At 35.4% G+C, this 72,089-nt stretch overlaps 1 protein-coding gene across 1 annotated transcript; it reads right to left on the reverse strand.

Annotated features, from left to right (window-relative positions):
- Window positions 1-31,393: 31,393 nt before the first annotated feature.
- On the reverse strand, window positions 31,394-32,862 carry LOC137768439 (peptidyl-prolyl cis-trans isomerase D-like). The gene is given in 2 exon segments (XM_068549958.1): window positions 31,394-32,159; window positions 32,161-32,862. Coding segments are annotated over 2 exon segments (1,113 nt in total). The 5' UTR covers window positions 32,800-32,862; the 3' UTR covers window positions 31,394-31,685.
- Between the last annotated feature and the right edge of the window lie 39,227 nt (window positions 32,863-72,089).

The following is a 72,089-nucleotide window of genomic DNA, read 5'->3' on the forward strand; positions in this document are numbered from 1 at the left end:
GAAAAAGGTATCAGAAAAAAAGAAAATTATAGACCAATATCACTGATGAACATAGATGCAAAAATCCGGAACAAAATACTAGCAAACAGAATCCAACAACATATTAAAAGGATCATACACCATGATCAAGTGGGATTTATCCCAGAGATATAAGGATTCTTCAATATATGCAAATCATTCAATGTGATACACCACATTAACAAATTAACGAATAAAACCCATATGATCATCTCAACAGATGCAGAAAAAGCTTTTGACAAAATTCAACACCCATTTATGATAAAAACTCTCCAGAAAATGGGCATAGAGGGAACCTACCTCAACATAATAAAGGCCATATATGACAAACCCAGAGCAAGCATCATACTCAATGGTGAGAAACTGAAAGCATTTCCACTAAGATCAGGAAGAAGACAAGGATGTACACTCTTGCCACTCTTATTCAACATAGTTTTGGAAGTCCTCACCACAGCAATCAGAGAAGAAAAAGAAATAAAAGGAATACAAATTGGAAAAGAAGAAGTAAAACTGTCACTGTTTGCCGATGACATGATACTATACATAGAAAATCCTAAAGATGCCCCAGAAAACTATTAGAACTAATCAATAAATTTGGTAAGGTTGCAGGATACAAAATTAATGCCCAGAAATCGCTGGCATTCCTATATAACAACAACAAAAAATCAGAAAGAGAAATTAAGGAAACACTCCCATTTACCGTGGCAACAAAAAGAATAAAATACCTAGGAATAAACCTGCCTGAGGAGGCGAAAGGCTTGTACTCAGAAAACTATAAAACACTGATGAAAGAAATCAAAGATGCCATAAACAGATGGAGAAATATACCACGTTCTTGGATTGGAAGAATCAATATTGTCAAAATGACTATACTACCCAAAGCAATCTACAGATTCCATGCAATCCCTATCAAACTACCAATGGCATTCTTCACAGAATTAGAACAAAAAGTTTTACAATTATGGAAACACAAAAGACCCTGAATAGCCAAAGCAACCTTGAGAAAGAAAAACGGTGCTGGAGGAATCAGGCTCCCTGACTTCAAAGTATACCACAAAGCTACAGTAATCAAAAGAATATGGTACTAGCACAAAAACAGAAATATAGATCAATGGTACAAGACAGAATGCCCAGAGATAAACCCACGCACATATGGGCACCTAATTTACGACAAAGGAGGCAAGAACATACATAGAGAAAAAACAGCCTCTTCAATAAGTGGTGCTGGGAAAACTGGACAGCTACATGTAAAAGAATGAAATTTGAACACTACCTAACACCATACACAAAAATAAACTCCAAATGGATTAAAGACTTAACTGTAATACCAGACACTATAAATCTCTTAGAGGAAACATAGGGAAAACACTCTTTGACATAAACCACAGCAAAATCTTTTTTGACCCACCTCTTAGAGTAACGGAAATAAAAACAAAAATAAACAAATGGGACTTAATTAAACTTAAAAGCTTTTGCACAGCTAAGGAAACCATAAACAGGATGAAAAGACAACCCTCAGAATGGGAGAAAATATTTGCAAATGAAACAACAGACAAAGGATTAATCTCCAAAATATACAAACAGCTCATGGAGCTCAATATTAAAAAAAACCAAACAATCCAGTTAAAAAATGGGTGGAAGACCTAAATAGACATTTCACCAAGGAAGACATACAGATAGGCAAGAGGCACATGAAAGAATGCTCAACATCATTAATCACTAGAGAAATGCAAATCAAAACTACAATGAGGTATCACCACACGCTGGTTAGAATGGTCATTATCAAAAAATCTAGAAACAATAAATGCTTGAAAGGGTGTGGTGGAAAGGGTACCGTCCTGCATTGTTAGTGGGAATGTAAATTGATACAAGCCCTATGGAAAACAGTATGGAGGTTCCGTAAAAATCTAAAAATAGAACTACCATATGACCCAGCAATCGCACTACTGGGCATATACCCTGAGGAAACCGTAATGCAAAAAGCGACATGTACCACAATGTTTATTGCAGCACTATTTACAATAGCCAGGACATGGAACCAACCTAAACGTCCATCGACAGATGAATGGATAAAGAAGATGTGGCACATATATACAATGGAATATTACTCAGCCATAAAAAGAAATGAAATTGAGTTATTTGTAGTGAGGTGGATGGACCTAAAGTCTGTCATACAGAGTGAAGTTAAGTCAGAAAGAGGAAAACAAATACCGTTATGCTAACACATATATATGGAAACTAAAAAAAAAAAAAAAAAAAAAAAATTTGGTACTGATGAACCTAGTTGCAGGGCAGGAATAAGGAGATAGACATAGAAAATGGACTTGAGGACATGGGGTGGGAGGGTGAAGCTGGGGAGAAGTGAGAGTAGCATCGACATACATACACTACCGGATGTAAAATACTTGGCTGGTGGGAAGCAGCAGCATAGCACAGGGAGATCGGCTCGGTGCTTTCCGACGACCTAGACTGGTGGGATAGGGAGGATGGGAGGGAGGCTCAAGAGGGAGGGGATATGGAGACATGTGTGTGCATAGGGCTGATTTCCTTTGTTGTGCAACAGAAACTAACACCGTATTGTGAAGTAATTATACTCCAATAAAGATTTATTAAAAAAAAAAAAAAAGACTCCATGCTTCCAAAGTAGAGGGCCTGGTCAGGGAACTAAGATCCCATATGCCATGCCGTGCAGCCAAAAAAAAAAAAAAAAAGCCAAGTTATCACTTAAACAGATGGAGAGGAAGAATTAAACAATGCTATTATAGCTGAATGTTTAATCCCATAGAGAGATGATGGTTCTGATTAGAAAGATATATGGTTCAGAATGTATGGGTAGGGAATTTGAATTTTCAAGAAATATTGTTTCCTGAGAATAGGAAAACTGTAAACTTTGTGAGAAACAAAATGTTTTAAGTGTTTTCTAATAAGGTATTTCTTAAAATGAGACAGAAATGAAATACTCCCTCCTAGAGATATCACTTGAAACTTGAAAGGCAGGTATGTTAGATTTGAGCATGCTGGGCAGAAGAAAGACCAGCAAGCTGTAAGGAAGGTACCTCACAGATGTCCACAGGTTACCACTAGAGTCTGAGCTAGAATCTGAGGGTAGGAATTTTGTGTTTTGTTTTCTGTTCTGTCCCAAGCACTTAGAACAATATGATACATGGTAGGCACTCAATAAATCTTTGTTGTGTGAATGGTCAATTTAACAAAGTCCAGAATCTTGATTTTATCACCACCTGTATAGTATATCTGCCTCTTAGGAGTGTACTCAACTTCTTGAGTTGCTAAAGCAACTCAAGGTAGAGCTGTATCAAAGAAGAATGATCATTTATTAATTTAAGAGAAAAACTATCACATGAACAAGAATAATCAAGTTTACAACATCAGAATAGATTTCTTTGTTGTCAAGCTAAACGCTAATCTCCATCTTACCCAGAAAGAAATTTTTAAATTTGCAATGAGAAACATAACTTTCCTGGGAATCTGAATGTTAATGTATGTTTGATTAGCATATCATTTCTGTAAAAGTCTAATAGGAAAGTATAATATAGACGTTTCCTCAATATAAATGGAACCAAATTAAAAGAAACTTAGAGTAAAACTTTAGTGGAACCTGATAAGACAGGCTGGCGCTCCCATCTCATAACAGGATAGAATACCAAAGTTCATTGTCTACAGTCTCCACCGTTCTGCACACGTGTTGACTTTGCAAAGGAGTGTAGAATACATAAAGTCCATTTGCAAAGACTCCCTTCTCCCTGGACTTTCTGACTTGAAGAGCTGACATTTGTCTGTATGCCTCTCCTTTTTTAACTTGTAGCTGAAAAAACTATACCCCATTGCACCCTCCTCCAATGAACCTCTTCTTTCTTTAGATAAGTTTATATATTAAGTTATGTAACAGCAAAGTTTAGAAGGCAAAGATTTACTCTATTTCTAAATTGATTTTGCACATAATACTCTGATCAATTATGTGTCGGTCTTAAACATTAATTCTCAAAACCAATCCCAATTACTCCCAATACTAAGGTTTGGGTGAATACTTCACTAGCAAAAGGAATTTCTTATCTGTGTGTGTGTATGTGTGTGTGTGTGTGTGTGTGTGTGTGTATATATATATATTATATATATTCATATTTTAGTCAGTTCTTGGATACCCATACAATGTCGGTATTGCAGAGCCTAATATGTAAAATCCCAAACAGTTGAAGTAATAGAGGTATTTGATAGCCACATGGAGTCAAAAAACTCTGAACAATGGAGGGACCTTTTTAAAAGTCAGTATTCAACATGCAAGTTATCCTTTTTTTGCAACAACAAAATATCAAGATGGTCCATTTGTGAGTAGCAATGAAACTACTCACATTGCTTCTCAGTGCAGATTTCAGAGAGGAAAGGCTTTTGCACAGCATATGCAATTGAGAGCATCATCGTTCTTGCATGCATGCGCATTTGAGAGCAACACCAACAGTGAAAGCAATGGAATTACAAAGATTTTAGTTGACACATGCTTTACCTTGACTAACTGTATAAAAAAGTAATTGACTGCTCTGCAGTTAATAAAAAATTAAAACAATGATTTCAACAAAGACTGAGGTGCAAAACACAATCACTGAATTGTGTAAAATGAGGATGATGACAAGAAAAAGAGGATCTAAGGAAGCAGGGTAGAAAAATTTCTCTTCGCCAAACCAAACTAAGGGATTCATCAAGGGAGAAAGATGATTGAATATATTGTGTTTTTTGTAAAACTGTGTTTACACTTATTGTAATAAACTTTATAAGGTTTATTCCACAGTATAGACTTTCAACTCTAAAAACTGTAATGTCTCTCAAAATATTCAGAAATCCTATTCATAAAGAGATAAAGACAAAAAACTTTGGTTAGTACATTTCCTTTCAAGAATTCAAAATATCAGGGCTTCCCTGGTGGCACAGTGGTTAAGAATCCTCCTGCCAATGCAGGGAACATGGGTTTGAGCCCTGGTCTGGAAAGATCCCACATGCCACAGAGCAACTAAGCCCATGAGCCACAACTACTGAGCCTGCGCTCCAGAGCTCACGAGCCACAACTACTGAAGCCCACGTGCCTAGAGCCTGTGCTCCACAACAAGAGAAGCCACCGCAATGAGAAGCCCATGCACCCCAACGAAGAGTAGTCCCGGCTCGCCACAACTAGAGAAAGTCCACATGCAGCAACAAAGACCCAACACAGCCAAAAATAAATGATAATAAAAAAAAATCTTATAAAAAAGAATTCAAAATATCAGCTATGAGTGAGATAAAATAATGAGATAAGGATTGTATAAGTGACTGTGGGGCTGTTTCCTCTAATTTCTAGTCCTTGATCTGGACAGGGTAGACACAATGCAAAATAGTTAAGCAGAATATATCACCAAAAAGTCCATGCTATACTTTTAATCATGTTTCATTTGTAGATAAAGCTTTAGAAGCTTTTGTAGTGCTGTTGATTTAGAAAAATTGGTCATTAAATTAATTTTTTATAAAAATGTACAGAAGCTATTGTAATAGAGTTTTAAAAGTTGAAAATGCATAATAAAAGGCTATACAAGAGCTATGTTACTACCTTTGAAGATGAAGGAGGGAACCATGAACCAAGGAATGCAGGCAGCTTCTACGATCAGGAAAAGGCAAGAGGATGGCTTCTCTTCTAGTGCATCCTGAAGGAATGAAGCCATCCAGTGAAGCCCATTTTAGATTTCTGACCTCCAGAACTGTAAGATAATAAACTTACGTTGTTTTAACTCACTAATTTTGTGATGCTTTGTCAGACCAGTAATAGGAAAATAATACAGACTGTAATTTTATTTGCAAATATTTTTAACCATTTGACATTTGTCTTTTACTATACTTAATGTGTTTTTCTTCCATGACATATTTAAAATTTTTTATGTAATCCAATATATCATTTTTAACCTTTATATTCATGAATTTTTAGTGCTAGTTAGTAAAGTTTTCCCCCTACCCAGAATATAGGGGAATTCACCCATGATTTATTTTCAAGTACTTAGATGGTTCTATTTCTTAAATTTGAATTTCTGATCCATGTCAAATTTATCTTGACATATGCTATACAGAATAAATCCAGTTTTGCCTTTCTCTATAAGGCTGTTCATTTATTCCAGCAACACTTATTTTGAAAGTTTTGTTTTTCTTTTTCCTGGTGATTTGTGTTGCTACCTATATCATATTCTAAATTTACATATGTAAAACTAGTAAGACAGATAAAAGAAAAGACTGAAAAAGACACAAACAAATGGAAAACTATCTTATGTTCATGAATTAGAAGAACTAATATTGTTAAAATATGCATACTACTTAAAGTGATCTACAGATTCAATGTAATCCCTGTAAAAACTCCTATGGCACTTTTCATGGAAAGAAAAAACTTCCTAAAATTTGTAGGGGCCCACAAAAGATCTCAAACAGCCAAAGCAATCTTGAGAAAGAAGAACAAAGCTGGAAAGGATCACACTTCCTGATTTCAAACTATCTTACAAAGCTATAGTAATCAAAATGGTATGGTACTGTGATAAAAGAAGACCCACAGATCAGTGAAACAGAATAGAGAGCCCAGAATTAAACCTGTGCATATACTATCAACTAATATTTGACAAGAACACTAAGAATATACAATGGGAAAAAGATAACCTTTTCAATAAATGGTGTTGGGAAAACTGGATATCCACATGCAAAAAAATTTAATTGTACACCTTTAACTTACACTATATACTCAAATTGACTCAGCATGGAATAAAGAGTCCTAGAAGAAAATACATGGGGGAAAAAAAAAAACCCAACTCCTTGACATTGACCTTGGTAATGATTTTTTTGGATATGACACCAAAAATAAAGGCAACAAAAGCAAAAATAAACAAATGGGACTACATCAAACTAAAAACAGCTTCTGTATAGCTAAGGAATTAATCAACAAAATGAAAAGACAACCTATGGAGTGGGAGAAAATATTTGCAAACCATATATCTGATCAAGGGTTAATGTCCAAAATATATAAGGAACTCATACAACTCAACAGCAAAAAATAGAAGGAAGGAAGGAAGGAAGGAAGGGAGGGAGGGAGGGAGGGAAGAGAAAGAAAGCGGAAGAGAGAGAGAAAGAAAGAGAAGAGAAGAGAAAAATAAACCCCCAATAACCTGATTTAAAAAATGGGCAAAGGACCTGAAAAGATATTTTTCCAAGGAAGACATACAAATGGCCAACAGGTATATTAAAGGTGTTCAACACCACTAATCATCAGGAAAATGCAAACCAAAATCACACGAGATATCTTTACATGAAGTATCTCCTCACACCTCTTAGGATGGCTATTTTCAAAAGGCAAGAAATCACAAGTGTTGGTGAGGGTGTGGAAAAAAGGGAACCCTTGTATACTATTGGTCAAAATGTAAATTGGTACAACCACTGTGGGAAACAGTACAAAAGTTCTCAACCAAATTAAAAATAGAACTACCAAATGATGCAGGAATTCTACTTCTGGGTATATATTCAAAGGAAATGATATCACTATCATAAAGAGATATCTGCACTCCCATGTTCACTGTATCATCACTCACAATAGCCAAGCATTGGAAACTACCTGCTACTTTGTAAAAAATTTCAAAATCTAGATAAATAAATATTTTTCAGAAATAGAAAAAATAGAGAATGTATTTAAAGAGTCTGCCCACAGGACCTCCTCGTGGTCCAGTGGCTAAGGCTCCAAGCTCCCAATGCACGGTGCCTGGGTTCGATCCCTGGTTGGGGAACTAGATCCCACATGCATGCCGCAACTAAGAGTCTGCATGCTGCAACTAAAAGATCCCACATCCCACAACTGAAGATCCCACATGCCACAATGAAGATCCCGTGTGCTGCAGCTAAGACCCAGCGCAGCCTGAATAAATAAATATTTTAAAAAAAAAGAGTCTGCCCACGTAAAAACACCAGAGTCATGTGGTTTCACCAGAGAATTCTACAAAACATTAAAAGATCAGATAATCTTAATGCTCCTAAACAATTTCAGATCACAGGAAAAGAAGAAATACTTTCAAATTAATTTCATCAAGCATTATATCAATCAAAACCTGATGATGAAAAAAGAAAACTATATGCCAATGTCACTAATGCATATCAGTGCAAGAAGTCTTAAATGTTAACCTATAGAGTCTAACAGCACATCCAAAAGTAGTACATCATGGCCAAATAGGATTTATTTTAAAGTTCAAAGGTGACTCAGTATTAGGAAATCCATTAATACAATTAAAAATATGATCATCTCCATACATGAAGCAATATATATATACACACATATATACACACACATATATATACACATATATATACACACACATACACATATATATACACACACATATATATAAAATTTTCTTTCTCCATTCATCTGTTGACGGACACGGGTATATCTGAAAAATGTTAATTTATCTAGATTTTCAAACTGAGTTGTTCAAAGCAGTCTCTTAAGATTTGTTTGAATTAACTCTCTTTTGATGATTATGTCTCCCGTGTGATTGCTAATTTTGTGTATTTGGTTGTTTTTCTTTTTATTTTTCTTTGGTTTTGTTAATGGTTTTTATATTGTGTTTTTCTGCTTCTATTGGTTTTTCATTTTCTAACTTGCTCATTTCTTTTTTCACCTTTATTAAATACTTCTACTTTCCTTTGGTTTAGTCATTGTTTTTCTAGATTTTGAGGTGAGAGTTTAATTTATTCATTTTCTTTCATTTTTACTGATATAGTTATCTCAAGTAATAAAATTTTCACTGATAATTATTTTAGCTGTATCCCCAAAATTCTAATGTCATATTTTTTATCACCTTTACTTTTCATTTTGACTTTGAAATTGCTCTTTAAGAATTTAGAATTTCACAATGTGTTTTTCTTTCTATATCTAGGTGGAGAAAATTTTTGTATCTTCTATTATTAATGTCTAGATTTATTGTGTTGACTGAAATAAAAGCATACAACATGAGAGCTGTGAGTTTCAGTTTTATTCGAGGGACTCGCTGAGGACTACAGCCCAGAAGACAGCCTCTCAGATAGTTCTGAGAAACTGCTCTGAAGAGGTAGGGGGAAGAGGCCAGTGTGTATGTTATTTTGGCTGGGATATATTCAGTCAAGCGTACATCTTGGTAAAAGATTACTGCTAGTCATTAGGATCACATATCTCAGCTAATGTTAATGATTTTAGTGCTTTTCTATGCATGGGAAGATGCAAGAATCTAGGTTCATTAAAATTTTTCCTGTAGTATAACTATCTAAAGGGCCTGTTTTGTCTGTTTTCCCAAAGCACAGAGTGCCTCATTCTGTCCTTCATCCTGAATTCCTTTCAGGGTGTACTGTGTGTCAGAGACTGCAGTGGTCAATGAGTTAATCTTCGTAGAACTGGATGGCAAGTGACATTCCTTACTTTACATTGTGCTATGGTCAGAAAAACTCTTTGTGTGATTTCTATTTTTCCAAATTTGTAAGATTCTTGTGAGAATAAGATGCATTCTCATTAATGGGTTTAGTATGTGTATTTATCTAACAGAATCATCTTACTGATTTTGTGATTTAGGTCTTCAATAACTTTTTTTTATTTCCATTTCGTCTTCCTTTGAAGGAGTGACTTACGTTAAAATGTTCCTTTATTATTGTATATGTCTGTTTCTCCAGATATCTTCTGTTGTTTCTGCTTTATGAAATTTGCTAGGTTATATTTATTTATTTATGTATGTATGTATGTACGTATGTATGTATTTGGTTTTTTCTTCATTTTGAATTGTGGCCAAGCATTAAAAAAAATGTCCTTTGTGTCTTTTAACTCTATTTGTCTTCTACATAGTTATCAATTTTGTGAGCCCTACTGTATTTCACTTAAATTTGCCTAGTGTATTATTGTCCTCTCAGTTTCTTTCTAATCTCTTTGTTTTATATGTGTCTCTCATGTAAGCATAGTGTTAAATGCTGATTTTCAGACAATCTAAGACTCCTTGCCTTTTAATAGATGTGTTAATCTGTATACGTTTATTGATGTGATTGCTATTCTAGACTAAATTCTGTCATATTTTACATTATATTTGAATGTACACGTCTTGATACATATAGTCTTTTATCGTGTGGTCTATTTTATTTACTTTTGTTTCTTCTCTTTTTCTGACTCCCTCTTCTCCTCCTCCTCCTTTTCTTCTCCCTTATCCTTCTTTTCTTTTCCTTTCTCCTTCCCTTCTTCTTCTTCTTCTTCTTCTTTTTAATATCCTTCTCTACAAAGCAGAAGAGAGAACTCTTCATGAATTCAGGTGTCAAAATAGGATTTCTAATTAGGAAAAGTCAACAATTCTGTATTGTAATAGAGCATATCTATAGATGGCTGCATAGACCACCAGATATGGCTGCTCCTACCTTGGTCATTGAAATCTTGCTACTGAGTAATAAGACTGTGTTCCTTGGTGTTACACTGGTCTTAGATGTGGTCAATTAAAGGACGCTTATTTAATTCCCTGAACATACTCCTGCAGTATCATGAAGGCACCACACTCAGAATTTAGGAAGTGTGGTTGATGCGTGGCTCACCTCTCCAGGCTCGTTAAAACATTTCAAATTACCAGTCCTTTGTACTCGCAACTGTCTCTTTCAGCCTGAGGAAGAGCAATGTACAGGGAAGTAGAATGATTTTACAAAGGACTCCAGTGCTGTTGTGGAGAGGGGAGGGAAGTGAACATTAAAGAAACAAAACCAAAACAGTCATTTGTTACCATTTCAAAATGCTGCTGGATTTGCCATCAGTGTGGCAGTGCAGCTTCATATGCAAACACAAGCTTCTTTAAGAACAATCTTTGTACCTGAACAGAAAACAGTTTGTCTTTTCAGGCAGGAAACCTAATGCAGGGCTTACCCAGAGATATATTTTCCACCATGTGGCCGGGACAATAAACATGGGGCTTTTGATCTGGGTGGTAATAGTGGCAGAGCCAGAGTTCTAAAAGGAGAAAAATGGGAAACAAATCTGCCAGAGGTGAGTGTGTGCCCTCAGGGTATTTTTGCATGTCTAGAGTTCACCAAGCAAAGCCAGAGAGATTTCAAATAAACATGTCTAAGGGAGTCATAAAAATCCTAACCAGTGTGATAGCTTAAATCCCAATGTCAAAACACAGAAATGCATGGCCTACATCACATGAAACTTCTTTGGCCCCGGGTTTATAAATTAAACTTCTTTCAAACTCCTATTTTTACAAGCATAAATTTATAAATATCCCTCCTCCCTACTACCATCTTCATATTCTAAAAAACAGCAACATTATCCTCTGGTGCTGCAGGTGGAATAATTTTGTAACTAAAATGGAGGCAAAAAGTATGCAAACAGTGAACCTTTTCTAATTTTCATTAGGACACAATTGCATACTATTGTCATAGCATAAGTGTCCTTTATACTTGTTGCTTTAAAACTTTATCCTAGAAATCACGGCAATTCATTATTTTACATGTTCCCTTCATTTACAAATCAAAACGCCAAAGAGAAGCTCAGTTTATTTCAGCACTGTTGGAAGAGAGTACTGTTATTAGGAAATGTGAGTGGGTTGAAGCGGGACTCCCTGTGGAGTTAACTTGGCAGAGTTTGAGTTCCTGGCTCAACCTGATATTAAAAGTGAGTCATCAGTTTACCCACACAGCAGGGTCTTCACTTTGTACTTCTCAATCTGAGCAACTCAGCAGCGGGTCCAAAGATGGAAGGTTAGTTTCTATAATTAATAACCAAGTGAAAGAAATTAATCTCATTTATTTTGAGAATAATTTTATTATTCATAAATTCCTAATGTCTGAAAAATAATAAGAACACAAATAAAATCTATATCAAGAAATTCAGTTCGCATATTCAGTGTGACTTATTTCCACTAGAGGCCAAAGGCATCTCCATTCACATGAAAGTGATTTTTTTCCCCCCTTTACATACATTGAGACATTTGAAGGGCAAAAGTTTCAGGCACCTCTATCCTGTGTTAGCTCATAGGTTTAGAAGAAAAATCCAGTAATTGCTGTGCACTCATATAGAGATACGTATTAGAGCTATTATGATTATAATAAATACTTCCAGCTTCAATAAAGGACACAAACAAAATGATTTAAGGATAATTCCTCACTTTAAGAATTAATAGATGAATGCAATTTAATTTTTCTCTCATTTCATGTACTACATCTAAAAAATATAAGTATTGTTCTTAAAACTCAGTAAACCCCTAGTATATTTTTCAATGCAGCCTCAAAGCCTTTTGGTGAAATGACATAACATATTCTGCTCATCATTTGAGAGTGTCTGTTCAAGATGAAATGAAGTATATTATTTAAAAAATAATAACAGTCACAATTCTCTTAAAGGTTGGTGCAAGATAAACTGCTGGTAGAATAAGCAAAACTGAGCACTTTAAGTTCTGTTCATATATCATGTACACATACAACCCCCCCATCCACACATGTATACGTTTAAGACATGCTTTCTTAGAATTAGCAAAATCTTTCATAAATGAGATCTCATTTGCATTTCCAGCCTTGGCTCTCACTGTCTGTATGATGAACTCCAGCTACAGAAAGCTAATCTTGAGCAAGCATTCTCATGCTCTGCTTCTTTGCATACACCGATTTACCTTCCAGAAAGACTTTTTCCCTCTTTTCTAATTGCGGCACTGAAAAGTGTCTACTTTTCAAACGTTAAGTACCCACTCAATTGTTATTTCAGTCCTTTCTGTGCCATAAACACACATCTATTATAATAGTCATTACAATTACAATCGTATTTTAATTAGTTGTTAAACATTTGTCTCCAGCATAATACAGAGACCTCCTAAAGGCAGAAATGGCTTCATATGTATCTTTGTCTTGCTTCATTCTACTTCCTGGCCTTCACCATTAAGAAGCACTGCACATCCTGTAAGAGATGTTCTATTCATGTCAAGAGCCTACAGGTATATGGTGACAGTGACCTTACATGTCACTCAATTTCCTTTGGGACATCTCTTAATGCTTGGTTTGTACTCAGCCTATTCCTAGCAATCTATTTAATTTAACCTCTTATATGATTTCCTTCTAGCTTTACAAATTCTCACCCTCAAAAAAAAAATCTTACTGGCACTTCTACTGGGATTGAATTAAACATGAAAAATAGTTTCGAGAGGAGACTGACATCTTGGTAAAATTTGTCAATGAGTAAATCTTGTTTACATTCATTCTAGACTTCCTAGAATTCCCTCCAATAAATCCTACATATTTCTTGTTAAAATTATTCCCAGTTATTTCATACTTTTATTGTAATTCTGAATTGTATCTTGTTAGCTTTGTATTTTCAATCAGGACAACTAATGTCCAGAATTTTGTTTAAATTACAACTCTGTTTCGAAAACAAAAGGAATTAGGAAACAGACTCTGAATATTTTGATTTTTAGTTTTTACATCTTACATAGATATTTCACGAGCATCACAAAGTAAGAATTTTTATTAAAAATTTTTTCTAGTTTAATTAAGTCACACCAGAACCTATGGGTAAAAGTCAAATTTCTGACTGAATTTCTAGTCCCATGTGACAGTGTCTTTCAGGAAACAACACAGTATTCTGTAGAGTGCCTGGCACACCTTCAGTAAAGGTCATAGAAGTTAAGTGTTCCAGCAGTGAGCCCAACTTTTAGTAGCCTTCAAAGGACTTCACTAGGGTTTATCCTGTACATTACAACAGAGAATATCAAAGGCATCCCTTGAAAACGTTTGTGCAGTGAATTCTGACTACCTTTCCATGATAGTAAAGGCATTCAAATACTAAACTTTAGGCTACTATATACCCTGTATGGAGTAAAAACAGATAAAAGCATAAATGCTAACAAACTGTAACTCTCTCTTCCCTCTGCAACTACACACTCTCTTAACTTTAGTCCAAAAAAGAACAAGAAGCTTATTTAATTCATTCTAATTTTCTTATATTTTTTCTAAGTTTATTTGTCTTAAAATTTATTGAAGTACAGCAGACTTACAGATAAATGCACTTATCACAAGTGTACAGCCTGATACATTTTTAATGAACTGTACACACCCATATAACATTTTCAGGACCCACAGCCCTTATATGCCCCATTCCCGTCATGACCCACCCCTCAAAGAATATCCACTTTCTACAGTTCTATCTGAACCAAACAGTTCTGCCTTATAATTATTTTTTTACTGTATGTAAATAGAATCATATGGTATGTAGTCTTTTGTGCCTCACTTGTTTTGTTCTTCTTGTTTGTGAGATTCAACATACTTTCCATGTACTTTTAGACTATTCATTCTCATTGCTATATATCATTCCATTGTGTGACCATAATCAATTATTTAGCTGTTTTCCAAAATCAAGTGTTCATGTATATGGAGTCTGTATGTGGAATCCGTATTCTGGTCCAATTACCTATTTGTCTATTTTTTTCCAATTCTATATTGCCATGACTAATAATAAAGTTTGCTATAAATGTTAATTTAAGTTTCCCTCTTGCTTTTTCTTGTCTACAATTGTCCTAGTTTTTAAATTTCTATGTACATTTCAGAAAATATCCCTGTCCCTGCCATCAAAAGAAAACAGTACTGAAATTATTTGGGATACCTTTGAATTTATGGATGGCTTTGGAGATGAACTGGTAAAAATCTTTGCAATAGCAAGTCTTCTAATCTATGATTACATTATATCTCTCTTTGTTTTATATTCTTTAATTTCTTTCAATAACATTTCGTAGTTTACAGTGTAGAGAGCTTGCACATATTTCTTTAGATACATTCCTGGGTAATTCATGTTTCTTAACTCATTTTTACATTGTATTATTTTTAAATTTTGCATTTTTTATATAGAACTAACATTGGTTTTGGACTATTATAATTATATACCTTAAACTTGATAAACTAATGTATTAATACTTATACCTTTTCTGTAGATTCATTTGGAATTTGATGTAAAAATATCAAATGGTCTATGAATAATGTCAGTTTTATTATTTTCCTCAAATATAATGCATTTACTAATTTCTTTTTTTAAAACATATCTTTGTATTTGAAACATAACTAAAAATTATAAGAATGTCTAGTATGCCCTTTACACAATTCAGTGTTTACATTTTACCACAATTGCTTTATTATTCTTCTCCTATCCTCCCTCTCTTTTCCTCTCCTCTACTTTCTCTATCTTTTGTATATGTTTGTGTGTGCACATACATGTGCATGTATACATATACAGGGACACACATTCATGGATACATGTATACATATATACTAACATATATGTATTAATATATTTGGAGAAACCATGTCTCTTTAACAACAAATACTTCAGTAGACATTTCCTGAGAACAAGGATATTTTCTTACATGGTCACAGTAAAATAATCAACATCAGAAGCTTTAATATAATTACAATAATATTATTTATTTGTATGTATATGTATGTATATTTGTGTACATATCTAACTAGTTAATAGCTCCTATTCCAATCTGACAGCACAGGGTGTATTCTAGTTTCTCTCATTTTGATATATTTAACTTCCTTCTTCAAGAGTAAGAAAACTGCCTCCCATTATCATCAATATATTTTACACATTTTCTTTAAGCCTAGAATACACAATAATTAATTTCAAAATTGCTAACCCACAACGCTCTTAAAAGCAAATCAACTAAATTCACTTTTGTTAATATTTCTGAGGTTTAATTTACATACAGTGAAGTACACGAATGCTATATAATATTAGCCACAAAGTAATAAAATTTCCAATCTCTTTACTTCCTATTTATTGCATATTATTATTATCTACGATTTTGAGGTTATTTATGTCTATTACATCTGTATGGTGGAAATACTATATAATGATGTGATACTGAATATCTCTTCCCAACTTTGTATTCAGGGATGGCATATTGATCATGGTGGGAGTATTTACATCACGAAAGTGGGCAAATGGTAAAATCAGCACTTTATGTTTTGCTGATTGTCTTAGAGGATGATGGAAAAAACGTTAATTAAAACAAACCAAATTTAAAATTATGTTGCTCCTGTGGCCTTTACATTATAAATAGCACAAAAAATGAGGAAATGCTATTCTAGTATTCAAAAATTAGTATCTGATTTAGCAAAGAAGATGCTCATGTCACTGATGAACAAATCAGATATCAAGTACGAACAAATTCAAGGATGGGGGTGGTGAAAGACAGATGCACATTACAGATAGTTCCTACTCTCGACAACATGCTGGTTTCCTTCCCAACTGTCATTCTGGCTGACTTAGAGAGACTACAGGATCAACACTAGATACAGAGGCAATTCCCAAAACTGTGTAAGTTCTAACCCTTAGGAGAAATCCTTTGTTCTGTATTATACACAGTAGTTCTGATTCTCTGATTAAATTCCAAGTGGAATGCTAGGTTTTGTACATTTTAAGGCAACATATTTTTGATGAGTTTTGATCACCTATAGGAAGTTTATGTTGATTATTTTCACCTTTTCTTATATAGTATCTTAATAGGATGCTAAATGTATCCCTTTGCCTTACTTTTTTTTAAAATTAGATTTTCCAAAACTATTGTCAAATGGTTCCTATAGGGATGAAGGATGGACTAAGATTTTTTTTTTAATTAATTAATTTAATGTATTTATTTATTTTTGGCTGCGTTGGGTCTTCGTTGCTGCGCATGGGCTTTCTCTAATTGTGGCAAGCGGGGGCTACTCTTCGTTGCAGTGCACAGGCCTCTCCTTGTGGTGACTTCTCTTGTTGCAGAGCATGGGCTCTAGGCACGCAGGCTTCAGTAGGTGTGGCACGCGGTCTCAGTAGTTGTGGCTCGCAGGCTCTAAAGTGCAGGCTCAGTAGTTGTGGCAGACAGGCTTAGTTGCTCTGTGGCATGTGGGATCTTCCTTGACCAGGGATCAAACCTGTGTCCCCTGCATTGGCAGGCAGATTCTTAACCACTGCGCCACCAGGGAAGTCCCATGGACTAAGATATTTTGTCCAAACTTCACAATTGAAGAGATCTCGCTTTTGTTCTACAAGATGGCCCATTTTCTTAAAACAGGGTTCAGCCACAACTTAACCTGCTTGAAGACAATTGTTACCACCAGTTTTAAACTTCTCTATTTTCTTTATAAACTATGTCACAGGCTGCTGTCATCAAAGGACACAACCTTTGCCTTCCAAGTTGATGGGACCACAGTTAAATGCTTATTTGGTCGGTGCTTTTGAGATTTGCAACTTCTTTTTCCCACCAGGTACTTTCTATGCCTTCTTCCTCCATCTCACAATACCATGGTCTTGTTATCAGCCCTGCTGACAGCATATCTCCTCTATTGTGGACCCTTTTCTATAAATAAACATTTGTCAGAGCTTTCTGAGATGTGGCACCAATTGATCTGATAATTGACCAAGACAGAGAGAACTGGCATCTGATGACAAGGGAGACTGAGACATTAAACCAGTCAGCCCTAAGCTGGGGAAATGTTATTATCTCTCTCACAAAGAATCCTTCATAGTCTTAAGAAATCGAAGATGGTACAAACAGATGGAAAGATATAACCATGTTCTTGGATTGGAAGAATCAATATTGCCAAAATGACTATACTACCCAAGGCAATCTACAGATTCAATGCAATCCCTATCAAATTACCAATGGCATTTTTCACAGAACCAGAACAAAAAATTTTTAATTTGTATGGAAACACAAAAGATCCCGAATAGCCAAAACAATCTTGAGAAAGAACAGAGCTGGAGGAATCATACTCCCTGAGTTCAGATTATAATACAAAGTTACAGTAACCAAAGAAGCATGACACTAGCACAAAAACAGACACATATATCAATGGAACAGGATAGAGAGCCCAGGAATAAACCCATGCACTTATGGTTAATTACTCTATGACAAAGGAGGCAAGAATATACAATGGAGAAAAGACAGTTTCTTCAATAAGTGGGAAAACTGGACAGCTACACATAAAAGAATGAAATTAGAACATTCTAACACCATACACAAAAATAAACTCAAAATGGATCTAAATGTAAGTCTGGACACTATAAAACTCTTAGAGGAAAACATAGGCAGAACACTCTTTGACATAAATCACAGCAAGATCTTTTTTGACCCACCTCCTAGAGTAATGAAAATAAAAACAAAAATAAACAAATGGGATATAATTAAACTTAAAATCTTTTGCACAGCAAAGGAAACCATAAACAAAATGAAATGAAAAAACAACCCATAGAATGGAAGAAAATGTTTGCAAGTGAAGCGACTGATAAGGGATTAATCTCCAAAATATACAAATAGCTCATGGAGCTCTATGTCAAAAAAACAAACAACCCAATCAAAAAATGGGCAGAAGATCTAAACAGACGTTTCTCCAAAGAAGACATACAGATGGCCATAAAGTACATGAAAAGATGCTCAACATCACTACTTATCAGAGAAATGTAAATCAAAGCTACAATGAGGTATCACCTCACACTAGTCAGAATGGCCATCATCAAAAAGTCTACAAACAATAAATGCTGGAAAGGGTGTGGAGAAAAGGGAACCCTCCTACACTGTTGGTGGGAATGTAAATTGGTACAACCACTATGAAGGACAGTATGGAGGCTCCTTAAAAAACTAAAAATAGAGCTATCACATGGATCCAGCAATCCCACTCCTGGGCATATACCCTGAGAACACCATAATTAGAAAAGATACATGCACCCTGATGTTCACTGCAGCATTATTTACAATAGCCAAGACATGGAAGCAACTTATATGTCCATCAACAGAGGAATGGATGGAGAAGCTGTGGTACATATATACAATGGAATATTACTCAGCCATAAAAAAAGAACAAATTAATGCCATTGGCAGCAACATGGATGAACCTAGAGATTATCATACTAAGTGAAGTAAGTCAGACAGAGAAAGTCAAATATCATATATCATTCATATACAGAATATAATTTTTAAAAAATGATATAAATGAATTCATTTACAAAACAGAAACAGACTCACAGATTTCAAAAACAAACTTATGGTTACCAAAGGGGAAACATGGAGGGGAGGAATAAATTAGGAGCTTGGGATTAACATACACACACTACTATATGTAAAACAGATAACCAACAAAGAACTGCGTAGCACAGGGAACTCTACTCAGTTTTCTGTAATAACCTATATGGGAAAAGAATCTGAAAAAGAATGAATATATGTATATGTATAACTGAATCACTATGCTGTACACCTGAAACTAACACAACATTGTAAACCAACTATACTCCAATAACATTAAAAAAAAAAAAGAATACTTCATAGTCTTAAGTAAATGCCTGCTGGAGTTTGTTGCAATTAATTTTAAACTCTACTGTAATCCCTAAATTCAATCCCTTAAAATGTGTTGGGGAGTGGCCTGATTGTATGTCCTGCATTCTGGGTTTCTATTCCCATTCCAGTGCTACCATTTCAAAGTAGCCACTTACAAGGAGCTGTCTCTATGCTCAACACCACATATACATTTCTCGTGTTCATTCAGACATCTTAGCTGCTTGCTGCCTGTTCTAGTTATGAAAGAAAACATGTACAACTGCCACCCTACTGGTTTTGTCTGCAGTGCCCTGAGACCCCGTCCCCCTACCCATCAGCAACCCCACACACCCTCATTTATAAAATTATTATCACCCCTGCATTACCTCCTCCATGCATCAAAGCAGAAGACTTGGCATTTTTCTACTTTAGCAAAATGGTATGGTTCCTGTGTTCGAGCTGAGAAATTTCACAGTTGGCCAAATTTTACATATCAGCAGACCCCGATGCTAAATTAACTAACAATGATAATGATAATGCTATTACTAATGATAAATTAGCTTTGGATTGAGTTTGCAAACTTTCCTGAAAATAGCTATGGAAATATGCAATTTGAATTTAATGATAGCTTTCTGGTCACGCTGTGGTGGAATTTGTTCAAGTTTATTTTTTGGAACTATCTAGACACATAGGTAGAAAATAATCTGTAAATCATATGAAAAATAATCCTTGTATTATCAAAAATACTGATCAATAAAGTACAAAATAAATTCAATTTTAAAAAAGGAAAAAGTAATTTTCAAACATTTTAAGTCTAGGTTTCCTTGCTACAGGCCAACATTTTTTTTTTTTTTAAAGCTTCTTTATTTATTTATTTTATGTATTTTTGGCTGCGTTGGGTCTTTGTTTCTGTGCGAGGGTTTTCTCTAGTTGTGGCAAGCGGGGGCCACTCTTCATCGCGGTGCGCGGGCCTCTCATTGTCGCAGCCTCTCTTGTTGCGGAGCACAAGCTTCAGACGCGCAGGCTCAGTAGTTGTGGCTCACGGGCCTAGTTGCTCCGCGGCATGTAGGATCTTCCCAGACCAGGGCTCGAACCCGTGTCCCCTGCATTGGCAGGCAGATTCTCAACCACTGCGCCACCAGGGAAGTCCCCAGGCCAACATTTTAACATTTATTTAATTGCTCATAAGTTCCAAAGATACACCTGATATTCAGTTTACTTTGGTATGTATGTTCAAAATATATTTGATCGATTAATAATAAACTGAAAGGCAAAACTCCAATCCATTTAAATTATTCCTGCCATATTTAAAAAGTTATTATGTTAGACTGGGCTATATGAACAGTAAGATAGAATTCCAAATTGAGTGTCTTCTGTGTCAAATATACTATTATTTTAAAGTGATTTCAAATTCATACATCAAATTAGCACATATGACATTTATTTTGAGAAGCTGACAATTCCAAATTAGCTAACTGGAAAAGAGAGATGTTCTCACGTATTTGAGAATAACTAGAAGATACTGAAGATTTCTGGTGTTTCCTGACCTAAACATACTCTTACCTCTAAAAGAGAGCTGTGTGAGCTTGGGTGTGATTTGCTATTGTTTTGAGTCAGGAATGTGCAGCTTCCCAGAATCCCCAAGGGGTCACCCCAAAAGATTAAGAATTACAGTTTTTCTTCTCCAAAAATGGTATAAATCCACAGATTAAGATATTAAACACTGTGATGGTTTATGAATAACTGTCCTGGCTCTAGACAGGAAGAAGGACCTTTTAGTTCTAAGTCAGTTTCAGTCAGTCCCCAAGGGCTGCAAATTTAGAGTTAGAATTATCTTGTTTTTCAGACGCAGAAAAATACACATAGCTGAAGTCTTTTTCACACTAGAACAGAAAATTCTGTATAATTGTATATTCCTACTATTGGTATCCAATCAAAATAAAAATAATTTCCCCACTCATCTACAGAACTCAGAGAGTGAGGGCAAATCAAATATAATAAGACAACTGAATATTTGATCAAAAATTGGCATTGACGTTCCACACAAAAGTCATTTTCTCTAAGAACCTTTCCCTAAACCTCCTGATTGAATTAAGCCTTGTTTCTTATCCTTCGAAGCACCCTTTGAATCTCTCCACTATTGGAATCTATCACTATTGAAAACATGTAATTATTTCTGTAGTTTTAATAACCTCAAACATTAGAATTAAAACTTCACCAAGCAAGACAGTGCTGTATCTCAGACCCTAAAACAGTTTCTAGCACACAGTAAGTACTTAATAATTATTAGTTAAATAAACAATCCAAATTTCAATAAGCAATAGAGCAACTAGTAAGCAATCGTGCTAGAAGAAGACTATAGGCCAAGTTACATTGTAAAAATGAAAAAATTTCTTTACCCTATTAAGACTTCCAAGTTGCAGCCAGAAACTATTAGGCTACTAGCCACTTCTGTCACAGTTAAATTTCAGTTTGGCCTCTAGCTTAGGAACTATTGATGCCGATAATTCCACGGAAGAGGCAAGCAAAGAGAGGAGACTTCAGAATGTTACCAGAGCCATATATAAGTAAATGCTCTGCAGGAGAAGACTGGAAATATTTTCTTTGAGAGGAGCTACCCAAACTTAGCCCCCAACCAGAGTATTTCCCTGGCAGTTTTTTCTTTTGAAAAATAGAAATATTTTTCTTAAAAGAGATATCAAAAATAAAATTAAAAATTTTCTCCTGATAATTAGTTAACTGTTTCCCTATTTTTTTTTTATATCTAACAGTAAAAAATAGAACTAGGATCTATAGATATTGATGCATGATGCACACTGACTGGTCAGTATGTGGGGTCAGCATCCAATGTATAGGATTCAATAACAGAGGACCAACAGGAAGCAGCAGTATTCCTTGCTTTTCACCTTAAAGTTAATGAGAATTCAGAAAACCTCTGGAATTTTTGCTACATTATTTTAGTGTATATTTATTATCAAAGTAAAGGCTTGACACCCAGAATGTTCTAATGAAACCACAAACAACTAGTTTCATGAGAGTGCACAGATAATGTCCAATTGGTCTTTGGAATCTAAAGTATCCACAAAATGCTGGACATCATGCCAAGAAGTGGTATATTGCCATTCATACAGACACTGATGCAGAGACAGAAATCTTTGCTTAGGGAGGTAAGAAGGGGAAATGTATATCATCTCAAAACCCACTCTGCTTCAGGGAATGCCATAATCATTCCCACATGCAAGGTATGTGCATGCAAAATAAAAATGGTAAAGCACTAGACAGCTTTGGGGGAAGAAGTACCAAGGGCTAGGTGGTTCCAGCAGGAGAGCTGAGAACCTGGGGATTCTGGGTGCTCTTTGAATTCTCTCAGAACAATTAAAAGTTTGAGTATCTACCTTCCCCTCACCCTCCCCAAACAAAACAAGTTTTACTACCAACGTTCCAATGCTATCAGATGCTAGTAATTGTTATGATAAATTTATTTCAAGATAAATCCTTTTATTCATTTTAAGAACTTTAAAAATTAACTTTTATCCCATCATAAATTTTATTTATATCACTATATCACATTTTATCATAATTTTAGTTTATTCCACATGCCATGCCACTCAAGTTTCCTGTTTTAGTCCTACTTTCTCTACCTTGACAGGGAATTTTTAAAAACCCACTGTTTTAACACAGTTAAAACACACTTTGAAATAATTTAGACTTGGATTATTTATGTGCGTCAGTTTTCTTTTAACACTTAAAGGTGGGCATATTAAAAGCATAAACATACACACACAGCTATACAAGGGAATGAAGTGTAACTCCTGGTAAAACAGCAACACAAGTAGGTTCAAAATAGAAGCATGATGTCTAAATATTTTCTAACTTCGCCTTTTTAGATGAATCACAAACATAAACTTCACACTCTACAGCAAGCTTTATGGTTAATTTTGACGTGATTTGTAGTTAAAACACAACTATTTTTGGATCTTGGCTTCCCACTCAATATTTTCATGAAGACTATAAAGAGAAGCATTACCTTAAATACTGTAACACATTTCCAATTTGTTGCTTTGAAAGATAATTCCTACCACCACTGGCTATGCCTCATTATTTGTCTTTTTCAGAAATATTTTCCTGACCATAATATAAAAAATAAAACAAAAAGCAAAGTAAAAAATCCAATTCAATATGATGGAAGTTTAATAGCCCTGCGAAGTCTTGTCACTGATATTCAGAATACAGTTTTACTGCTATGTAAACATAAGCTCACATTTAGGGAGAAGTTGTCTGGTTAGTAGTATGTGTGTTATTTTAGCCGGTGGCTAGAGGGAGCCCTTTTGTCTCAGAGCAATTATCTAAAGGAGAAATAAATCCTACACTTAAAAAAATTAAACAGATTTAAAGAAAACAAAAAATAAAGGCAACAGTATTAAAGTACAATGGATAGCTGGCATGTGATTTAAAATTTGTGTTCTTGTTTTTGTTTTCCTTTTGCATAAAAAGAACGGATAAAGACAAATCAAGCCAAGTTTAATGCTGGGCAAGGAGCCAAGTTCTGATGCAGCCGACACCTCAGATTTACTGTTTAGAAGTTGCCAGTCAGTTTATGTGAGCTTAAAGAGTGGCTATCAAGAGTGCAAAGTTTCATTTTAGAAAAACGGGAAAGTGGGAGGAGATGACCCCTCACATGCAGAAGGACAAGGGTTCTCCTTATGTGGCTGGAGAACACATGGGAACTGTAAGAGACTTCTGCCGGACAGATCCTGCCTCCGGCCGGAGCAGCGACACCTCAGAGCTGCGTGCCACCTGCGGTCCCCTCCCTTCCTCCCCCTCCTTCCACAGCTGTGTGGGAAAGTCAGAGGCACATGTGAAAGAGACAGTCACAAGGAGGGATGGAGGAGGGAAAAAAGCTTATCCTCTTACCAATTAGTTTGTTTACTTCCGCCTTTTCTGTCTCAGACCACCGGGTGCCTGGAATTAATATACTGAGGGCCAAAACCACTCCAACTCAGCCACAGTTTGGCAAACTGAGCTTTTGCTGTGTGGTTTGGTGTGCCTTTGGCCTTCTTTGTCTGCTGGTCAGGTAGTTAGTTCTAACCATGAAATCTGTGGGCTAGATTCCTAAGCCTTCTCCTTACTCTTTTCATAGCATAGAGCTTGGAGCATTAATATTTATTTAAAAATCAGAATCCTTGAGTGTTGGGAAAAAATTTATGGAGCTTAGATGCCCTTCCTCTGGAGGTATATGCTGGAGAGACTGATTTCCTGGGACCTTTGCCAGAGGACGGTTCAACTTAATCATAAAAAGCCACTGGTGTCATTGAGCCCATCCCTGGTATGAACTTTTAGCTGTGAGTCTAGAGGTCCTGATCACACACTAGGCCTTCTATAACCCTGAGGTAGGCTCTGAGGGTGTGTGGTCTGTACACTGCAGACTCCAGTGTCCGGGTTAGAAAAATAGGCGGCAGCTTTCTTAGAACATTACAGTCATTTTTTAATTTACTCTTGCCTAACGTTAAAGGCCAATATTTTATTTTTTATGTTGCACATTTCAAATATTAACCAAGATGCTAACATGTAGAAAAGGTACACTTTGTAGCAAAAGGAGAATAAGTTAAAAAAACACAAAACAAAAAAACCCAGCTTCTGATTTTTATTCAGGGATCTCAAAGTACCGCCAATAGTAACCTAATGAAGCATCCTGCTGATTTTCACGATGTGGCTCTTGGGTAACTAGAACCCATGAAGGTGTTCCAGGTGGTCTGGGACAAGCCCAAAATGCAAGTTACATACACGCAACAACATATTCTTATAAATGTATTTTCCACTGCGGATCTGAGTCTGTGCTGGAAAGCACGAAAATGAATGTTTAAAAAAAAAAAAAATCTAACCACAATAATGATTACAGAGCCAAGCAAAAACACCACAAAATGGTACTGAGGGCTTTGTGATATCAAAGAAAGTAATACACTTGAGTAGGTGGTCCTCAGGGCCTTATGCCCTGCCTAAGTGGTCTGTGGAAACCGCTGCAGAGCAGGGGAACCACCATAATTTTCCCAAAGTCTCTTACAGGTGAATATTTGTCTCAGAGAAAGAGCCACATTTTCCATTTTGGGGAGTTTTTCTACACTCTTACTACATGCTTTTATGGTGAACCACAAATTCTGAGCACATGATATGCAAAATTTACTCTTGAAACCCTTCTAAACTTAAAAGAATGTAGAAGTGAAGTGTTTTGAGTTGGTGGGGTCCACAGATATATGCAGACATCAATATAATTTGGACTCCTACATTCAGTTGTCATGTATAGTCATGCTAAATTTGAAGCTAAGTTTGAGAGGCATCTTGGTGCACAGTGGTAGTGTTCAACAGATGGTACCTATTGTTTTTTAGTGAATATTTTTGGAGGATTGAAGCTGCGGTGTTCTATCAGATCAAAGGCAGGTTTGTGTCAAATACTTCATATTTGGATATGTGTAGAGTTGGAGAGGGGACTGGTGGAGAAACATCTGTAGGACACATACTATAAACACAAATTATAAACACAATGCTACTAGCTTTACAACAATTATCTCATTCATATCTCCCAATAAATCTTTAGAATAGGTACTATTATTTTCATTAAATAGATTGAGAAACAGAAGTTCAGAGAGTTTCTGAATAATCTGTCAAAAATCACACATCTGTAGAGGTACAAGGCAAACTTGGGCACCCTACTATAACGTAATCAAAGGTATTTCCATTATATCTCTTTTTAACCTGCCGTCCTGAGCTTTATCAGAGATTTTGACTTGACTCTTGTTTGTCAATATTATTATATAAATGGTAGAGACTATGCTCCAACCACCAATACTGTACAGAATTTGATCGTCAGACTTATTTCTACTCCCCTTCCTCTTTATTGAAATTCAGGGAGCACACTTTTCACTGTAACTGAAAGTCTGATCCAGAAGACATCTTTTACTTCACTGGCAATGGCCTGTGTGTTCACAGATTCAGGGTTAATTTGTCATTTGGGGTTCCTGAACAACTTTGGGAGTTAGTTAGAAGAGGGAGTCCTCTCTGGGTCTCTTGCTTCCTACAATCCTTGCTAACTGTGCCAGGAATGGAATGTTCTGGCCACTCTTTACATGAGTAGTTTCTCAGGGTTGTGTTATGCAACTGAGAGATATAACCTTGAAAGATGAGGTAGTAGTGTCCCTCCAGTAAACAAAGAACGGTCTTTCTTACTGCCGCCTATAAAAGTGGGTTCCTCAAGCTTAGAATTTCTCACCCAAGATGTAAACCCACTGTATATGAGCATCCATCTGGACCGTATCTTATTGTCTCACAGGATCTGGGGCAAGAGGACCTGTGGCAGGAAGAATTATGTTGCCAAGAAGATTCTACTCCTAATCCCTGGGACTGTTACTATGATGAGATATGCTCAGTATGTTGCCTTACAAACATACACACACAAAAGAATTCACTGAGGTAGTTAAGGTTACTCAATAGATGACTTTAAATTAGGAAGATTATACAGGACGATCAGTGTGAGCCCAATGTATTCGTATCAGTCCTTACAAGCAGAGGCAGAAGAGGCGATCAGAAAGAAACAAATGAAGAGAAAGTCAAAGAGGTTCAGAGAAAGAGAAATATCTGCTGTGTCATTACTCACTTTGAAAATGGAGGGTCCCACAAGCCAATGAATACAGGTGACCTCAAGAAACTGGGAGCAGCCCCTGGGCAACTGCCGGCAAAGAAACGAAGGCCTCAGTCCTATAATCCCATGGATTTGAATTGAATTTTGACAACAAATATCTAAATGTACCTGGGAGCAGACTCTCCCCCACGGCTTCTACAGACACCTTGATTTTGGTCTTGTGAGACCTTAAGCAGACTACCTGCCAACAGTACTGAACTCTGCCCTACAGAACTGTGAGATAATACGTGAGTACCGTTGTAAGCTGCTGAGTTTTTGGTGGTTTAAATCAAATCCAAGACTCACCAGTGCCTAGAATTAGTAGATATTAGTGATAATACCCCTGTTGTGCTGATACAGGCTGCATGGCATAATGAAGAGTATTAGAGCAAAGAAGACCTGGATTCCAATCCATCCTCCAACACTCAATAGCTATGTGATCTTAAAATACTTAATTGATCTTTCTGAGCTCCTTTTAAAAACAATAATTGATAGTATAAGACAGCTGTGAGCACTAAATGAAATTATAAATATATAATGCTTGCACAGTATCTGACAGATTATAAGGTATCCCCTCCATCACTTCTTGTACCTTGTCCATATGCCTGCCAAGATGACACTTTAGCGGCCAAAGCATAAACAATCAGTGAACTTCCTGAACTAAAAATAAGAGATCCCTCAAGAAAATAACTTGTTTCTTAAATTGATGATCCAGTGTTTACATTAAGGATTTTTGTGAGAAAACACACACACACACACACACAGTTTGCTCCGATAGCTAATCTTATAAAACCACAGATACAGACTGTTAGTCTATTCTTAGATAATTTTCAAGTGAAAACTTTTTAGTGCCACAGTTGCACTGATGACTTTCAGGCATTCTTATTCTTCTCACTTCCTTTTCATCCTCTCAGTGTCCTCCCCACTACTCTTGCTGTCCATGGGAGCCCCAGCAGGCAGAGGCAGCCTTTCCTCCTGTTCCTTTCCAAACTCTTCTGTTAACTGCAAATATTCACTCAAAGTTGCCAGGCAAAACCCATAACCGCTAGTTGGAGCAGCTTTGGGCTCATTGAGGCCTAAGTGAGATCAATGAGGAGACATCTAGAATAAGCATTCATTAGAAGACACTGACCAGGGGCTTCCCTGGTGGCGCAGTGGTTGAGAATCTGCCTGCCAATGCAGGGGACACGGGTTCAAGCCCTGGTCTGGGAAGATCCCACATGCTGCGGAGCAACTAGGCCCGTGAGCCACAACTACTGAGCCTGCGCGCGTCTGGAGCCTGTGCTCTGCAACAAGAGAGGCCGCGACAGTGAGAGGCCCGCGCACCACGATGAAGAGTGGCCCCCACTTGCCGCAACTGGAGAAAGCCCACGCACAGAAGCGAGGACCCAACGCAGCCAAAAATAAATAAATAAATAAATAAAGTGTAAAATTAAAAAAAAAAAAAAAGACAGGGAGGATTCTTAAAAAAAAAAAAAATAAGAAGACACTGACCAGATAATATCTGGGATTCATGGGCTTCTGGCTTTGTCACACCTTCAGCCAACAAAGATTTGTAAAATAAGAAAGAAGTTTAGAGTCAAGCTCCATTTTCCATGCTGTAAAATGACAGCATCCATTTTACAGTTGAGGAAACCACAATGCAGCAAGACTACAGATACAGTATTAGTGCCCACGCTGAGATCAGAATCCAGTTTTCTAGGTTTCCAAAGCAGTGGAGTTTTCATTCTACCCCATCTCTAAACACATGGACAGACAGTGGCTCTCCTTTTTGATAAATGCTACAGGGAGACACTGGGGGATACAGAAATTAGTATTTTCTTTCTACTTTTCTATTGCTCTTTTATTTATTCCTTTGTTCCTTACCTATCCAAAAGAGAAGCCACAACAGATACAAATATATTCACAGCAACAGATTCTAAAGGATTGTCTTCTCTGCCAGAATCTTGGAATTACTGACCTAGCAAGTGGTTGAGGGGACAAAAAAGGAAAGAAAGGGACAAAATAACTTGAAAATTGAGGTCCTTGACAGGTCACAGTTTGTAGAACATCGCCCAGAGGGCATCTTGCTTTCCTATTGTACCTAGACTAAGCAAGGAAAACATTCAGCCTTCTACTGATGGGATTTTTCTCCATTTGCCCAACCATCCCTAGTGGCAAAGAAACTATTTAAGAAAAAGTCTTATTACAGGGACTTCCTTGGTGGTCCAGTGGCTAAGGTGCTGCACTCCCAGTGCAGGAGGCCCGGGTTTGATCCCTGGTCAGGGAACTAGATCCCAAATGCATACCGCAACTAAGAGTTCACATGCCACAACTAAAGATCCCTCATGTCACAACTAAAGATCCCGAATGCCTCAAGGAAGATCAAAGATCCTGTGTGCTGCAACTAAGCCCTGGCACAGGCAAATTAATTAATTAATTAATTAGGAAAAAAAAAAAAAAAAGATCATGGCTGTCTATTTTTAAAAAAAAGAAAGAAAGTTTTATTACTTAACCAACATATAATTGAACTTGAATTATTTGGTGGAGCTAAATTAATGTGTCATGAAAGGAGTAAAAGAAATGTATTAGAAATTCTGCTAGTGAAGAACCTTTCTGAATGATGTTGAAATAGCCCAGGATGCAATACATATTTCTCACATCATTAAGTTACATAAAAACATGCCATTGTCAAATTACTTTTCAAATTAAGTAGGCTGGATGACTCTAAAAAATGTTTAGCTTGACCCACTCCATGAAACAGTCAGGTTCACCTCTGAAGTTGTAAATATAAATCATGCTTGACTTGGTAATCTCTACTGACTGAAAACATTTTTGTATAAATGGGGAATGGGTAGTAAAAAATAATAATAAAGGAAAATAAAAATGAAGAAACCCAAGAAACCCAAAGCATGGAAACCTGGCTCCCTGCAGTAGTTTTGCAGATTTAGGAAATCAAGACCTATCAACATCCTTTATTCATTTCTTCTACAAAGTTCTTAGTATCTTCACTGACCTCACCTATATCTGTACCTCATATTAGTTTTCATTCTTATTCATATGTATTTTGCCTGAATCTTTCAGAGACTAGCAGACTAATAACAACAAAAGAATAATAGCCTAAAAATTAGTTTGCTCAATATCACTTCCCAGAGATCTTAGACATATGCATAGTCAAGGGCAGAACAATGAAGTCTGTATTTTTAAAACATCTGCCAACTTTCTTTGAACCTCACTGAAAAATAACGCCTGTCAGTCTTCTTTGGTAAAACATTTTAGTTTTAAGATGCTAACATTTTTGCTTATTCTAATTCAAATCCACATTTTTAACCAGACTTTTCTGGATGTGCAACGGAATTTTTTTAAATATATAAAACTTTTCCATATGATCTTTAGATAATCATTTATTTTCTAAGCTTTTATGTCTTACACTTTCCCTCTTAGGACATAATTTCCTGTGTTTCTGCCACCTGTTTCTGTCCTTTGCACACCTTTATGGACACTGATAGATAACTGCATTCATCAGTTAAAATAAAAGGACTTCAAAAGTTCTCACATTTGATACCTTTCAAAAAGTTAAGGGAGGGTAGGGGAGATACATCCTGTGCCTTAGCATACTGTATATGTTGCTGGTTAGAGGCGATAGTGGTATGGTTGTTGATAAAGAAAAATGCACAGACTCAGCTTGATGTTTTCTGAGACAGTAGATAAGCTTATCACAAATACTTCATCAAAGTTAATTTACCAAATGAATATTGCTCATAGAAAGAGCTAATGATTTAATAAACAGTGGGCAGTATATTCTTTCATGACAGTAATGAATAATTGATTCATAACTTTCTTTCTTTAAAAGTATATATTCAGAGCCCTATCATATGCCTGATGATAGAAGAATATGTATTATTGTCTTTTCTTTGATTTTCCACTAACCTCCCCTTAACCCATTCTCATAATTTTACATAAACAGAGAATAAATGATTTAACTAAACTGAATTCCATAATTATGTTGGCACTTATTGCCAAATCTCGATTACTCACATATATACAGGTCTCTTATTTTTCTATCATGTCTTATTATCCATCATCATCCATTGTTACTTCATATCATTAGCTAAGGACAGGACAATGAGAGAAAAGAAAATAACATTTATTGGCTGGTTAATATGGATCAAGTATTTGATACTTTAGTATAGAATTTAATTAATCCTCACAACAAACATATGAGCTAAGTCATTTTACATTTATTTAACAGATAAGAAAACTAAGCCTGGAAGAACATAAGTAAATTATTTAAAGTCACATAACTACTAAGCAAAGAAGTGAAAGAAGTAAGATTCAAGCATAGATTTATCTGACTACTAAATAAGTTAGTAATTTTAAAATAAGTAATTTTTTTTTTTTTTAAGTTTTCATCTGTTTATTCAAACAAGATGTGTCTAGGAGTTTAAAATACAGTGGACACCATTATCCTCTGTAATGCAGAGAGCCATTTAAAATGAGTTCAACTTCACCATATTTTGTAACACTGGTCTATTAAGAGTGAATCCCTACCTGTATTCCTAGACTGCAAACAATGGCATCTGAACTCTCAGAGGGAACACATTAGGGATCACACATAATAGACAAGACCCTTCAATTGTCTTACTCGCTTTATACAATCAATGCATACTTAAGCAAAACTGAATTCCTTATTAAGCAAACATTTTTGCATAAGCTGCCTTCTCTTTATCTTTCTGTGCCTTTATCTTTTGCTTGACTTTGTGCAATTCTGCCTGGATAGCTTTATCCTCTGGTGCTATCTCTTGAGCTTTCTTAAGATCAGCCAATGCTTGGTCGTATTCTTTTAGTCCTTGCCATCCTTGGGCTCTACGGTACAGTGCTTTGGTATTTGCCGGATCTATTTCCAGGGCCTCCAAACAGCTGTCGACTGCTCCCTGCCAATCGGACAGCTTCAGTTTGCAGGCGCCGATATTCAGCAGGCAGCTCAAAGCGACGGGCTGCAGCTTTGCTCCGCCTGTGTTCTCAGTAGCAGCCTTCGAGCCTTCCACATACCTTAAAACTTTTGTGTATTTTTTAATGGCCATCTCCCAGTTCTGGGATTTGAAAAAAGTATTTCCAATGTTTTTTAAGTCTTCCGTTATTAATAAAATTTTATCTACATCCTTTAACATCTATGTCTGCATCCTCGGGGAAGTCTGGATGACTGTCACCAGATCCATCCTTGGGGAATATTCCCCAGTCATCCCCTCCCTTCAGTTCTCCGCACTCTGCAGTAACGCACAATTTGGCAGGTTTTTCACCTTTCACCTCCACGTTCTCCAGAATCCTTGCCACACCCATTCCTTTAATCACCTGGCCAAACACCACGTGTTTGCCATCCAAGTGAGGGGTCGGAGCCATGGTGATGAAGAACTGAGAGCCGTTTGTATTGCGGCCTGCGTTCGCCATGCTCAGTAATCCCTCCTTATCGTGCTTATAATGGAAATTTTCATCTTCAAATTTTCCACCATAAATACTTTCTCCACCTGTCCCATTCTGATTTGAGAAGTCTCCACCCTGAATCATAAATTTCTTAATAATTCGATGGAAAGGACATCCTTTGAAATGTAGAGGTTTCCCAGTGGTGGGTCCAATGCCTTTTTCTCCTGTACACAATGCACGAAAATTTTCTGCAGTTTTGGGTACAATATCTGCAAACAATTCCAAGACAATTCGACCCACTCGCTCCCCTCCGATGTCCACGTCCAAGAAGACTCGGGGGTTACTGGGGTTGGACGGCTTAGCCTGGGGGGACGGGTGCGACATTGTGGCCCACAGACGCGTTCGCGAGCGCCTCGGAACACCCCGTGGCCGCTGCGCAGCCCGAACCCCAAAGCCGCTGCGTCTGCGAAGAACCGTGGCACTGGCGAGCCGCTTCCGACAGGGGCCCGGAGGCCTCCTAAAATAAGTAATTCTTAATGGCTTAAGTGAAAGAGGTAGAAAATCTGAAGTAAAATTTCTTAGCCAACACGCTCCATCAGTTTATCAAATAACAATAATATCAGAAACAATTTGATAGAAATGTGGCTTAAATATAATTTAAGAATTAAAGCACATATTTCAATTTCTCCTATCTATTTTATCATTTTTGGTATACAGCAAACAACCCTGAGGAAAGCCAAATAACACCCCTCTTCCTGACATGCACCCACAAAGTTGGGTATATAGGAGAAGTGATGGAGTGGTCAGAATTGGAAGGGCCAAGGTCTGGGAGAGAAGGGAACTTCAGAGAGATGAGCAGACTTTCTACCCACTTTTATCCTTGGATGATCTACTGACTCTTGGTGGTGGGAGAGGTTGAAAATTCTAGCAGAGAATCACTACTAAAATAAAGAGAAACCATTAGGTTTTGGAAATCCTATAAACTGGGAGGAAAAATAGATTTTGTGTCTCTCAAGGCAGTCAGTACTTATGGGATCAAGATTTCAGAAATTAAAACAGTCAAAGTATGAGCAGAACACTCAATGGATTTCCCCTTAACACACTAGTGTTAGTCAAACCCCTCAGCTGCACAGGATGAAACACTGAGAAGACTAAAAGAAATTTAATAAATATGTGATGAAGTTTTAAGCAGTCCCACAGTGCTCAGGAGATTAAAAATAGGAGCTCAATACCCAATAATGAGATGGACCACTAGACATCCCAAACTCTTAGCTAAGATGCCTAACAGGTGGGGGCTAGAACAGAGGTAGATCAAGCCTTACAAAGTCTACAAATAAACCCCATTATAATTGTTTATCAGAGAAAATATTGAACTTTCTTTGAAGATGGGAATACTAATCCTCATCTTCTGTAATGTTTCATACAAAATATATGGCATTCAATTGATAATTACTGAGGAGACAAATAAAAGAATAAGACAACAGGTACATAAATCACTAAATTATTGGAGTTATGAGACAGACTTTAGACCTAAAATAGGTAACAATAAGAACAATTTCTCTTGATAATGAGAATATATAGAAAATAAAACAAACAGGAATTATAGAACTGACAAATACGATATTGATATTCAGTACTAAATATACAAATTTCATAGCAGAATGCAAACAGCAAAAGAGATATCAGTGGAAAATATCCAGGCTGAAGTGAGGAGGGAAAAGAAACTGGAAGATATAGAAAAACTCTTAAGAAAACATGCGACACAATTAAAATAACTAATGTATGTGTGATTACTTACTCTTTAGAAAAATGGGACAAAAAATAAGGAGACAATGGCTCAAATTTTTCCTAAACAGAAATACAGCAAGCCAGTGATTCAGTAGGCACTAGAAACATCAAGCAAGATACATACAAAGACTAGAGCACCTAGGTACACTGCCTTATAATTGATGAAAAACAAATCTTAAAAGAGAAAATCTTGAACGTAGTCAGATAAAAAAAGACTCATTACTTGCAAAGAAGCAACAATTAGATTTACAGCCAACTATTTTACAGATGTGGTGAAAGCCAAAAGTCAATGGAACAGCATCTTAAAAATGTAGAAAGAAATTAATTTCCAATGCAGAATACTATACCCAGTGATAACATCCTTTAAAATAACGGATACATTTCCAAAAGAATAAAGTGAGAGAATTTTCTATTTGGCAGAACTATACTACAAGAAATACTAAAGGGAGTTCTTAAGGCAGAAGGAAATGATCAGTCAGAAACTAGGTAACACATGAAGGAATAAAGAGCAATTAAAGTAAATGTGTGGGCAAAATAATAATAAAGTCTTCTTGTGTTGCTGGGGGTAAATATCTGACAATGATAACATAAAAGATAAAAAGGAGTGAATTGAATTAAAGGACTAAGGCGCCATCATTATCAGGAGGGTTATAAAAGTACCAATTGTATTACACCATGAGAAATCAAGCATTTCATTTTTTAATCTCTATGGTAATCACTAAAGAGTAGAAAATGAATGTGTGCCTAATAAGTTAACATACGGGAGAAATAAAAAATAGTAAGACACTGGATATAAACTCAAATATATCTGAAGTTGCATTAAATGTAATTTCTTAAATTATTTTTCTTAAAAGACAGAGATTCTTAGATTGAAATAAAAAAAAACAACTTCATGCTATTTATAGAGACCCACCTTGAATATAAGAATATAAAAAGTTTAAAGGTAAAAATATCATTAAAAATACATGCAGAAGCTCAATATCAAGAAGACAAACAACCCAATCCAAAAATGGGCAGAAGACCTAAACAGACATTTCTCCAAAGAAGATATACAGATTGCCAACAAACACATGAAAGAATGCTCAACATCATTAATCATTAGAGAACTGCCAATGAAAACCACCATGCGATATCATCTCACACGGATCAGAATGGCCATCATCAAAAAATCCACAAACAATAAATATTGGAGAGGGTATGGAGAAAAGGGAACCCTCTTGCACTGTTGGTGGGAATGTAAACTGATACAGCCACTATGGATAACAGTATGGAGGTTCCTTAAAAAACTAAAAATAGAACTACCATATGACCCAGCAATCCTACTACTGGGCATATACCCTGAGAAAACCATAATTCAAAAAGAGTCATGTACCACAGTGTTCACTGCAGCTCTATTTACAATAGCCAGGACATGGAAGCAACCTAAGTGTCCATCGACAGATGAATGGATAAAGAAGATGTGGCACATATATACAATGGAATATTACTCAGCCATAAAAAGAAACGAAATTGAGTTATTTGTAGTGAGGTGGATGGACCTAGAGTCTGTCATACAGAGTGAAGTAAGTCAGAAAGAGAAAAACAAATACCATATGCCAACACATAAATATGGAATCTAAAAAAACCCAAAAATGGTCATGAAGAACCTAGGGACAAGATGGGAATAAAGACGCAGACCTACTAGAGAATGGACTTGAGGACATGGGGAGGGGGAAGGGTAAGCTGGGACAAAGTGAGAGAGTGGTAGTGTATATATGGACATATATACACTACCAAATGTAAAATAGATAGCTAGTGGGAAGCAGTCACATAGCATAGGGAGATCAGCTCGGTGCTTTGTGAACAGCTAGAAGGGTGGGATAGGGAGGGTGGGAGGGAGCGAGACGCAAGAGGCAAGAGAGACGGTGATATATGTATATGTACACCTGATTCACTTGTTACAAATCAGAAACTAACACACCATTGTAAAGCAATTATACTCCAATAAAAATGTTAAAAAAAAAATACATGCAGATACTAACTAGAGTAAAGCTGGTGCCCTATACTATCATCAGTCATGTAGACTTTAAATTATGAAGTCCTATATATAAAAGAAATTTGTAAATATTAAAGTGGCAATATACTAGTAACACATAATAATTGTAAAGGTACATGTATCTAAAAAACTCCAAAATGCATAAATTAAAAATGGATAAAACTAAAATGAGACATTAACAAACCCACAATTTAAGTGGAAAAAAAGTGCATCCTACTGTGTAACTGAACAGCATGATTAATAATCTTGGCCTGATTGACATATATAAAACAGTATACCCAGAAAGTATTTTTAAAACTTAGTTTTTAAAGTAAACATATGTTTCACATATTGAACTTCTAGCAAGTGTCAACAAAGGATTGAAATAATTCAACATATTTAGATAGAATCAAACCAAAACAAATAATTCTAAAAAAAATATTGCTGGGCTTCCCTGGTGGCAGAGTGGTTGGGAGTCTGCCTGCCAATGCAGGGGACACGGGTTCGAGCCCTGGTCTGGGAAGATCCCACATACCGCGGAGCAACTAGGCCCGTGAGCCACAACTACTGAGCCTGCGCGTCTGGAGCTTGTGCTCCGCAACAGAGAGAGGCCGCAACAGTGAAGAGGCCCGCGCACCGCGATGAAGAGTGGCCCCCGCTCGCCGCAACTGGAGAAAGCCCTCGCACAGAAACGAAGACCCAACACACCCAAAAATAAATAAATAAATTTATTAAAAAAAAAAAATATTGCCAAAATATCTGGAAATTAAAGACTATATTTTCTAATTTACATTTGGATGAAGGAGAATACCTTTAGTAAAAATCATACAAATCAAAACGTACAAATTTTAGTACAAATCATACAAATCAAAGCTTAATGAAAAATTATTTTTCAAATGAACACAGGTGTAACTAGCACCTAAATCAAGCAAAAGAATGTTATTAGAAGCTTCACTGTGCCTTAGAAACACACTTCAGCAATTCAATAGTCAAAAAGAATTTATCATGGATATTAGACTAAAATTTGAACTAAATAATAAAAACATAACCTACCAAAATTTGTGGGATGTACCTAAAGCTAAAGTTAGAGAAAATTTACATCTTAAATTTATATTAGTGAAAAAATGGCAGAAAATCAATGATCCATCTCCATCTTGTCCTTAGTATCTATCTCAAGAAGTTACAAAAGAATACAACAAATAAAACAAGAAAAATAGGAGAAAAGATCTTATAAAAATGAGAAGAGATATTAACGAAGTTGAACAAAATATACAATAAAGAAAAATAAGCCAAACATTAGTTCTTTAATGGATACATAAAATTGACAGTCTTCCAGCAGATGGAATAAAACATGAAAAAAATTATTTTGAATATAAAAAATGAAGATGAAGGTATCACTGCAGATCTTAAATGCATGAAAAAATTATGGGAGGATTTATGAACACCTTTCTCATAATGAATATGAAACTTGTTATTGAATAAAAAAATATTCAACTCATTTTTTTCTACTTTTAAAGTAATTTTTCCCAGCTTTATTGAGACAGGATTGACAAATTAAAATTGTATATATTTAAGTCTACAATGTGATGTTTTGATATATGTATACATTTGTGAAATGCTTAATACAATCAAGCTACTTAACATATGCATCATCACAGATAGTTACTCCTTTTCTTTTTTTAATGGTGAGAACAACTGAGAGCTATTCTCTTAAAAAACTTCAAGTATATAATATATTATCATTAACTACAGATTATGCTGTACGTTAGTTCTCCAGAACTCATTCATCTTATAACTGAAAGTCTGTACCCTCTGACCAATGCCTCCCCTTTTCCCCCATCCCACAGCCCTTGGTAATCCCCATTCTATTCTCTATTAATATGAGTTTGATTTTTTACTTTCAGAATCATGTATAAGTGAGACCATGAAGTATTTGTCTTTCTGCACTGGTTTATTTCACTTAGCATAATTGTCCTACAAGTTTCATCCATGTTGTTGCAAATGGCAGAACTTCCTTCTTTTTTAAGGCTGCATAATATTTCAACATATACACATAAATATTTCAACATACATATAATATATATATATAATATATATGTTTTTGTGGGAGAAAAAGGCTGGTATCTACTCTGCCATTCTGCTGATGCCTTTAGTTAAAATAAACAAGTTTATAGAAAATACAATTTATCAGAACTGACACAAGAGGAAATAGAAAATCTGAAGAGTCCCTATACGCATTAAAGATTAAATTTGTAATGTGAAACTTTCCCATAAAACAATGACCTTTGGTGAATTCTTCCAAACATTTGAGAATAACGTCAATCATAGAAAAATAGAAATAAACACTTTTATGAAGCCAACTTAAACCTAAACAAAAAAACTGACAAGGCTACTACAAGAAAGGTACATTAATGGCCAAGTTCTTTAATGAATATAGATAATAAGTCATAAACAAATATTAGCAAAGAGATCCCAGGAAATATAAAAACAGGATAAGAAATCACGAAGTTAGGTTTGGTCCATGAATGCAAAGTGATTTTAACATATGAAAAATTATTAACAAAATTCACCAGCTTAACTATTAAACGGAGAAAAATATGATTATTTTATTAGTTGTAGAATAAACATCTGATAAAATTAAATACTCTTTCATGATAAAAATAATAGCAAGCAAGGAATTAAAAGGACTTTTTAAACTGTGATTGAATATCTACCAAAATCCTATAGCAAATATTATGCTTAATGATCAAATATTAAAAGTTCCCCTACGAATTTAGGCATAAGCCTTTTACTAAACCCTGTATTCAATTCAATCAGATTAAAAAACATTAAAATGTTCAAAAAGAAGAAAGAAAACTGCAGTTATTCATGGATAACACATTTTTAAATGTAGAAAATCCAAATGAAAATAGAGTGTTAGAATTTACCAGTTAAATTTAGCAAATCACCAGTGTAGGGATCAATATAAAAAATCAATTGTATTCCTGTATATACTAGCAATAAATACACGATTAGAAAAGAAAATTAAACAAAATAAAACCATTTTGTTTCTAGTTCTGAACAAAATTAAGTAGATATATTTCACCCTATTTCATCCTGCTTATTATACCTAAATCAAGGATAAAATACAAACAGAGGACTCGAAAGGTGGTAAAAAAGAAGGTAAGCTCTCTTGAGACGTCAGGACTCAGAGCTGAGTTTCCTATTTTGTACTGGTTTGTTTGTTGCAGTTTACTGGTTTGTTAGATTTTTCCTGCTACATATCCCAGTCTAGGTGATGAAGAAGCTTTTGCAGCCAAGATATGCCAATGGGCACAAACCAAAAAAAAAAAAAAAAAAAAACAATCACACACACACGCACACACACAAGCAAGCTATGCATAAAGTTCTAGCTATAGGCCTGGGAAAGGAGCCACCCTGGAGGACAAAAATAGTTTGACTACACCAGCTCTACTCCAGCCAAAGTGAGCAGAGCGCTGACTTCCATTCCATATTACAGTGAGGAAGTAGGTCTGCTCCTGGTTGGTGGGGAATCTGTAGAGACTTTGTGTGTAAGCATAGACACACTACTATCCCAAGATGGCGGTAAGGAGACAGTTTCCTTTTCAGCAAGTGTGCATCCACAGAGGTGTATAGGCAGAGCCTAACTATCATCACGCACAAGCAGTAAGGATACAGTTCCCCTTCTGGCCAGGGTATATCTGTAGAGATTATTTGTGTGAACACAGCTCAGATTACCATCCTGGTTTGGCAGTAATGAAATTTAAATAGGAACCTGAATCACATATAATACTGCCCAAAATATCCAGGATACAATAAAAAAATAACTCATCATACCAAAAAACATCAACTCAAATAAGGAAGAACAATCAACAGACATCAACAGTGAGATGGCACAGGTATCTGAATCATCTGACAAAGATTTTAAACAGCTGTCATAAAAATAATCTAATGAATATTTATGAACACTCTTGAAACAAGTGAAAAAGTAGAAATTCTCACAAAAGAAAGTAAAGATATAAAGAGTAAGCAAATGAAAATTTAAGAACTAAAAATACTATAACCACAAATTTTTCAAAAACTCATGTGGAGGATTCAAGAGTAAAGGAAAAACTAAAAAACTTGAAGATATATCAAAAAAAAATAGTCAATCTAAACAACAGAGAGACAATAGATTTTTTTTAAAAAAATGAATGAAACCTCAGGGATGTGCAGCACAACGGAAAAAAATCTTACTTCTATGTCATCAGAATCCCTTTAAGTAGGAGGTGTATGGAGCTGAAAAAAGTGTTTAACAAAATAAAAGCTAAAAGGTTTACTAGTGTGATCAGGAAGACGTCAACTAAAAACATGAGATACCGCCATGCATCTATTAAAATGGCCAAAATTAAAGATGGCAATACTAAGTGTTGACAAGTTTGTGCATAAATTTAAACTCTCATACGTTGTGGGTGCTAGTGTTAATTGGTACAAACAGTATGAACACTCTTTGACAGTACCTACCAAAGCCATACTTCAAAACCACGCAATTCTACCTCTCTGTATATATCTAACAGATAGGTACCTATTTGTCACCAAAGAACATGCAAAAGAAAGTTCACAGCAGCACTGCTCTTAATACCGCTAAACTGCAAACAACCCATATCTTTATCAAATGAGTAAGTGTGGTGTATTAATTTAACACAGTACTATACAGAAATAAGAAAAAAAATTAAACTGTTGCTGCATGCAAAATTACATATCCCACAAACATAATCTCATCTAAAAGAAGCCAGCCAGACATAAGAGTATAAACTACGTTACTTCATTTCTATAAAGTTAAAAAACAGGTAAAAGTAATCTATTGTGAGTGTGGGGTTCTAGAATGCAGTAATAGTCTCTTTCTTCACCGGAGTGCTGGTAAAGTGGCTGTGTCCACTACACAAGGATTCATTTTGCTGAGCACTTATGAGTTATGTTCTTTTCTATAATGATGTTATACTTCTATAAAAAGTTTATAGTTTACATATACTTTATTTTTCAAGTTAACTTCACATCCCCACAAATTTATCAATCAACCTCTAACAGTAATTTTAAAGTTTCAGAATTTAAGTATTGACAAATCAGTACATTAGGTTATGAAAAGGAGAAATAAAATATTGTTCTGTGCTGAATGAGAGAAAGTTTTAAAATTTCTTTTCTATTTCAACTTTAATCATTTTTCAAGAAAAATATCAAGGAAGATATTAATATAACCTGAGTTAAATAACATTAACCAGTGGTCTAGTTAAGTAAGTTTTGTCACTTAATATTGATTCTTAAAATTCTCTTTTGGAGAAACTCTAATATCATTCAATTTTGTGTCAAAACAGTTGAAAGTAAAGCTTGGCTCTTTCTTTAATTTTATGACAAGTCATTTGTTGACCGTATGAAGACTCAGGTTCATCAGTATTTTCTGATGATCAAACAAGAAATGAATTTGACATCTTTTTGTGAACTGAAGTTCGTCATTACTATTATTTTTAAATTAACTTTTAAGATTTCAATATATTTTGGAAATAATCTACAGATAGAAATTTTCATCAAAATAAATTCAGTGTTTTTTAAGGAAAGAAGAGAGTACTACAATTTTCAGAACACATACTGGAGCCAAAATTGCTCGGGGTGAAGGCAGCATGGGTTGTTTTCTCTGGATGGAATTGGGATTTAACTGAAATTCTCCTTAAAGTTTTTCTATACTAACATTAAAAGGCACTCAAAAGTTAGCCTTAAAGGTTTGTATTCAATTTTCACTTAGATCGCTGAAATAGTATTTTCAAATTTCTTGCCAATACTATTAACATCAACATTAAAATTTTTTTCTCAAAGTTACATATATACATAGTTCAGAAAATCAAATAGTACTATAGAGACTATAAGAAAAATAACACCCTTCTGTCCCATTGTGTATTAACTGATCCTGCTTTCAACTTTTTAAGCTAGCATTTATTCCCATATTTCTAAAGAACATAATACTGTTAGGTATTTTTTCATTTTAGCCATAACGTGACTTCCTGGTATGGAAAACCAACTTCTGTACACTTTTTCTCCAATATGATATCACAATTGGTAATCAAATTCAAGCTCATCAAGAAACCCAAGAGCTTGGCTATCGTGCAGTTCTCTTTGCAGCATTATCGCATGCCCCGTTTCTTCTTTCTGCTTCCTCCCGTACAGATGCTGATATCATTAAGGTCTTGTGGCTTTGGGTGGGTTATCCCCACCTGCTTGTATGTGAGGGTTTTGGAGTTTGCAGGGAAACCCTGTCACCTCGTTTTGTTGTAAATATACATAGATTTGGTGGTTTGTAATTTAGTTGCTCTGTGTTTATGTGGGGATTTAGAGAGATACAAAATCTCTTCTTCCATCTCCACTGCCATGCCATCTGCCCAGTATCCCTAGATTTACATCTAAAGCTGAAATAATGACACATGTTCCTACTTAATAAGTATATAAAAATTAACGTACATCACAAATAAAAATAAATACTGTTATTGAGGGAAACATAGAATAAAACATTGAAATTAGGCTTTACGTAACAAAAACGGATCTCTTCCCAATGAAGACTCATATTATCATTACAGCCAGGGTAAAATGTTTTTCATCATAATTCACCTTTTGGCATTTACTTCCTGATGACTCGTATAATTCTCACACATCGACATAATTTATCTTCTCCTCTCGACTGTATGTTCACGTAGGGCAGTGGCTGTCAACTGCTCTTCACTATCGTACTGACCCTCTAGCACTATCCAAAAGTGGTACTAATGGTGATCAGTAAATGTTTGCTGAATGAATAAACAAATAAATGAACACACAGGTTCATTAAAATGATATTCCTCTGATTAAAAGCAAACTCTTACATATCAATGGGCAAGCTATATATAAATCTTGGAATTATCTTGTGTAACAGTCCAAAAGCACTTCACTGAAACGTTTGTTTTATTGATATATAACCTCCTGTTTTCTCTGAGCACAGAGATTCCCAAACAACTGGGTAGATATTATGTTACAGATAAGAATTAAGAGAGGATAGAACTCGAAGGACTCTATTTTCTTCCTGGAGGCACTTACAGAACAAGATTGAGTCTGGAATTAGATTGTGGAAGTGGGCTCCTTTCCAGTTCCTCCTGTGTCTGTGGCTTTATTATTCTGTTCAAAGTGAATTCTCACCCTATCAAATATACACATAACAACATACATATCTAAAATGTTATGCCTACTGACTGAGATAAATTAATTTTGTATTGTTTTAGATTAATCACTTCCATATGATTAATAGAAAGGTCACTGTCCGTGGCACCATTAATTGAAAATAACTGATTAGCTTATTATTCTGTCATACTCACTGGACAGATAAAAAAAAAAAAATAAAGGAAGCACCTGGACTCCTAGGGAAAGGAAGAAGATGCCTGCTGTAAGAGGAATATGGTATCTAAATGAACTCATATGTCATGACTGAAGAATTTCAAGGCATTTGGAATCAAAGAATATGGCAACTAGTAAGGGCCTTAGAACTCATTTGTTGAAAAACATTATTTACAGATCATATTTTGATTAACTTTCTTCTGGTCAGATTATTAATGCCTGAAAACCAGATGGGAAATATACCAGAAAAAAAATTCTACAGTGGTCACATAACAAAAAGTGCAATAAAAAGTCTGCTGAGTTTGAGAAGAGTGCTCAGTAATTGAGAGGTGGCATGATCTAGACCTGTGCCACCTATGCTTTCCACTTTGCACTGAGCTATAAAACTCAACATCTCCCTGAATGTTCTTGTACTGCATAAAAAATTCTATTGATTTTAAAGCTCAAAATGCATCACTTACAATTACCTTTATCATGCTTACTCTCAAAATATAATATATAATTCTATCATCCCTAAGTCCAACATGAACCTAGACAGCAGTAGGAGGTTACCGTTCAAATGCATTTTCCCTTGATTTTATCACTCACTTTAACAGATGTTTTATATACACACACACACATATATAGCACAAAGCTGATGGATTTTGAAATCTAAAATCTAAAAAGACATATTCTTTCAGCTTTAAAAAGATTTATCAATCCACTCGTAAAGATAATGTTTATTTGGCCTACTTGTGACCACTAAAAGAATATCTATTTTAAAGGAGAATACTTATTTTTTTTTTAATCTTGACTAAAGTTTAGAATTTACAACACAGCTATAATATTCTCTATTTTAAGGTAAGTTACTAAACTGGATAATTTATGTTATTAAAATATTGCACAGGGCTTCCCTGGTGGCGCAGTGGTTGAGAATCCACCTGCCAATGCAGGGGACACGGGTTCGTGCCCCGGTCCGGGAAGATCCCACATGCCGCGGAGCAACTAGGCCCGTGAGCCACACCTACTGAGCCTGCGCGTCTGGAGCCTGTGCTCCGCAACGGGAGAGGCCGCGACGGTGAGAGGCCGGCGCACCGCGATTAAGAGTGGCCCCCGCTCGCTGCAACTAGAGAAAGCCCTCGCACAGAAACGAAGACCCAACACAACCAAAAATAAATAAATAAATAAAAATTCAAAAAAAAAAAAAAATATTGCACAAATGATCTATGGCTCATCATGGTTTTATTTGTTTTTATTTACACAATCTTAAAATGTTTCTTTAACTCACTTTTATTTTAGAATTGACCATACTATTTTAAAGGTCAGAATGAAAAAAATATACCTTTCTTGATAAAGATTAATATTAAAAGAGTTCACATCATTTTTCCTTCATCTGTTTTTTGTTATTTTTTTTTCTTCCAGAGAAAGAAAAAACCATCTGATTCTCCTTCTAAAATTCAAATAGCACAAAAAACATAAAGTAAACATTATAACTTACACTATTCTCACTCACCATGTTTCCAGCCTATAAATAACCACAATTAGTACTTCAGTAGGTATCCTTAAATACTGCAAAGATATGTATGTCATTTCCCTACAAATGGGATCCTACTATATACATGAATCTATAACTTGACAATCCACTTATCTCTATTTTGAGAATACCATTTTTGGAGTGACCTTATTTTTTATTTCAAGAGAAGGCATACCTTAAACTCTAACTGAAGCTAAATTTAAGCTGCTGAAGACACTTACATCAGAAGAACATAGTACTGAGGGTAGCAGGTGAGCAATTTGAAGTTTCTATTTAGTTGACCATACTTTTTCACATTGGAAAATTGTGACTGGATTTGGAATAATGATGTTAAATCAGATCACTTTGAATCATCAAAAACACGAATCCCAAACTCTCTTCCCCAAATCTAAATTGGTGTACTTTATGTTGTACCTGTGTTCTGTTTTTGAAAAATTACCTATGGTTCTTCAGATCATATTACTCTATCACTAAAATCTGAGACCCAGTTAATGGTTTAGTATAATCAGAAATAGAGCTCACCAGAAAACAGGAGATAGTATAACTGATGAAAGAAGATCCAGTGAAGAACATTTTCAACTTTTAGAGTTGTGGAATAATATTTGAGATCCTATTACTATATTTGTCACACAAAAAAGGAGGTAAAAGAAAATCAGATTAGTACATTTAAGCTTTAGTCTATGGACCAATTGGTGTGCTTAAGCACTCTTTTCACTTTTATTGTGAAAAGAATTTGCTACTGGCCAGAAACTCTGGCAACTACTTAGTGGCTGGCATAATGGAAATGCTGGGATTATGAAAAGCAATGGAGGAAAGGAACTGTGAAAAGTTTCATGGCCAGAAACTCACCACTCTCATTTGAGAATCTTCTCCATATTTTTTTTTTTAAACATACTAACCTTATAATATCCCTTTTGCAAATACTTGTTTTCATGTCACTCAGCTAAATGAAAAGTCACCAGGTTCAATTGAAAAATTAAGGAAAAACGTATTTTCTCATCATATAGATGTCCTCAGATTGCCCAATTTCATTTAGAATATTTTTAGTTTATGTAAAAATGTACTCTGGGCCATTGTTTTAAAAGATAGAACATTCCAAAAATCCCCTGGTAGAGATCATGTTATTAACCAATTGGTGCAATGTATACAAGAGACATGGGATTATTTGTATAAAAACTTACAGCCAAGGAATTTATGGCAGTAATATAAACTCATGAATGTCCTGTTCTGCCGGGGGGAATTCTCCGCAGTAGCTAGATGACTGATGATGTGGCAGAGTGTGATAACAAGTACAGCTGCTTCTATAAAAATGAAATCATAACAAGCTAAAAAATAAATCCTCCATAAGAAATCTCTTAAAGTGACAATCTAGTTTACTTGTTTTCCTCTAATGGTATTCTATCATCTACTTTTTCTACTCAACGTACAAATCAACTTTACAGTATTTCTGGTCCTGGGTCTTCAAATGCTGTAAACAAGGTAATTTTACAAATGTGATATTTTAAAGTAAAACATTTTACAAAGTAATAATATAAATTAAAGACAGGTGTACAAAATAGGGGTCTGTGACGAGTACACTCAAGTAAACTATTTTCAGGGACAATCAGAAAAATGTATCACTAATGACGGAAGGGTCCATGTTTCTTGAGTTTACTGTAAACTCTGATGATTCCACATCCCTTTGGGGGATCACTGGATATGAAATGTTTTGAACCTTTAAAGTTATGGGTGAAAATTCTCTTCATGGACTCAAACATCCTATGAACAGAAAATTAGGGAATGTTTACACATATAGGGGAAAATTCTAACTTCTGCTGATATACTGAAGATCTTTGGTTGGCTATGAAGAAAGAATACTTAAGTATGCCCTAGAAAATTTGAGTTCTAGCATTTGACTTCACACAATTAACCGTACAAAACCCATCTCTTCAAGTATACTCAACTTAAGGTTGATTTACAGTTTATCCTGAAAGAGACTTAAACAAATATTTTCTTTATAGCTGGCAAAATATGCTTGTCTAGGGTGAGAAAGTGTTACTATTAATTTTATCTGACCACTTGGCTAGGGTGGATGAGAATTAAAATGTTACTATTAATTTTATCTGACAACAATTATGATGCAGTAATTACTGAGACTTGAACAACAACAACAAAAAAACGTGATCTGCCTAAGCCAAGGGAAGAAATAGCAAGGGGTCTGGCAGTAGAGGCTGGAGTGTTTAGTAATGGTGCCAACTTCCAAATAGAAGGTAGGGGTGATCTTTGAAACCTCTGTCAGCAACAGATGCTCCAGTGGAAGCAGTATGAGAATGGCGGCATCCATTAATTTATCCAGTTAAAAAAATTCCCATCACTTGCATATACTGTATTAGTTGTTATACATGATCTTATATTGTGCAAAACTTACTCCTTAATTCTCAAAGATGTTAAAGCACATGCATCACTATATGTTAATGGTAGCCTTTAATTTTAGATCATTTCTCAGCATATCCTCACTAAACTGAAATGCTATCCTATTCAAAATAATTGGATTTTACTACACCATAAATTAGCTTGACACCTTCACGTATGTAAGGATTTCTTAAAAACTCAGTGCCTATGTAATAAGTAGGGTAACAATATATTCTAGTTTGTCAAGGTCCAACTTCTTAATTGTTACCCTGACATATTTATTAAGAGTATCCCTTTCACTCTTAAACACCTTTGAATAATTAAATAATGTGGTTCCTGATATGAATACATATTTGGATATTTTTGGTTCCTTTATATTTACCTGGCTTCTCATTTCAGAATTCAAGCAACTTACTTTTAAGGCTGAAGTCTTTGTTATGTACTGAAAACACTCTCTGAAAACAAGAGTCCTTTAAGCCACGATACCATGTGTTAGCTATTCCATGTTAATTATCATAGGATTACTGCTAGTAAAAAATCTAACTAAAACAATGATGTTAAATCAGATAGGGGTGTCAGAAAATCTTAGATACAGGTGTACAAAGTGCCAGGTTACAAAACACATACACACACACACACACACACAGAGTTATGAGAATAGAAATTGCTCCCTTCTCCAAGCAACTCCAACAAGGTTAATTTAGGTAAAAAGAGATGCCTAAGGAAGTATTTCATTGAGATGAATCATATGAATTCAAAGTCTTAGACCAATGGACCTTAGAAAATCATCTGTTCCCATATTACTTATAAGAAAAGAGAATCGGGGGATTTTTCTTAGGCACTGGTGAAAGTTTCTGAATACAGAATATTTGTGGTACATTGCCCATGTACAGAAAGTACTCAATATGTGATGAATGAATGAACGAACTGAGTAGGGAATAACATTTTCATTCTGTATCTCCACCTGAAACTTATAATTTTTCCCAACAGAAAAAAATACTATCAAAGGTGCATCAGTTCCTCATTTCTTTGTTATAATGTGAATTAAATAAACTTTCCCTTTAGACTTATTATATATTAATCTTAAAATGACTATATTTGACAGAATTCTTGAGAAGGAGTTACAAAACACAGGAGGGATATATGGAACTAGATTACAATAACTGAATGCTTAGAGCCAAATAATCATCTTAAATACAAAAATAGTTAAAATGAAAGAAAATACATACATATTCTATTTTTGCAGATGTTATGTTTTTCCACTTAATTTAATAAAGTATTGTCCTCTATCCTCAAAATTTGCTTGTAACTAGTCCTTTAGAATCAGTTAAAAAGCTAACCTATTTCAGAAGAGGTTGTGTTAATATCAGTGACATGTCAATGCATTTAATCTGCCCTCAAGGGCTATAAAGGAACAACTTATTTTACTATGAGAATCCAAACAAAGTAGCTAGTACTGTATATTTTTTTCTTTTACTGGCAAGTAATAAATATAAATTATAAGCATGCTGATGCAAACTTAACATTGAATCTCTAATTTCCCTATACTGCACAACCTAATATAGCATCATCTCTTACAGTCAAGTTTTACAAATATGTTCACCTGAAGTATTAGGGTATGAATTACCTAGTAAGTATTTCTTATATTTGAGTGGGAGGAAAAGTGTAATTGTACCCATTCTCTACGGCCTTTCTTTTTATCTATCAGGGATATTATGTGTTTTGGAAAAACGATCATGTTCGAATTAAACCTAGGCCATCTCTTTCCAATAACCTGGGCTTTATTTATTATGGGAGAGGGGCTGTAGAGTCATATTTGGTTTGTGAAGTCTGGTTCAAGATTTTTCACTTTTTCTTTAGTTATTTTTTTTGGTTTGGAGTATTGGTTTATTTTCATGCTTAATTTTTCTGTGTTTACCAGCTGAAAGGCCCAATTCATAATGAAATATTTGTAAGCAGTATGCATAGTACCAAAGGTTTAACTACGTGGCTGCCAAGGACTGCATGCAAAATGGTCCAAGATAAAATGAGCCTTTTGGAGGATATTTGGTGGCATGAAAATGGAGGTTAATAAGGAAATGTGTTTCCATAAATGAAAACATTAATACTTTGAATTTATATAGCTCCTTTTCTTCAAATAATCAGAGCATTTAACCTCAGCCTCCATTTCCTGATATTTGTCATATATTTTGAGTGGTTTTTACACAGTTAACAGATAAAAGAGAAATGCTCCAAATTTACTATTTCTCAGACACCAACAAGAGCAACCAGCCTCAGGGTCTAGGGAGCTACCAGGTATGGCACAAATATTTGTATGTGGATTCAGACTTTTTCCATTTATGGACATAACTCTTGGAGCTATGATCAAATAAGAAATGCTAGTCTAAGTATGGTTGTGTTGGGTCAGTAAGGATGAGAGGCCTCCTAAAAATGCCTGGACGCCTGAAGAAGAGAAAGATACAGGCTGGTTATATAATTCAGATCTCACCAGTGGGAGTTCTAGTTTCCTCATCTACTTTCCTGGTAATTTTTCTTTGTTCCCAACTCCAAAAGGAGAAGTTTTCTTATAATGCTTCACACAAGTGTGCATCAAGACTGTATGAACAAAACTCATACCACAGCCAAATTCCTTAGAAACCATGAACCCATAAAGAGCAATCGTTTGCAGCCAAAAGAAAATCCATCTAGTCTCGAAATTAACTATTGTTCAGTTGTCCATCTTCTCAGTGTGCCACAGAATAAATATTTCATGAAATGAATACTATATACATATATATTTTTTCACTTAGTACTTAGAAAGGCCAATCAAAACCTTGTGAGGGAAGAGAAATCATTTAAAAAGATATATTTTTTAAAAGATGCTTTGGAAGACCACAAAGAACACCTTTTAAAAAAACAGTTAATAATGCCTCTTGAAACCTCTGGGTAAAAGGCAATGCTCTTGCAAACTCATCACCTGAGATAAAAAAGGTTAAAGTAATTTCACAGGAGCGCAGTAAGAAGTCATGGTAAGATGAGGAAGAAACAGGCATTTCAGCCTCCAAGGTTGCTTTCCAACAGAGTTGCACTCTCTCCTGAGAGTATAGGAAAAAACACCTGACCCTTGTTTTTCCAAACAGCTTGATTACACTATTATGTACTTTTTTCATAATTGGGAACGAAAGATATTTTCTACCAAGGACAACTCTGCTTATAATTAGCCTTTGGGATTTATATTTTTCAACACTAGGGATAAAGTTAATACAATGTCAAAAATCTGGTGCCAAAGGAACACAGGAATATGAAAGCTGGAGTGAATTCCCACCTAGCCAATCTGAATATTAGAATTCATTGCTTGCCTTCTCTTGGGGCAAGAAGTACACTACTGCCATAACCCAAAGGTCTCCTATTTTATTTGAATTTCTCTAGGTAATTCTGTAGTTGATGCATGTTCACAATATAGATAGAAGCTCTGGGAATACAGGGCTTATGTTTATTAGGAGTAGGTCTGTAAAAGGTGAAATGCACATTGTTTTTTTTGGTACTGTAGACCACATTTCCAACAATTAAGTAGAAAATGTTGATTCTCTTTGATATGACAATAGATTTCTTTTAAAATTACTTCATCTTCTTATGCTAATATAGTTGCTTATATTCTGTTTTTATGACACAAGACTACAACCAGTTGAAATTTAAAATAGAGTAATAAAATGGAACCTTAAATCTAAGGAATGTCTGAACTACCACGGGGGCAACCCAAAGCTTATAAAAGAGCAGAAAAGCTTGGACACACTGATCTGCAAGCAGCAACAACGACTGAAAAGTTACATGTACTTATCTTCTTTTATCTACTGCACGGGTCAGAGCACTGGGGTCAGGTGGTACAAATATGGCCCGCCTGCCTCATATATTTGTAAATAAAGTATCAATGGAACACAGTCACATTCAGTTGTTTATATACTGTCCATGACTGCATTCACCTTTACAACAGCAGTGTTGAGGAGTCACAATAGAAACTCCATGGTGCACGAAGCTGAACAATTTTTCTATCTGACCCTTTACAGAAAAAGTTTGTCAACCCCAGCTCTAAAGAAATTGTTCTCAACAGAATACACATTTTTCTCAAGTGCTCATGGAACATTCTCCAGGATAGATCATATCTTGGGTCACAAATCAAGCCTTGGTAAATTTAAGAAAATTGAAATCGTATCAAGTATCTTTTCCGACCACAACGCTATGAGACTAGATATCAATTACAGGAAAAGATCTGTAAAAAATACAAACACATGGAGGCTACACAGTACACTGCTTAATAACGAAGTGATCACTGAAGAAATCAAAGGGGAAATCAAAAAATACCTAGAAACAAATGACAATGGAGATACGACGACCCAAAACCTATGGGACGCAGCAAAAGCAGTGCTAAGAGGGAAGTTTATAGCAATACAAGCCTACCTCAAGAAACAGGAAACATCTCGAATAAACAACCCAACCTTGCACCTAAAGCAATTAGAGAAAGAAGAACAAAAAAACCCCAAAGCCAGCAGAAGGAAAGAAATTATAAAGATCAGGTCAGAAATAAATGAAAAAGAAATGAAGGAAACAATAGCAAAAATCAATGAAACTAAAAGCTGGTTCTTTGAGAAGATAAACAAAATTGATAAACCGTTAGCCAGACTCATCAAGAGAAAAAGGGAGAAGACTCAAATCAATAGAATTAGAAATGAAAAAGGAGAAGTAACCACTGACACTGCAGAAATACAAAAGATCATGAGAGATTACTACAAGCAACTCTATGCCAATAAAATGGACAACCTGGAAGAAATGGACAGATTCTTAGAAATGCACAAACTGCCAAGACTGAACCAGGAAGAAATAGAAAATATGAACAGACCAATCACAAGCACTGAAATTGAAACTGTGATTAAAAACCTTCCAACAAACAAAAGCCCAGGACCAGATGGCTTCACAGGTGAATTCTATCAAACATTTAGAGAAGAGCTAACACCTATCCTTCTCAAACTCTTCCAAAATATTGCAGAGGGAGGAACACTCCCCAACTCATTCTACGAGGCCACCATCACCCTGATACCAAAACCAGACAAAGATGTCACAAAGACAGAAAACTACAGGCCAATATCACTGATGAACATAGATGCAAAAATCCTCAACAAAATAATAGCAAACAGAATCCAACAGCACATTAAAAGGATCATACACCATGATCAAGTGGGGTTTATCCCAGGAATGCAAGGATTCTTCAATATACGCAAATCAATCAATGTGATACACCATATTAACAAATTGAAGGAGAAAAACCATATGATCATCTCAATAGATGCAGAGAAAGCTTTCGACAAAATTCAACACCCATTTATGATAAAAGCCCTGCAGAAAGTAGGCATAGAGGGAACTTTCCTCAACATAATAAAGGCCATATATGACAAACCCACAGCCAACATTGTCCTCAATGGTGAAAAACTGAAACCATTTCCACTAAGATCAGGAACAAGACAAGGTTGCCCACTCTCACCACTATTATTCAACATAGTTTTGGAAGTGTTAGCCACAGCGATCAGAGAAGACAAAGAAATAAAAGGAATCCAAATCGGAAAAGAAGAAGTAAAGCTGTCACTATTTGCAGATGACATGATACTATACATAGAGAATCCTAAAGATGCTACCAGAAAACTCCTAGAGCTAATCAATGAATTTGGTAAAGTAGCAGGATACAAAATAAATGCACAGAAGTCTCTTGCATTTCTATACACTAATGACGAAAAATCTGAAAGTGAAATTAAGAAAACACTCCCGTTTACCATTGCAACAAAAAGAATAAAATAGCTAGGAATAAACCTACCTAAGGAGACAAAAGACCTGTATGCAGAAAATTATAAGACACTGATGAAAGAAATTAAAGATGATACAAATAGGTGGAGAGATATACCATGTTCCTGGATTGGAAGAATCAACATTGTGAAAATGACTCTACTACCCAAAGCAATCTACAGATTCAATGCAATCCCTATCAAACTACCACTGGCATTTTTCACAGAACTAGAACCAAAAATTTCACAATTTGTATGGAAACACAAAAGACCCCGAATAGCCAAAGCAATCTTGAGAACGAAAAATGGAGCTGGGGGAATCAGGCTCCCTGACTTCAGACTATATTACAAAGCTACAGTAATCAAGACAGTTTGGTACTGGCACAAAAACAGAAATATAGATCAATGGAACAGGATAGAAAGCCCAGAGATAAACCCACACACACATGGTCACCTTATCTTTGATAAAGGCGGCAAGAATATACAGTGGAGAAAAGACAGCCTCTTCAATAAGTGGTGCTGGGAAAATTGGACAGATACATGTAAAAGTATGAAATTAGAACACTCCCTGACACCATGCACAAAAATAAACTCAAAATGGATTAAAGACCTAAATGTAAGGCCAGACACTATCAAACTCTTAGAGGAAAACATAGGCAGAACACTCTATGACATACATCACAGCAAGATTCTTTTTGACCCAGCTCCCAGAGAAATGGAAATAAGAACACAAACAAATGGGACCTAATGAAACTCAAAAGCTTTTGCACAGCAAAGGAAACCATAAACAAGACCAAAAGACAACCCTCAGAATGGGAGAAAATATTTGCAAATGAAGCAACTGACAAAGGATTAATCTCCAAGATTTACAAGCAGCTCATGCAGCTCAATAACAAAAAAACCAACAACCCAATCCAAAAATGGGCAGAAGACCTAAATAGACATTTCTCCAAAGAAGATACACAGATTGCCAACAGACACATGAAAGAATGCTCAACATCACTAATCATTAGAGAAATGCAAATCAAAACTACAATGAGATATCATCTCACACCGATCAGAATGGCCATCATCAAAAAATCTAGAAACAATAAATGCTGGAAAGGGTGTGGAGGAAAGGGAACACTCTTGCACTGTTGGTGGGAATGTAAATTGATACAGCCACTATGGAGAACAGTATGGAGGTTCCTTAAAAAACTACAAATAGAACTACCATACGACCCAGCAATCCCACTACTGGGCATATACCCTGAGAAAACCATAGTTCAAAAAGAGTCATGTACCAAAATGTTCATTGCAGCTCTATTTACAATAGCCAGGACATGGAAGCAACCTAAATGTCCATCGACAGATGAATGGATAAAGAAGATGTGGCACATATATACAATGGAATATTACTCAGCCATAAAAAGAAATGAAATGGAGGTATTTGTAATGAGGTGGATGGAGTTAGAGTCTGTCATACAGAGTGAAGTAAGTCAGAAAGAGAAAAACAAATACAGTATGCTAACACATATATACGGAATCTAAGGGAAAAAAAAAAAAAGCCATGAAGAACCTAGTGTCAAGACGGGAATAAAGACACAGACCTACTAGAGAATGGACTTGAGGATATGGGGAGGGGGTGGGGTGAGATGTGACAGGGTAAGAGAGTGTCATGGACATATATACACTACCAAATGTAAAATAGATAGCTAGTGGGAAGCAGCCACATAGCACAGGGAGATCAGCTCGGTGCTTTGTGACCACCTAGAGGGGTGGGATGGGGAGGGTGGGAGGGAGGGAGATGCAAGAGGGAAGAGATATGGGAACATATTGTATGTGTATAACTGATTCACTTTGTTATAAAGCAGAAGCTAACACACCATTGTAAGGCAATTATACTTCAATAAAGATGTTTAAAAAAAAAAAAAAAGAAATTGTTCTCAACAAGACAAACCCCAGATCAACACCCTGACCATCCAATGAACAGCCCCCCCCCTCCAGGCCATGGGTGGTAAATGCCCAGTTCCAGAGAATCCCATAAAATGGCTCGGAATGAAACCGGCAGCCCCTGTGGAGAATTGCCATTAAGAAATTTGCACTGATGTGGGAGAAAGCATAGATACAAGCAAACTAAACGAATATATAAAGAGCAGATGAGGGAATAAACAATGGAAGATAAAGTGTGTGTGTGCGTGAGCGCACGCCCGCATCTTGACGTTGCAAAATTGATGTGATCAAAGCCGTGAGAAGTTCCCAAAAGGGATGTTTCAGAACGTTTTCTTGTTTTTACTGAAGTGTAATCTACATCAGAAAAGTACACAAATCTCGAGTACATACATGAATTCTTATAATGCGTACACACCCATGTAAGCACCATTCAGGTATAAATATAGATTACCAACACACCAGAATCCTTGCTAGTGCTCTCTTCTCGTCATCCCTCAACTTACCAAGGCAAATATTGTTTTGATTTATAACATGTGGAAGGTAGCCTCTAAGCTGGCCCCCATTGATCCTTGCTTCCTGGTACTCACACCCTTGTATAGTCCCCTCCCACATTGTACCAGGACTGCTTTGTGTGATCAATAATGTACGGCATAAGAGATGGCGTGCCACTTCTGATGTTCATTTATAAAAAGACTGCACCTCTTCTTGGGTTTTCTTTCTCTCACGTACCTGTATCACTCACTCTGAGGGAAGCCATATCATGAGCAGCTCTATGAAAGGGAAAACATGGTGAGGAACCGAGGGCTCCAGCCAACAGCCAATTGAATGAGCTTAGAAGATTCTTCAGCTTATCAAGTCTTCAGAGACTATAGTCCTAGTTGACAGCTTGACTGCATTCGTGAAAGACCCTGAGCGAGAACCACCCAGCTAAGTCACTCCCAGATTCCCAAACCCTAGAAACTGCCTGTGATAATAAATGTTTGTTGTTTTAAGCTACTAAGTTTTGGGGTAATTTGTTAAACAGCAATAGATAAACAACACATATCAACATAAATGTGTTTTGCTTATTTTTGAACTTTATAAAGATGGAGTTATGCAATTTATGTTATTTTTGCCTTCTTTTACTCAAAATTATGATTATGAGAATCATGTTCGCGCAGATTTTTCTTTCTTCAATTGTATTCCACTGAGTAAATAAACCACAATATATTTATCTATTATCCTGTTAATTCAAGTTCAAATGGCTTTCAGGTTGTACACTGAAAAACTATACTTTTGCATACTACAAACTACACTTTTTGTGAACATTACTGAACATGTCTTTTGATGCACATTGTTATGTATTTCTGATAAATATGTATCTCATGATTAAATCACTGGGTCATAGAGTATGCAAATGTTCAACTTTAACAGACATTGACAAATCTTCCTTTTCATTCCACCAACAACGTATGAGTTTCATTTATTCCATGTTCTTGAAGCAAAAAAAAAATTTGGCCATCCTGAGAGGTGTACCATAACATCTCCTTTTAGTTTTAATTTGCATATCCTAGATATGTAATAAGATTGAGCAACTTTATATACATTTATCATCAGTTTGGATATTTATTTTGTGAAATATCTCTGCAAGTTATCATATTTTTAAAATTGGATTGTCTCTACTTCTCTGATTTGTACAAATTATTTTATATTCTGGGTATGAATTCTTTGTTGGATACAGGTATAGCAATTACCATTTCCCACTGTTTTCATTCTCTAATTGGTAATTTTTGATAAGAGACCTGATTTTTAATGTAGTCCAATTTATCAAATTTTTCTTTTACGTTTAGTACATTTGATGCCCAGTTTAAGAAAACTTGGCCTTCTCCAAGGCCACAAAGATAATGTCCTTTGATACCTTCTGCTAATTATTGATTTTACCTTCTGTTATGAGTCTATAATTCATCTAAATTTGATAGTTGTGTATCATGTGAGATGGGGGAAAGGGTTCATTTTTTAAAATGCCACATAGAGATCTAATTGACTCAGGCCATTTAAAGTGAAGATTATTCTTTTCACATTGCACTGTAAATGCAACTTAGAAATAAATCCGAGAATTCTCTACGTGTAAATAATTTTCTGGTTTCTCTATTTTATCCAACTGGTCTATTTGATAATCCCTGTACCAGCACTACATTGTTTAACTGTAGTAACTTTACAATCTTCCTATCAGTCATTAAAAGGTCACCCATTTTATTCTTCTTGAAGATTACCTTTGTTATTCTTGGTCTTTTGCTTTTCCATATAAATTCTGAAATCAGCTTGTCCATCTCCATGAAATAACCTGCTGATGTTTGACTGAGTTTACATTGACTCTATAGAACATTTCATGAGAACTGACATATTTAGAAATTGAGTGTTGTAAACAAAGAAAATTGGATATCCCTCCTTTTATTAAGTTTTAAAACGCTTTTTCAATAATATAGTTTTTTATATAGGTTTTGTACACTTTTTCTTAGATTTGTTCCTAGGAATTTGATTTTTTATTCTATTTTAAATAGTATCACTTATAAAGTTTTATTTTCAAATATATTGTTAGTAAAATAATTATAATTGCTTATTTATATTTAACTTACATGAAGTGACCATGCAAAGTACAATTATTAATACTAATATCTTATCAGTAATTTAAAACATTTTTTACAATCATGTCATTTGCACATGGTATCAATGTTTATCTTCCTTTTAAATCATTCTTCTATTTCTTTTCTTGCCACATTGCACTTGCAAAGACCTCCAGTATAAATGTTGGACAGACACAGCTTTACTAACTATCCTTGCTTCATTCCCAGTATCAGAGTGGAAGCTTTTAATATTTTATCACAAAGTATTATGTTTGCTGCATATTTCTGTAGATACCCTTTATCTCATTAAGGAAGTTAAATAATTCTACTTTGCTAAGAGTTTTTTTCTTTAATCATAAATGGGTGTTACATTTCATCAAATACTGCTTCTGATCTTTTTGGATGAAGTCACATGGTTTTTTTCCTTTTGCTATTAATATGGTTTATTACATTAAGTAATTGATTTTTTAATGTGTTAACCTTACATTTTTACAGTAAACCCCAATGGGTTGTTATTTCCTTTTTATATATTACTGGATTATATTTATTAATATTTTGTTTAGGAAGTTTGTATGTTGTTCTAAAGATACTGGCATTCTAATTTTAATTATTTTTGTACTTTCATGTCAAAATATTTTGTATCCATGTCAGATTGCGGTATCATCATTATACTACCCTCAGTAAAACACACTGAGAAGTTTCTCCCTTTTTCTAATCTCTAGAAAAGAAGTGAAGTTTGAATTAAAATTTTAATTTTTTAAACACATATAGGTCTATTCAGATTGTTTTTGAATTTTATTATTTATTTTTTATGCAGCAGGTTCTTATTAGTTATCTATTCTATACATATTAGTGTATATATGTCAATCCCAATCTCCCAATTCATCCCACCACCACCACCACCCCACCCCACGCCACTTTTCCCCCTTGGTGTCCATACATATATTCTCTACATCTCTGTCTCTACTTCTGCCTTGCAAACCGGTTCATCTGTACCATTTTTCTAGATTCCACATATATGCGTTAGCATACAATATTTGTTTTTCTCTTTCTGACTTACTTCACTCTGTATGACAGACTCGAGGTCCATCCACCTCACTACAAATAACTCAATTTCGTTTCTTTTTATGGCTGAGTAATATTCCATTGTATATATGTGCCACATCTTCTTTATCCATTCGTCTGTTGATGGACACTTAGGTTGCTTCCATGTCCTGGCTATTGTAAATAGAGCTGCAATGAACATTGTGGTACATGACTCTTTTTGAATTCTGGTTTTCTCAGGGTATATGCCCAGTAGTGGGATTGCTGGGTCATATGGTAGTTGTATTTTCAGTTTCTTAAGGAACCTCCATACTGTTCTCCATAGTGGCTGTATCAATTTACATTCCCACCAACAGTGCAAGAGGGTTCCCTTTTCTCCACACCCTCTCCAACATTTGGTTTTTGTAGATTTTCTGATGATGCCCATTCTAACCAGTGTGAGGTGATACCTCATTACAGTTTTGATTTGCATTACTCTAATAATTAGTGATGTTGAGCAGCTTTTCATGTGCCTCTTGGCCATCTGTACATCTTCTGTGGAGAGATGTCTATTTAGGTCTTCTGCCCATTTTTTTTGATTGGGTTTTTTTTTTTTAATATTGTGCTGCATGAGCTGTTTATATATCTTAGAGATTAATCTTCTGTCCATTGATTCATTTGCAAATATTTTCTCTCTTTCTGAGGGTTGTCTTTTCATCTTGTTTGTAGTTTCCTTTGCTGTGCAAAAGCTTTTAAGTTTCTTTAGGTCCCATTTGTTTATTTTTGTTTTTATTTCCATTACTCTAGGAGGTGGATCAGAAAAAATCTTGCTGTGATTATGTCAAAGAGTGTTCTTCCTATGTTTTCCTCTAAGAATTTTATAGTGTCCAGTCGTACATTTAGGTCTTTAATCCATTTTGAGTTTATTTTTGTGTATGGTGTTAGGTAGTGTTCTAATTTCATTCTTTTACATACCAGATGGCTTCACAGGGAAATTGTATCAAACACTTAGAGAAGAGCTAACACCCATCCTTGTCAAACTCTTCCAAAAAACTGCAGAGGAAGGAACACTCCCAAACTCATTCTACGAGGCCACCACCACCCTGATACCAAGATCAGATGGAGATACTACAAAAAAAAGAAAATTACAGACCAATACCACTGATGAATTTAGATGCAAAAATCCTGAACAAAATACTAGCAAACAGAATCCAACAACACATAAGAAGGATCATACACCGTGATCAAGTGGGATTTATCCCAGGGATGCAAGGATTCTTCAATATACGCAAATCAATCAATGTGATACACCATATTAACAAATTGAAGAATAAAAACCATATGATCATCTCAATAGACACACAAAAGCTTTTGACAAAATTCGACACCCGTTTATGATAAAAACTCTCCAGAAAGTGGGCATAGAGGGAAACTACCTCAACATAATAAAGGCCATATACAACAAACCCACAGCAAACAGCATTCTCAATGGTGAAAAACTGAAAGCCTTTCGTCTAAGATCAGGAACAAGACAAGGATGTCCACTCTCACCACTCTTATTTAGCATAGTTTTGGAAGTCCTAGCCACACGAATCAGAGAAGAAAAAGAAATAAAAGGAATCCAAATTGGAAAAGAAGAAGTAAAACTGTCACTGTTTGCAGATGACATGATACTATACGTAGAGAATTCAAAAGATGCCACCAGAAAACCACTAGAGCTAATCAATGAATCTGGTAAAGTTGCAGGACACAAAATTAATGCATAGAAATCTCTTGTATTCCTATACACTAACAACTAAAGATCAGAAAGAGAAACTAAGGAAACAATCCCATTCACTGCTGCAGCAAAAAGAAAAAAATACCCAGGAATAAACCTACCTATGGAGGTAAAAGACCTGTACTCAGAAAACTATAAGACACTGATGAAAGAAACCAAAGATGATACAAAGAGATGGAGAGATATACCATGTTCTTGGATTGGAAGAATCAATACTGTGAAAATGACTATACTACCCAAAGCAATCTACAGATTCAGTACAATCCCTATCAAATTACCAGTGGCATTTTTTACAGAACTAGAACAAAAAATCTTAAAATTTGTATGGAGACACAAAAGATCCCGAATAGCCAAAGCAGTCTTGAGGGAAAAAAACAGAGCTGGAGGAATCAGACTCCCTGACTTCAGACTATACTACAAAGCTACAGTAATCAAGACAATACGGTACTGGCACAAAAACAGAAATATAGATCAATGGAACAGGATAGAAAGCCCAGAGATAAACCCATGCACTTATGGCCACCTTATCTTTGATAAAGGAGGCAAGAATATACAGTGGAGAAAAGACAGCCTCTTCAATAAGTGTGCTGGGAAAACTGGACAGCTACATGTAAAAGAATGAAATTATTCTGATTGTTTACTTCTTATGTCAGTAGTGGTAAGCTCTGTTTTTCAAGTAAGCTGTCAATTTTATGTAAATTGTCAAGTTTATTGATGTAAAGTTGTTTAAAATATCCTATTACCTTCTTAAGAGCTGAAAGAGCCAAAATTATGTCCAGAATTATGTGTTATTCTTTTGCTTCTTTTTCAGATGGATAGTTAGATCATTGATATTCAGCCTTTCTTCTTTTCTAATATTTACAGTTAGGGCATTAGATTTCCCTCTAATCCAGGATTTTACAACCTTTGAACTAGTGACACGGGGGCCAGTTAACTCTTTGTTGTGTGAGATTGCCTTGTATATCGTAGTATGTTTTGCAACATCCTTGGCCTCTGTCCACTGGAAGCCAGTAACACCCCTGACCCTCAACTGTGACAACCAAAAATGTCTTCAGACATTACCAGAGGTTCTCCTGGGGGAAAATATCCCCCAGGTGAGAACCACTGTTCTTATCATAAATTTACCTATACCCTACAGATTTGGTATGTCATATTTTCATTATCAATCAGTTCAAATTATTTTCTAATTTCCAATGTGATATCTTATTTGACATATGTGTTATCAAGTATGTAACATTTAATTTTCAAACATTGATAAAATTTCTTGTTACATTTTTGTTAACGACTTTCTAGTTTAATTCCACTGAGGTCAGAGAAGATAATGTGTTTCAATTCTACTTTTTGAATTTTGTCTAGACTTCCTTTAGATTTTGGTAAATGATACAATTTTTAAAATGTATTTTCAACAATTATTCAATGGAATGTTTTATATATATATATATTGTTTTTTCAATTAGGAAAAGTTTGTTAACCATGTTCAAATCTTCTACAGATGGCCTTATTGATTTCTAAAAAGCATATTCTATTTGCTTCTAATAGAAGTGTGCTAAAATTTCCAACTACAGTTTTAAATTTATCTTTCTTCTTTTATCTCTGTTCATTTGTATAGGATATATTACTAGGTACATACTAATATAGAATTGCTATATTTTCCACTTGTTGTCTCATTTATTATAATGTAATGATGCTCTTTAACTTTGGTAATATTTCTTTCCTTAAACTATTTAATCGGATATTAGAAGAGCTATACCAACTTCCTCGTGTTTGTTGATTGTATTACACATTTTTCATGTCTCTATATTTATTGTTTATTTCTTGAAAGGAGCATATATATTTTTTATTTTCATCTGAAAGCATTTGGGTTTTTTTGTGTTTTTTTTAATAGGAAAAATGTTTCTTTTTTTTTGTTTAACACCTTTATTGGAGTAAAATTGCTTTACAATGGTGTGTTAGTTTCTGCTTTATAACAAAGTGAATCAGTTATACATATACATATGTCTCCATATCTCTTCCCCCTTGCATCTCCCTCCCTCCCACCCTCCCTATCCCACCCCTCTACGTGGTCACAAAGCACCGAGCTGATCTCCCTGTGCTATGCGGCTGCTTCCCACTAGCTATCTATTTTACGTTTGGTAGTGTATATATGTCCATGCCACTCTCTCACTTTGTACCAGCTTACCCTTCCCCCTCCCCTTATCCTCAAGTCCATTCTCTAGTAGGTCTGCACCTTTATTCCCATCTTGTCCCTAGGTTTTTCATGACCATTTTTTTTTCTTTAGATTCCATATATATGCGTTAGCATACGGTATTTGTTTTTCTCTTTCTGCCTTACTTCACTCTGAATGACAGTCTCTAGGTCCATCCACCTCACTACAAATAACTCAATTTCGTTTCTTTTAATGGCTGAGTATTATTCAATTGTATATATGTGCCACATCTTCTTTATCCATTCGTCGATGGATATTTAGGTTGCTTCCATGTCCTGGGTATTGTACATAGTGCTGCAATGAACAGTGTGGTACATGTCTCTTTTTGAATTATGGTTTCCTTAGGGTATATGCCCAGTAGTGGAATTGCTGGGTCATATGGTAGTTCTATTTTAGTTTTGTAAGGAACCTCCACACTGTTCTCCATAGTGGCTGTATCAATTTACATTCCCACCAACAGTGCAGGAGGATTCCCTTTTCACCACACCCTCTTCAGAATATATTGTTTCTAGATTTTTTGATAATGGCCATTCTGACCAGTGTGAGGTGATACCTCACTGTAGTTTTGATTTGCATTACTCTAATAATTAGTGATGTTGAGCATCTTTTCATGTGCCTCTTGGCCATCTGTATGTCTTCTTTGGTGAAAGGTCTATTTAGGTCTTCCATCCATTTTTTAATTGGGTTGTGTTTTTTTTGATGTTGAGCTCCATGAGCTGTTTGTATATTTTGGAGATTAATCTTTTGTCCATTGCTTCATTTGCAAATATTTTCTCCCTTTCTGAGGTCTGTCCTTTTTTAGGTTTTTAATGGTACATTATTTTATATTTTTATTTACAGTTACTTTAGAGATTTCAACACACATCTTAAAATTGTATCAGTTTTTCTTAATTTGTACTTTAAATATTTCTGCAGTAAAATAAGGAACTTATCAAATTTCAATGCCTTCCTTCTTTTGTGCTATTATTGTCATGTATTTTAATTTCACATATTCCTAAACCTCAGAAGATATTAATTTTGTTTTAAACCAAAAAAATCTATTATTAGTTATTCATGTATTTAACATGTCCAGAGATCTTTACTGCCTTCTGCACTACTAAACTTCCATCTGGAATCAGCCCGTGTCATCACTAAAAATAATACTAGTCATTGTCATAATAGTCATCTTATCTATCATGCCCCAACATTCAATGATTTCCCACTTCCTATATAATAAAATCCAGATGCCTTAGCCTGACATTCATAGTGCTCTACTAAACTAATTTCCAATTCTGTCAACTTTCCTATCCAACTTTTCCTTCTGAGCTCACTGAAGGAAGCTCAGTGAGCTTCAGTATTTTTATCCTGATCATAAAAATATATACACCTGATATATTGACCAAGAAGGACTCATAACATGCAAGCAAAAAGCATCTTCATTTTTGTTTCCCATTGATCTTTGAAATTTTCTTCCAGGGTGGTCACCTTGGATGAAAACCTAGGTAGGTCCTATAGTCCTATAGTCACTTTTACACATCTATAGAGCCTAAATTCAATAATGTGAGTATCAGGATAATATATTAATCCACACTCAATCTTGATGCAAAGCTAAGACTTCTTTGCCTCTTCCCAGTTATGGCCCACTAGCTAGTTGTATGCAACATAAGGGGTGGGGATGGGAACTGTAATTGGCTTCTTTTCCCTTTTTGTACACTCATTCCCCCATTCCTAGCTGCTATTTCAGACCTATTCCTGGCTGGGATTGAGGAGTGGCATGAAGGATATTTAAAGCGGACCTCTTCTCTCATGGGGCACTTTCAGACCTCTGTTACTGGTGATCTCACCTGCAAGCTTCTTGACCATTTTATCTATCACAACTCACTCTCCGCCTTCAGCTTCCCCTCTAGATGGCCCTATTGGACAAGCTCTAAGATGGACTCTAATTATGCTCTGCATCTGGTCCTCAGGAAGCACTTGGGCATTCTTCACCTGTACAAACTCTGAAAGCACAGCCCAATCACAACACAGTAAGCACATTCCTCACACTGCCATCAGGTGACTGGGTGGCCTTCTCTGCTTAGAGTTTCTTGACAGGCATCAGAAGTAATGCAATTCACTTCAGGAGACCCAGGAAGCTCTCTGAGTGGTACCACTAACAGTCTGCACTTTTGTCTTGACCAGAAAGGAAAATTACCTTCCTTCCACCTTACAAACTTAGACAGTAGCACTCAAAACTCAGTTATCTTTAAAGAAATTCTTTTTGCCAACCTCCCTACTTTTCATCTGTCTTAATGTGTATGAGATTTTTAAGGTGTATAACAGTTTTTGATTCAGTGTTTGTAAGCTGTCTTTGGAATCAGCCTTGATTGTATCTAGTGCCTAAATTAAAACTTCTGAGTTAGTATCTGGTTATATACATTTGGCACTTGCTCATTATCAGTGTCCTTTCCAACCCTGTCCTTTCTCAATCGGCATTGTATTCATACTTCTATGCTGTAATTACAGTCTTGTTTGACTACAGCAACAACATTTAGGAAAGAATCTTCCAAAATGCAAAACACCTGAAGTTTATAAATTTCTAACTGCGAAAGAATGTATTCTACTATTTTTCTAGAAACACCACAGCATGGGAGCAATTTTCATTCCAAAATGTAAATGGTGTAAGTTAGATGGATGCAATCCTTGCTTGAACAAAATTCAGAAGAGTCATCGCTAACTCACTCCAAATACATATTTTTCACTAGCCTAAGCTCTGAAGATAGATTTAGAAATCTGTTTATCATGTTTCTTTCTCTGAAGAAAATATGAATCAAGCATCTATGCTGGGCTGCAATTAAAGTATAGCAGCAACTGTTTTTCTTTTTAGGTCCATCTGCATGCTTTACATGTTTTCAATGTAGTATAAATGGGGAGAATAAAAACGTTTACAGTCAGAATGAATTGGATTAGAGTCTCAGTTCACTATTGAATAGTTCTGTGACCCTAAGTAAACTATTTAACCTCCCTGATCCTCAGCTGCCTTACTATAAAATGGTAATCAGCAAAACTCACCTCATAGGGAGTTAGTGATTAAATGACTAGCCTATATAAAGTGCTTTACAGGATCACTAGCAATAGAAAGTGCTAAATAAATGTTACTTCCCTTCCATTCTCTAACCTCTTTTTATCTTCTCTCCTGATTTTAACCACGCCCACAGTAATTTTATGTAAGACTTTTAAATCATTTGGGAGAAAGTAATTTGGGAAAAAGTGACAATTCATTTAAATGCACTTTCATTATTCCTTTCCTAGATCATTTTATGGTACACTGTTAACTACCTACTCAGTTTTCTCATCATCCACTGGGCAATTCCTATTTGTTAGGAGGAATTAGTTTTCATTTCTCATCTCTATAACTGAGTTTTAAACTCGTATGGAACACAAATTTGATCTCATATTTGCTTCTTGTATTCCCCAATGTTCCACACAGCTCATTTTGAAAGAATGGACTTGAAGATTTATTTATTGTCTCTTCTGGGGGAGATTTAGGACTTTCAAGATTGGTAAGGCAATGTTTTAGTGCCCCTAGACACCAGTATAAACAGATGGTGCTTGCTCTAGAAATTGTGAGAATTGCGGGAACCACGAAGTGATATAAATGGTAAGCAACTAGTATGGTTATTGAAGAGCAACTGTAATAGATAAGCCTTATTGATTTGGAAAGACAAAAGGAGTCCACATGGACTTCTAATAAGAGGACTAACATTCAAAATCATATTTCATAAGGTTAGCCTGTGTATAAGATCAGTTAAAGGCAGGTAAAACTTGAACAGATAATCATTAACATGGACAAACTATAGCTAGCCTGGGGCCAAATCTGGCAACTTGTTTTTATAAATAAGGTTTTATGGGAACATTGTCATGCCCATTTATTTATGCAATGTCTATGGCTGCTTTTGTTCTACAAGGCAGAGTTACATAGAGACCATAGAACTTACAAAGTCTATAATATTTATTTTCTGGTCCTTCACAGAAAATGTTTGCTAGCCTCCATTCTAATACACTCTGAGATTTATAGGGGTACGTTATTAAGACGGATCTTCAATATACAGGTTATAGTGATCTGGGCTTCTCTAATTTTACTTTTTTGTGTAACACGTCCACACACTGGAGACTCTGTTACCCTTGATTCTAAATCACATACCACCTCCTAATTCTATAATGCTCACATTACAAAGAATTTTTCTTTTAAATACCTTTCAACTGTTTCTTTTCATCATTATCATCATCATGATGCAAGCTAAAGAATTAACATGTGTTTAATATAACTCTAGATAAATTAGGTTTGGTTAATATGGTGTAACATATTAATTAATAGTTAGATGCCATCCTAGATGAAAATATTCTGTGGTGTTCCATAACGCTTTATACTCTTTTCAACATTTTATCAGATATTTGAATGAAGACAAAAAGCATGTTTATCCAATTTGTGTACGACACAAAACTGTGGAGTTACTATATTGAATGACAGAAACTGTATTCAAAAGGATTGCAAAAGGTTGGAAATATGGGCCAAAACTAACAAAGTGAAATTTAACAGGACTCAATATAAAGTTCTGTATTTGGATTAAAAAAAATTGAAACACAATTGTACAAATACAGGATGGAGAACACATGGCTAAACAGCAATAAAAGGTGAACGTTTTAGGGTTATAGTTAACTGCAAGCTTAATTATGAACCAGCCCTTCGATGTGGATCTGAAAAATGTTCATATAATCTTAGTATGTGCTTTAATATAATTATGTATTCTGTCCAGATGAAGAGGGTTAATTGTGCTGCATACTGAATACTGCATAAGTCATCTGGAATGATGCATTCAATTTAGGGAGCCACTTTGTAATAGGGATCTTGACAAATGCAATGGCTGTTTGACAATTTTTCCCCACCATAGACATTAGATACCTGCTTGCTCAGACCTCTGAAGCTAGGATGCAGGCATAAAGCTAAGCTCTAATCAGAAGCACCTGCAGTGGAGTTAGGTTTGGGAGCCAGAAATGTAAAGCAGCAGGGAATACTTAGAATTCATTCTAGCAAGGATAAAATCAGGGGCTGTAGATCCAATTTCTTGAGGCATCACAGTCAAGTCATGCACTAGGTGTTGTCAGCAGTGAAAGTCATGGTACCTGCTGAGAAGTTATGTTTTCCCAAGGTCAGTTCTATGTGCAATTTCAAACCTTGTTCCTGGCTATATATCTCCCAGGCGTTATGAGGGATGGTGATTCAGATCACCTCTAGGGGCTGCCTCAATTCTAAATTTCTCTATGCTCTATTTTCTACCAGTTACTCTTTACAGCCTAACAAATGCGTGGGGGTATATACGGAAAGGTTATAGGGCCAGGGATAAAGCACAATTAATGGAAGTAGAATAAGGAAGAGAAGTGGGTAGAATCTACCTACTGTTAAATGACTAACACTGAGTCCTTATTTTATAAAGAGACATTCAGGTTTTTAATTACCTTGTTAATAAAATCTCTCACAGCAAGAAACTTTGTGACACATGCCATAAAGAGACAGCATGATTGGGAATTTTAAAAAGCGAGAATATAGTGTAGAAACAGTGGTGGTTATGCTATGTGTAGCCTGGAATGTGATACGCCTGATGAAAATGCCTATAGGATATAAGTGAGAAAGAAGGAAAGATGTCAGTTTTTAAATTATTTCCATTTTATTTAAGCATATATGTTTTGTTTATTAATCTGGTCTATTACCTGCAGTCCTTTACTTAGTATTCTTTCCATTTGTATTTACTGGTTTCTGAGTGGCAAAGTGGTCTTATGAAAACAGCATGGGCTTCAGAGTCAGGCTAGACCTGCGTTCAATCCCCAACTCTTCACCATTAAGCCTGACTGTCACCTTGAGAAATTTACTCTAGCATCCTGGGCTATGTTTTCTGATCTGTAAAATAACAAAGAATGTGTCTTTGTTATTTTACAGATGTCATCAACAACGATGCTGTCATGAAGTATACATAAGTCAGCATGAGAAGGTACACAGCTAACGTTAGCTCTCATGCCCACCTTCATATTTTTGCCACTGTCTTCATTTTTTATATTTGTTTGCCCAAAGAAGATGGAAAATCAATAAGCTTTGGATAAAGTAAGTTTATCTTTTTAAAATTTATGTTCCCTGTACTCCAAAAACTATAAGACACTGATGAAAGAAACTGAAGACAACACAAACAGATGGAAAGATATACCATGTTCTTATATTAGAAGAATCAATATCATTAAAGTGACCATACTACCCAAGGCAATCTACAGATTCAATGCCATCCCTATCAAAATACCCATGGTATTTTTCACAGAACTAGAAAAAGTAATTTTAAAATTTGTACGGAAACACAGAAGATCCCCAATAGCGAAAACGATCTTGAGAAAGAACAGAGCTGGAGGAATCATACTCCCTGAGTTCAGACTATAATACAAAGTTACAGTAATAAAAGTATGATACTAGCACAAAAACAGACACATATATCAATGGAACACGATAGAGAGCTCAGAAATAAACCCATGCACTTATGGTCAATTAGTCTATGACAAAGGAGGCAAGAATATACAGTGGAGAAAAGACAGCCTCTTCAATAAGTGGTGCTGGGAAAACTGGACAGCTACATGTAAAAAAATGAAATTAGAACATTCTCTAACACCGTATACAAAAAGAAATTCAAAATAGATTAAAGACATAAATGTAAGACCAGACACTATAAATTCCTTGAGGAAAACATAGGCAGAACACTCTTTGACATAAATCGCAGCAATACGTTTTTGGATCTGTCTCCTCAAGTAAAGGAAATAAAAGCAAAAATAAACAAATGGGAATTAATTAAACTTAAAAGCTTTTGCACAGCAAAGGAAACCATCAATAAAATGAAAAGACAACCTACTGAATGGGAGAAATTATTTGCAAATGATATGATTGATAAGGGGTTAATATCCAACATATATAAACAGCTCATACAACTCAATATCAAAAAAAAAACAGTCCGATTAAAAAATGGGCAGAAGAACTGAATAGACATTTTTCCAAAGAGGAAATGCAGATGGCCAACAGACACATGAAAAGATGCTCAACATCGCTAATCATCAGGGAAATGCAAATCAGAACCACAAGGAGATAGCACCTCACACACATAAGAATGGCTATCATCAAAAAGAACATAAATAACAAATTCTGGCAAGGATGTGGAGAAAAGGGAACCATTGTGCACTGTTGGTGGGAATGTAAATTTGTGCAGTCACTGTGGATAACAGTATGGAGGCTTCTCAAAAAACTAAAAATAAAACTACCATGTGACCCAGCAATCCCACTCCTGGGCATATATCCAGAAAAGATGAAAACACTAATTTGAAAAGATACATGCACCCCAATGTCCATAGCAGCACTATTTACGATTGCTAAGATATGGAAACAACTTAAGTGTCCATCAACAGATGAATGAATAAAGAAGATGTGGTATACATATATAAACACACACACATACACACACACACACACACACAAACACAAACATAATGGAATACTACCCAGCCATGAAAAAGAATGAAATTCTGCCATTTGCAGCAACATGAATGGACTTGTAGGGCATTGTGCTAAGAGAAATATGTTAGAGAAAAACAAATGCTGAGTGCTATCACTTATATGTGGAATCTAAAAAACACAACAAACTAGTGAATATAAGAAACAAGAAGTAGTCTCACAGATTTAGAGAACAAACTAGTGGTTACCAGTGGGAGGGAGAGGCAATATGGGGGTGGGGAAATGGGAGGTACAAACTACTGGCTGTAAGATAGGCTCAAGGATGTATTGTACAACACAGGGAATATAGCCAATATTTTGGAATAACTAAATGAAAAGTAACCTTCCAAAGTTGTATAAAAAATTTTTAAATCAATGAAATAAAATTTATGTTCCTATTCTACTACCTCATCTCCAAACCCTACCCTACTCTACCCCCATCCCATCCAGAAAATTACTTCCCTATTTTGTGCCATTTTCGTGCTAATATTCAAACCTGGCATTGTGAAGAAGACAGTTACTTATTTATATAAACATAACTTCATAAACCTTATCTCATAAAGAAGGGCTCAAAAGTTAAACATTTTTGGACATAGTAGGGGTGTGAGGAAAGAAAAGAATAGTGGTAAATCCTTGCAGCATATCAACAGCTTTAGGCTAACTCAACCGCAAGTGTTTCTTTCTAAGACTGGCACCAACATACACAATCTTTTTTTGAACAATTCCTATGTGAACAATTACTGAGAAGAGATGAAAAAATTCATTTAACTTTTACAAATGCAGTGTGTTTCTTAGATTATTTCATGGCATATTTCCACAGAATGGAATTGCTTCTATTTAAAAACAATGGGAAATAATATTTCTAGAAATAAGATTAATATATATGTATATACATGCATTATGCATATGAATTAAGAAAAAATTGAAACTTCTGCAAACAGAATGAGGTGAGAATTCAAACTATATTTATTAATAGAAAAACAGTATTTTAAGGATATCATTGTTTTTTCACAGATGTAGTTTATTAGTTCTCCATAAGTTCATACATTAAATGGTGGAATTAAACATATAAGACAGTTTAAAAAAAAAGATATCATTGTTTTCTAAATTACTTTAGAAAGTTATAAATATGATACTAATATTCTTTTTCTTTAAATTTTTTTTATTGAAGTATAGTTGATTCACAATGTTGTGAAATCTCTACTGTACAGCACAGTGCCTCAGTTATACACATATATACACATTCTTTTTTATATTTTTTTCCTTTATGGTTTATCACAGGCTATTGAATATAGTTCCCTGTGCTATACATTAGGACCTTATTTTTTATCCATTCTAAATATAATAGTTTGCATCTACCAACCCCAAACTCCCAGGCCATCCCTCTCCCTCCCCCGCCTTGGCAACCACAAGTCTGTTCTCTACGTCTATGAGTCTGTTTCTGTTTTGTAGATAGATGCATTTGTGCCTTATTTTAGGTTCCACACATAAGTGATATCATATGATATTTGTCTTTCTCTTTCTGACTTACTTCACTTACTATGATAATCTCATGTTGCATCCATGTTGCCGCAAATGGCCTTATTTTGTTCTTTTTTATGACTGAGTAGTATTCCATTGCATATATGTACCACATCTTTATCCATTCATCTGTTGATGGACATTTAGGTTGTTTCCATGTTTTGGCTATTGTGAACAG

This window comes from Eschrichtius robustus, chromosome 8 (assembly GCF_028021215.1).
Source record: "Eschrichtius robustus isolate mEscRob2 chromosome 8, mEscRob2.pri, whole genome shotgun sequence".
In the NCBI taxonomy this organism is placed as follows: domain Eukaryota; kingdom Metazoa; phylum Chordata; class Mammalia; order Artiodactyla; family Eschrichtiidae; genus Eschrichtius; species Eschrichtius robustus.